Here is a 63,483-nt window from a genome sequence, read left to right as displayed (position 1 = left end):
CTTTCACGACCTTCCATAGGCCCTTCTCGGCTGCCCGGAGCCTTTCTTCCATGGCTGACGTTTTCTCTCGCTCCTTCGCCAATGCATTCTCCAGCTCTGCGATTTTCTCCATGAGCCCACTCTGGACCGCCATCATATTTTTCATTTTCTCCTCGAACTCGCACTGTCTACACTTGGCGTCATCTTCTGCTTTCTCCTCCGCACTAATTTCCACCTTCCACCCTACCCCGCACTCTGAACACTTTACGGTCTTCTTGACCATGGCTAGCTCAGTTTACCGATGCCCACGTGTTAGAAAACACGTGGGCACACCGTGGAAGAATCTCTGTGACTGGAAAAGGCGAATTCCCTCCACATTGCGCGGTTTGCCGAGCCCATGTCACATGTGATTGCGTGAACTCTCAGATATATTTGACTGCAGCACATCTAATGCGGTGGTGGCGCCATGCCGCGGAGGCGCGCTGAAGCACGTTTGTGTGACATTGGCGGCGTCACCGCAATGCATGGCGCCGGCCGGCGAGTGAGCCCACTACCCTATTCTAGCTCACTTTAGCTTCGGCAAGCGAATTCCACTGTTGCTGGCCTGAGGCCGTCTACTCGCACCAAGAAAACCGCGTAGCGAGCGGTATGCAATTTAAAAATAAGATATATTGTTGTTTAATGAAACGGAAAGTGTTTATTATTGCCTTGCAGCACTTTTTATATGCACATGCGTAATAAACATTGCGTTATTTCTTGTTGCGCATACGTGACTCGGGCAGGGTCACGTACACCTTCTTTGTCTTTTCCGGTTTTTGGCTATTGGCTGCTTGAGCCCAGCACTTCTGGGCGATGAGCGATGGTTTTCAAATCGGGAGAACCAACGTTTTTAGAACAATTCAGTTTCACAGCTTCCCATAGGCGCCCACTATCCGGCGCGGCCGCATAGCGTGTCGCGGCCGCTAGGGGCGCTGTAGGCATGCTTTGATTAGGGTGCCTTGATGCCCGCGCGCTCCGCTGAGGGTGAGGACAGCCGCGTCGTCTGCTACGACGGCCGCCATTACGGCTCCTGCCGTAGTGGGGCAGCATGCGAAGCGCATTACCGCTTGCGGTGCTCGCGTATGGTAGGAAAGAAGTACTCGTTGGCGAGCTTTTTTTTTGGTGCAACTTGGACACCTCTTAGTGCTGTTGTTGCCTAATTGTTAAATGGAACAACGCACGTCATACAAACTGGTGGCCTGTGCTTGTACAATGCGCCAGGGGCTGACATAGACTGAATGAAATGAGCCACGAACTCCCATACCAGAAAGATTCGCGTTAAACCGTTGTCGTCGTTAAGACGGAGGGGCGCATGAACTTTTATTACTACGCTTGCTGAAAGGAATGCAATATTTGGGTCTTTGTGAATCAGCCGAATAGCAAAGGCAGGAATCGCTGTACTTTATATACTTGCGTGTGTGTGTATATAACACACACACACACACACACACGCACACGCACACACATTATCTGACATTCGGTACCACCTTCCCCTGCCTCACCATTTCATGCACTGTGCAGGCAGCATACCCGAGAGTAACATGCTTTACCAGTGTACCTTTATGAAACGACACCCACGATTTCAGTGAACAGGCCATTTATTTGTGCGCCTTAATGCTGCGTTGTCCCACTAGTGAAAATCAAAGTCAGATACAAGACAAACCAAATGCAGTACGAAATGAAATGTTTAAAAATAAAAAATGCAAGAGTCAAAAGCGTGCCCACGTGAGCCGAAACCTTTTAAGCATACAGCTTATCTTGGCGTGTCCATTTCTCATGAGAGGTTGACGCCGGCACATGTTTTGCTTGCATGTCCATTGCAACTCCCGACTGGAACCTGCCGAAGGTGAATGCGCAGCCTTATTCTTGCGTACCTCTCTGTGAGCAGTCGGTATATACTGTCCTCGTGCTCCGCGCATACACACAAGCTGCGGCGGTGCACCTTGTTTAGGTATGCGGTGAGTGAACGAAGCGGCGACTTCATCGTGACTACTTTGTCCGTGCACCAAGAGTTTATGGCAGCAAAATGCTCCTCATAGTCTATCAAGGCTTTCATAACTCCCTTGTTGGGGTAGATGAGGTTGCCTCCATCTGAAACGTACTCTTTCAGTGCTGTCAGCGAAGCATGCTCGTCGTTGGCATTTCCAAGGAGAGCATCTTTGCATTTTGCGCACTTCACAGATGTCAAAATTCCCTTCAAAATAAATCCTCCTAGGTAAAAGAGAATACTGCATTCTGTGGACGACAATCCTTCGATGAACAAAATCTCTGAATCATCGATTTCTTGAGCTTCCTTCTCGACGCAGGCTTCCTTCCCCTGGGATAGCAGGTCCACCAGGTACTCCCTGTCATCAAGCTCGTAGCTGGTCGTCCTCGGTGTATGCAAAAATTGGCTTACGCTCACCAGTCTCAGAGCGCACTTGAGATCGTAGGCATTGGGAACCGGCTTCATAAGCCGCACCACAGAAAAGAGGTTCTCTAAGCAGTCCTGCAGGAGCCTGCTCGTAAGAAAAAACTCATAGCCTTCGTCTCCTAAAAGAACGTCTTGGAGGCGAAGTACAACTGTAGTTGATATGAGTACACCTGCTTGCGACGGTTTCCAATGGGATGTGGCACCCATTTTCATAGTTCTGATGGTTTCTATTGCTGTGTGTAATGTATCTAGGGCTTCGGAGTACTTAGCCCTACTTCTCCGACTCAGGGCCAGTGTTGGATGCCGCGAAGACATCAGTGCATACCATTTTGAAATCAGCTCCATGAACCAAGCTGTTGTTTCTGCTTCCTGTTTAAGAACTCCTTCCTTTATAAGGAATCTGATAGCTGGGGGAGCTTCCCGAAAAAGTTGTACAGCGACACCAACCTTCATTTTGGTGAAGTGGCCTGCGCTGGTGTGCATTTCGGATAAGTTTGGGGCTACCTTCAGTTCTCTTTTAGAATCTTCTTCGAGCACAGCCTGAACATATTCCAAGTTGACTTGTGAAGAAGGCAGGCCATGTTTGGCAACTGTGGCCTCACTCAACGTGAAAACTTCTGAGCTCAAGAGCTGGCCTCTGAGCTTCTACAAGACGTGAGCCGGATCAGCAATGAAAAAAAGTTCCTTCCCGTCCATGCACGGATGAGGTATGGAGCACACCGTGGAAGAATCTCTGTGACTGGAAAAGGCGAATTCCCTCCACATTGCGCGGTTTGCCGAGCCCATGTCACATGTGATTGCGTGAACTCTCAGATATATTTGACTGCACAGCTGTACTAGTTCCAACACATAGTTTTTCAGCAAGCCGCCATCGATGTTTCTTCCGGTAAATTCATATGCAATCACCTGCTTCCATCGCTGGTTAAGTCCGCCCAACATAAATACCAGAGCATGAACCGCAGGCTCTTCAGGCTTCGGAGGAAGAGTTATTCCTCCGAGAAGTGCGTCTTCAGCCCGATCTAGCTCAAACCCCGGCACTATCTCCATTTCATCCAAAAAAAAGGACGCAGTCCTTTTCTACATCCTCCATGGTCTCGGCTTTGCATTTCATAACGTCTATCACTTCGTGAAGAACGCCTGGGAGAAACTTCAAATTTTGAATCCTCCGTGCGAGCGTTCTTTTGGATGGGAGAGGATATCCCATTTTTCTCAAAGTTTCATATCCGGTTGTTCCACAAGCAAACTTAATTTGAAGGCCTTGCTTGACAGTGTGCGGAGACCAAGAGTTCCCCAAGCTGCTGCTCCTTGAGAGAGCGCGTACTTGATCGTCGTTGAGAAATTTCATATTTTGCGAAATATTTGTTGCCTCAGTCTCGAGTTTTTGCACTTTTTTCTTGAGACCACTAATGGTGTTCTTGGCTGTGTCATGATGTTGCTGAAGTTCAGAGTACTTTCTTGTAAGGTCAGCAAGCTTCTTCTTCAGTTCTGCTGATTCTGCAGTAGAATTTGATGTCTCACCAGCCGCTGCATTAACTTCTCTTGAATCTGCATCACTAGTGTTCGCTGACAGTTCAACAACGGCGTCGTCAACTTCCATGGTGTCGTGCCCATAACACGATGTTCCTTGCCGTGTAGATTCAGGAACGGCGTGGTTTTGTGGGGTCTCTAGGGTAGTTTTAACTGCAGCTGGATATTGACGCAGACCAGGAGGAGATTTGTTGGTCTCGTTGCTGGAGGGTGCAGGCACAGTTCTTTCTTTTGGTGGCTTTCGTTCCTTAGGCAGTGCTGCAAGCAGAAATGTATGTATTCATGAACATATTCAAGCAATGCCAGTTCATGTCTAGCTTGTTAATTTTACAAATGTAACACATGCAGCAGATACCGGCTTAGTTATTGACGTGAGGAAGACACTTGTCCTTCCCCCGCCCTTTCCACAAGGGATAGGGGAAGGTCTTAAAATACCATAATTAAATTGTGCTCAAAATTTCTCCCCACAATAAATGGCTCTAATTCAAATTGGAGCTTCATATGCCAGAGCTACACGTGTGCGCCGTTGTGGAGGGCTCAACTGACATTCGCTCCCTATGCAGTTTATTGATTATTTGATTGTAGGGCTTAACACGCCAACGCAACGCAGGTAATGAGGCGCACTGTAGTGGGGGCTCGTGCATCGTGGATCTCGTATACATAATGGTTTCCGTTTTCCCCCTTTGTAAATAACATAGCCACTGCACCTGACATCCTAGCAGTACACGACCGTGTGCTAAGTAGCGGAAAACTGTTGTGCAGTGGGTCATGCCTGTAAACACTGAAATCCAGACGTATATACAGTCATGACCAAAAAATGCAAACAAGAAATATAAACCACAACACTCAAGTATCGCAATTTTTTTTTACATGCAAGTCAAAGTGATGCAACGTAATCACAAAAACAAAGTTGGGAAATGTAGCTTTCCAAACGCACTAATAGCGTGCCATTATTTGACCGTCTAATATTAGCAGTATTTTTCGATTTTGCGTGGTCTGGTTCACATTTTTGTGTTCGCATTTCCTAGCTTTGTCCGTGACTGCATTTCCAGAATTTATGCACTAATGTGGACGCAGCATATGAGGACCTATTTGGTGTTAGCTTCGTAGAAATCCCAGGTACATAGAGTACTTGCAACTGGTGCTGCTTTATGTAATGCAAGAAAAAAGTTCAATCTTACGTTTGAATGTGAACAAAGTTGGGACGGCATTTGGTTTCAACTTCTTCCAGCCATCCGCACGATGTTGCTCATAGTTGTTCTCTTCAAAGTGAGCCTGCAAATAAAACCAGAATTGGAAATTAACACACTGGCAGAAGAAAAACGAATGTCTGTCACTGTCAATAAACAAGATTTCATGTATGCATTCAGTATGATTCGCAGCAGGAACTAGCAGCAACTTTGAAGCACAAAAAGAAGGAAACTAATTGAGCTCACGCGCGCTTTCACGTAAGCCACTTCAGTGAGCGCGATCATAGACCCAGCCTGCTGTTATAATAACCCTTTCAATTTTCGCACTGAAAATCTGTAAGGATTCCTGAATTCATGTGAATAAAATATTAGTCTATTGTGCCGACAAAGGACCAGGTCTGATTTTATAGCGAGCGTTACAGATTTCGTTCTATCGAAAGCTTTGTACCCAAGCCTCCAAGTTCCCAATGCAATCGAATTTATTTGTCAGGTAAAAATGACAACACTCCGTAACAGCGCTTGTTTTGTTCGTCACTGAAGTGTTCCTGATTCCCAAGTATACATACGACGATACACACAAGACGGGCAGAAGTCCGGCCTCGTAATATTACGAGTTTTTCGCAGGAACAGCATGTTTATGTTCAAACGGCTTGATTTCACAAGAGGCGTTCAGATTTCGACCGATCAGTGCCAACGCGTGCACGAATAAACATGGGCAGGCCTCGTAAGCGTTGTGAAATCCCCCTACCACGCACCCGAGCCTATGTTAATTCCCTGCGAGGCCATATGCGCGCATTTCACGTCCAATTTCCTCTTATGTGAATTACGTGAACTCTACGTGCCGTACTCTTGAAGTTCGGCAGCAGTCAGGCGCCGTCAGATTTCCGTACTCGCTCGCCGGCACGCGGCCTGAACTCACTCCCCGTTTTCTGCCCTTGCATATAATTTTCTCCCTCCTCCACTTTCTAAATTCTCATCTGTTTAACTACACCTCCTGCGTCCCCATCTCTTGCCTACTTTTCGTTCAGCTCAACTCCGCCAGCACCCGGTCGACGCGTACGCTGTCGGGGCGAGTTGGCGAGCGAGTACGGCAATTTCACGAAGTCTGTCTTCGGGCTGCGAGGCGGACGGTCACGACTGCGGCAGCCGGTCTCGTGAGCAAAATAGCTGCGAAGCGCAGTGCACGAAATTAACAGCCTCGGGTAGGGGGTGGGAAGGATTTCACAACGCTGCTGCCAAGGCAACACTTTCCCATGCAAGGGCACTGAAACTAGTCGCAATTCCTATGAATGTAGTAGCACACTCGAGGCCCTTGAACCAGCATGAAATGTTATCGACACGGGGGCTTCCGAAGCCCCCGTACTTGACGCATTTTCTTAAAGCGTGATCTTTTAACACGAGCACGCCGCACAGTACCCTGCACGACGTTTGGCTGTCCTGCGTTTACATTGCGCACCTAAATAAAAAACAACGGCGCCCTAAATAATGCTGACCAGTCAGAATACGACGCACTAAAAAAAAAATGTTTACTTACGCTGCATACGTGCGACGTATTAGTCGGTTGCCACTTGTCTCGTTTGATTTTAACGGTCCAAAGAAGCCTTCTTTTTGGGTCTCTTGGAAACCGGTACAACTTCCATCCGTTTCTCGAGTGATTCGAGCACTGCGGCACGCAGCAGCCGGGCATGGTGATGCGGAGATGGGTGCATAAAACTGTAAGGGAATGAACACTGCCCAACAACACCTCACACGCCAAGCACGAACTACCGGCCGGAGGCGCCAAAATGGCGGTCGCGCTGGCGCCGAAGCCGAGGCGGCGGCATCTGCCCTTGCAAAAGCTGACACCACTCTAAGCGAGACGCGCGCATCGAGGCACTCTAGCTTTGATAATACTCGGGGTAGTTCACTACTGTTTGAGGCCAGAACGGGAGTACTGCGAACCAAGACATATCGGGCCAAATACGAAGGGGTAGACACAGTATGCAGTGCGTGTGGAGAGGAAGAAGAAACTGCCGAACACTTGATAATGTTCTGTAAAGGGCTTCACCCTAAAGTTCAGGATGATGGCGCAGAGTTTTTCAAAGCACTGGGGTTTAGGGACCGGGAGGGCAAAATGAACTTTAAGCGGGTAGACTTAACTAGAAGGAGGTTATCTGATTGGTGGCTAAAGTCAAGGCACAAGTGAAAATTAAACTCTTCACTGCAAAGTACGAATCCTCAAACTCTTTTTTTAAGGAAAAAAAAAATATAGTTTCTGGTTCATTAGGTATTACGGCTTGGTGGCGCTAGCCACCGCCCGATCTAAAGGGTACAGCCATATCCATCCATCCATCCATCCATCCATCCAGCTCCGCACTCTGCGCGTCGTCTGCTACACCGGAGGAAACGCGGTGCGGCGCGGCCGTGTTACCGCTCGCATTTCAAAGCGTTTCGCTTTGCTGGCGGAACAGTTCGTGCCAAAGCAGCAGTTTCTTCGTATACATGCATTTCATTGTTGCTGCGCCCATTTTCATCTGGTGGAATTACGTGTCTGGGCTCCATCTATAGCTACCGTCGCCAGTACATTCTTATGTGGGCATAGGCGGCCTCGCGCGAGCATAACTGTAAAAAAAAGACACCCTTCAAAGAAAACGTAGATGCAGTAAAACTTTTTAAAAGCATAGTGCTCATTTCTGATGCCACATAGTCATGCGCCGTTTACCGAACAGACTCGTCAATCTGATTTCGGTGTTTTTTTCCTTTCCTATTCCCGTGAATCTTATTTGAAGATAACATGGTGAGAATAATAATACTGAGAAAGTAAAAATGGCTAATTCAGAAGGAACATATATTTTCTTGCACATACAGAATAGTATTGCATCGTTCACTGAGCAAGAAAGGCAGCTCAAAGCAGCTTAGCTTTTTTTCTTGCATTTTGAACTTTTTTCGTGACAAGCAGTTCACGGTTCTTCTTTCGAGAGAAGAAGTGCATGCGCATCAAACAATAGCATTTGATTATCTTTGCGGTGAGGAATTCATGGTGCTCATTACAACCAATTGCAGGCAGTGCAGTCGCATGAAGGCTGTCCAATACCATCCAGAAAATATCCCCGAACACTGCCGACGTTTCAAGCGTATCGTGCACAACCTCTTCTACTTCCTTAATTAATGCATACAGCCTAAATGAGGCCTCTCGAAGGCATCCTGGCTTGAATGACCTCAACTCTGTCAGGCGCCTCTGGTTGAGCTGTGTTTCCTCGGAGTTGAACTGATCGGGAGAAGCTGTGAGCAACGCACAGCATTCTTCGCACGTTATTGTTTTCGTGATTTTCTTGTGCACATAACCGGCTAGATAGTACACCACCATCTCATGTGCTCCAGCTTTTTGGTACCCATGATCCCGTTCGTCACAGCAAACGTCCTCGGTACGAACTATCCCCAGAAGCTTCTTATCCAGCTTTGCTTCAACGGCGAGTTTTAGCTCAGCTGCCGCTTTCGCCTTTTCAGCAAGACTTTCATGAATTGAAACGAGGACGCCCTCAGCAGGTCCAGAGCAGTTCCCCTTTACGGCGTTTCCCACAGGTGTAAAAAGGGACAGCAGGCGATAAATCTGGCTGAATTGAATAATGGTGGGGTTGTCGTCGTCACCGTGGAATGACCGGACTATTCTGAAAAATCTCTGCAAAAGAAAAACGTTTAAACATCGCTGAGGGATAAAAAAAGAAGACAAAGGAACAGCAGCAATGTTTGCGTAAGAGAGAACGCGATCGCGCAAAACTGTTTTGAAGGGCATCGTTTACAGACAAGAAAAGAAATTAAAGACCACGTAAGCACAGTGTAAATGTAAAGAGACATCCCCCTCGCGAGGGGCACGATCGGGGGTGCACGACGTTAAGTAGTTTGCGTAACGTTAATGTTGTTGCACTTGTTTCTGTTGGTTGTTATATCATTGCTATCTCTCCTCACTTAATCACCATTTAACCTTAGGAAGCCCTAACCACACTGCTGACGAGAGAGCGCCGATACCCGCTTTGTATTCCTAACCATCATTTTCTTTTCTGCCACAGCTCTTCTTAGCCAATCCCCCTAAGTGGGTATGCACCCATCTCCCCGCGAGGGGGACTTGAGTAAATGCGACGCATAGGGGGTGGGTGTATTGCGTTAACGTTTTGTGGCTCAGTGGGAAGAGCACCATGTACCTCGCGTTCCGCCCGCAGGGTCATGGGATCGAAACTGGGCGCCGGTAACCGCTATTTTTTTTATAGTGTAGTGGCCTGGCTGCGGACTACGCTACTCAACGCGGGTCACATCGTGAGTTACTGAAATGCCCTGCATTTAGAATGCCATTAGACGATTCCTAAAAGAATCTGCAAACACAAAAAAACTTCGCATCAAGCACATTTCAGTATGCCCAGTATAAACAAGGGAATTGGCCCGTGTATATTGCAAAAGAGGGGCACCTTTCCCTAACCGTAAGCCACACCAGCACTTCCCCTCTTCCCGCCCTCTCCCCCTTACTCTGCGATGCAACGGCAGGAAAATCCTGCCGACGCCATGGTATTTAGTGCAAGACGCTAAATTCACACACTTTGTGAAAGAAAGCATTTTAGCACATTTCTCGACATTGAATATTTGAGTCGACTCCATATGGTACAAAGGCCCAGGGCACATTACCTCCAGTGGATCTTGGTTCAGCTTTGCTGTGAGAACATATGGAACACCGGCCTTGTGTAGTTCATCAATTATGTCGATGATAGAAAGCAACGTCACGCGCAGAGATTTTGTGGTTTGACGCGACGCGAACAAGAGCGTGTTCTTCGTATTGTGGTTAAATTCTGTGGTGTCAAGCATCACAAGGAAGTCCTTGATGACCTGCGAAAAATTGAGAGAAATACAGAATGCTACATCATTAAAATGAATCAACTCAAGGAAAATAATACCGCACAAACAGTTTAACCTGAAGAAAAGGCGAATGAACCACGGTTTAAACGTGTTGCTCACCTGGATTTTCGGCGAGTTGGCTCTGATTCCTTCCTTAGGGAGCTTAGCATTCAAGGAATCGAATACATCATTTATCATTTGTGTGAATGCCTCTGTTTCAGCTGTGTCCTGAAAGCCATCAGTGCCCTCTTCTCTGTAGACACGGAGGCCAATGGCTCTACTCCGGCTAAAAAGCTGCAGTATAAAAATAGTTTTTTTATGTTTCAAGGAAGTTGTCCAATACAGTAACACCGTCAGAGCATTACAGAGTTTTTCATCACTGACTAGTGCTCACCTGAACTGCAAGTCTCACGTTCATTTTTTGGAAGTTTGTGGGCTGCACATGAGCTTCAGTTAGCTTGTGGGCAACTTTTAGATGTTTCTTCTTTTCAGTTTCGTAAAGCAGCTGATAGTGGGAGAAATCAATGCGGTTCTCTCCAGCCTGGAAATGCAAAAAGAACTGATTTTAATATATGCGAAGGTAAAAGGCGACACAAAAGAAAATTATTGTTCTGCCACCCACCTGGCCATACTTCTGCTTGAGCAGATGATTTCGCACACATTTGATGGCATGTGGTACATCACAAATGAAATGCACAAACTTCCCATCAGGGAGACACGGGTGGGCAATCTTATGGCATGGTGCTGCCATGCTGCCACTAACACCTAGCTGTTGCCACATGGACCGGTTGTTTCCCGCACCATCGCTCACAATGGAAATGACTGTAGCATTATGCTTGTGAAGGCGCACCACTGCTTCCAGGACTAGTTCCGCCAAAATTTTGCCAGGAGCAGCACCTTTTGTCGCGAACGCTGCAATTGGCTGTACCCAGGATTCAAACAGAGAAACAAACATCAATACTAGCGCATGGTCGGCTAGCTGGTTGGTTCCTTCATTCGTGACGCCTCCATAATCAACAAATCCGTCCATCTTGTAGCTGCATTTGTTGAAGTCATATGCCTGGCGCAACTTGATCTCGTCTAAGATCAAAGACCCCAACCTTTGCTCATCTGCTTTTCCATGAAACTGCTTCTGTATAGCTTCCAGACAAACGGGGTTGAAGCCGTACTTGCACGGCAAGCCTTTCAAAATTTGTGCCAAGCGGCTAAGAGAAGGCAGCGGCAACATTTTCATCTCGCTAATCAGCTTGTATGCCCGTGGACTTGAAATTCTCAGCATCAAGCAGTTCAAAATCCACCCAGAAATATACCGCATGCCACACGGAGCTTTTGCTTTGAGTGACTTCAGTGCTGTCAGGAATGCCAGGCGTTGCAAGTGAGGAAGGCCACTTAAAGCTTCTTCTATTCCTTGGTAGGAAGCCCTACGCAAGCTCCTGTTTGAGCAGTGTGATTTCTTGCTTCCCCTTCTCCCTTGCAGCTGCAGCTCAGAAAACTTTTTTGGTCAAGTTTCGCATTTTTTTGCTTTTGTTCACCGCTGCCTTCATTGGCTTTCTTGCTCGCATTTGCCTTTGGAGGCGTAGGCACCGAGCACATACAGGTCGGGTTGTGAGGACAGAACACAGCTTGTGATGGACATTTTCTAATTTTCCTGTCACACCAGTGTGAGCTACCTGAATGCCTGAACAGATTTTCAAGCTATCTGTCTCATTGAGCAGGTGCTCGACGCTAACAGTGCTGTCTACAGTCTTATGCAGTTGCTTGTGCATCTTGTTGTAACCGTTCACAACACAGCTACCATCATTTTTCACAATAATGGCCTTGCTCACTTTGAGCTCCCCTGCCACAAGTCGCCTGTCGAAAAAAACACCGCAAGTTTGCCCAGAACATTCATCGACGATGAGTTCAAGCTTTCATTGATTGATTTGTGGGGTTTAACGTCCCAAAACCACCATATGATTATGAGAGACGCCGTAGTGGAGGGCTCCGGAAATTTTGACCACCTGGGGTTCTTTAACGTGCACCCAAATTTGAGCACACGGGCCTCAACATTTCCGCCTCCATTGGAAATGCAGCCGCCGCAGCCGGGATTTGAACCCGCGACCTGCGGGTCAGCAGCCGAGTACCTTAGAGTTCAAGCTTCCAGTCCCTACTAGGTAACGGCACTGTCACCAGTTCGTTCAGACAAACACCGGAGGAGTTCGTTGCTGAGATGCTAGGTGGTGGCGTGATGCCCACTGCTCCAAGCGAATCGCCTAAGGACAAAGAGGCCTCTCCACACGAGCCACTCGAACAAGACGCACTTTCCGCCGATGCTTCCAAGCCGATTTCGTTCCGCTTTTTCGGTGATTTTCGCGTGCATGTCGTCGTTCTTGGCTTAGATATGTGCTCCGGCAAGCCAAGAAAGAGACGCGGCAACGCTCCTGGCACTAACTTCCAGTTACCACAGGGAATTAAAACCTCCTGGCCCTTTACAACATGCTTGAAATACTTTACAATGTCTTGCCCTTCGAAATGTCTCTCACATACCTTGGACTTTTGCGTGAGGCGCCTGTCCTTGCGGTGCAGCATGTGTTCCCATTGTTTAAACTCCGTGGCCTTACGTGGTGGGGTAAAAAAATGATGATTTGCGGCGTCATTTCTGTAGCCACTCGTACATTCCGGCGCAAAACACGAAGGCATTTTCACAACAAAAAAGCGAACATTCGGAAACCGGAAGATTCAGGCGCACGTGTGGGGAACGAAATCGCTTCGAACGACGCGCGCCCGCCAAAGCACCCGCCTGTCCGCGCGCCTGATCAGGAGCAAGTGAAGAAAAGCGTGACTGCAGCGCCACTAGTTCGCGTGACCGCCACCACGGCCGCCTCGGGAGCGGAGCTGTGAAACTGAATTGTTCTAAAAACGTTAGGGAGAACCGAGCTAGAGTGTACTAGAATAGGTTGAGTGGCGCGACCGCCGCTGTTTTCCTGAAGCTCCGTACGCGGTTGCGATAGAGGGCGCTACGAGCATTCCGGCTTGGTCGCGCATCGCTCGCACGGTCGTGCGTTGCCGGGCTTCTGCGCCTTTGGCGACACGTGCGACGGCAGTTTCTTACCGGTGTACGGCTATAGATTTATACTGTCAGAGTAGCATTAAAAATGGTGTTTCCACACGATAATCAGGCTTTCGCCTCATAGTATTGCCCCTAAATGTTGCTGCACTGGTTTCGCGGCTCTAGTGTCTGCTACGGTGACGCGCGAATGCGCCCCTTGCATAGGTTCTTCGCGATTCCATTTTTTTTTTTTTAGTCTTTTTACCAATTGAGAGAAACTGTCAAGTCCGCGTGCTGTCCGTCTCATTGTGTGTGGCCGCAGTAAAGCGAAGCTGTAAATAGCAGTTCAAATTGGAATGAATGTCGTGAGCGAAAGCTACACGTGTGCTTTTGTCACAACGCCTCGGCTACGGGAAGGAATGCTTTAAATAACGATGCTAATAGAAAACTGCTTTTTCTTACACCTACATTAAAAGGACAACAGCGATGTCTGCATCCCTTAGCTTTTTATTGGATCAGCAGCAAATATACAAATATCGTTCAATGTGTAGAAACAAGCAGCTGTAATTTAGCCAAAGGATAAAGCCAAGCATAAACCAACGCGGTTTTTTTTCCACCGGTCAACAGCATATTAAGTGTGTTTACAGACACGACAAAATAAAAATACAGATGTTTAAGACCGGCTGCTATATACAAAGAAATATCAGTCACACACACTATGCATAAAGATACATTTTAAAGGAAAACAAAATAAAAATAAAGATGCTTAAAACTTATTGCTTTACATATATACAAAGAAGTATCACTGTTACACTGGCTATGTACACAGATAAACTTCAAAGTACAAAAAAATCACTGTAAATACTATGTACAAAGAAAACTGTTACAGGTATGTAACAGGACGAGTGGAGCACTCAGCTGTACGGGAATCCTACACGCACCTACGGAGCTTTAGGTGCTGCAGCCTCCTGCGCCATTCTTCCTTAGCTCTATTGATTCCTTTAACCAAAAAGTGCAATCGAGTGACAACATAAAATTTTACCACATGAGACTTCACTGCTTTTGCATGTTGAGCACAGCCAAGGGGTCTCCCTTCAACCCTGACCAGATGCAGCACATCTAAAATGCTATCACTGCGCAGTTCATTAGTGCTGAAGCAGTCTGTAAATGTGTCTTCTAAATAGCTAACGAAGTCAAAGAGCTCCTTAGACGGGTACAACAAACCACCTTTGTCGCAAAAGTTCGTAAAGGCCGAACACTCATGTTCCTTCCCTTCTGAAGCTGGAACAAGCAGTGAAGTACGACAAGCAGTGCATCCTGACTTCTGCACGCACTTTCTAGCAACATATCCAGCCATGTAATATGCTAGGCGAGAGTCACTTTTTTTTCCCACAAGGCTGTAATGCTCAGTTGGGACAGCAATACTGTCATGGCAGGCAGCGCTTTCTATCACGTCAAGATCTCCTTGAGCGATGTGGTCATCAATTGTTTGCTGCAGGCTTGTTGCATCTGCCGAGTGTGCTTCTCCAGTGTCGAGCAGTGATGTAAGCACCAATGGTATAACGCTCGCACCGTGCACTGGCTTAGCTAGGCTATAGTAGCTCAGGCAGTTGACAGCAATTAAGAACTGCTCTGGGGTCGGATGGTCATTACAGCCCGACGACTGCCGCACAACTCCAAACAAGTTCTCGAGTGGATTTTGGCTTAGGTTACTCGTCATCAAATACCTGTAGCTTAGTTCTGTGGTAACATAGTCCAGTAAAGAAAGCACACTGGACAGCGTAACCCTCAGGCCAGTAGCTGTCTGCTTGCTAAGGAACCCGACGCCCTTGCCAACATGCTGCTTGCACTTGTCAATGTAGTCTAGAAAACTGGAGAGCGCAGAACTACCACTTGAGTGCGGCCAAAGAGCCTCGGACTTGAATCTGGAGGTCATCAGTTCGATGAGTTGGTTCATCAGCCTGTATATGCAAAAAAATCTTCATTAGAGCTGGGTTCAACAGTGATGGCCATTAACGCACTCTTGTCTTTTGCCCAAAGAATACAGCAGATACAATATATTTAAGTACCTGAAGAATAATTCTGTAGCATCAACTGCACCCTTTCCATAACGTGACTCAAGGGTGTCCTTGTAGTGGTGTAGACCACGCAGCACAAAGTCTCCGAATAGCTGGAAGGCAAGGGACACTCTCATCTTCTCGAAGTCATTGGGCTGAAGGTGGCTTGTAGTCAGCCCTGGCATAGCCTTCAAGGTGATGCTGTCTTTGTCCAGGTTGAAAGCCTCGGCCACAAAATACACTGACACCTGCATCAATATAAAAGTGCAGTGATTAGCCAGTTGACTTAATATAAAATGTTAAGCAAGAATGTAATAAAACATTTATACCCGTCCATTTGGTGTGCTCAAACCACCTTTCAAGAGGGAGTTGCGGAGGCACTTCACTAGATGAGGAAAGTCTGACAGGAAATGAAGGTTCCTCTTGGGGTCCACAGGATGCTTCACCTTGCACGTTATTTGGATTCCCATCGATGTCCACATTCGTCTATTCCACGAAGCTCCGTCGCAGGTTATGAAGTCGACAAAGAGTCCTGCCTGTTCTGCTAGGATCATTGTTTCGATCAATATCTTGCAGAGAAGGTCGCCCTTAACATTTCCGTGCGCAGCAAACACCCCCAAAACCTGAGAAAATTTGCCTGCAAATGGCACGAACATAACAACCATACCACGGTCGCAAGGAAGGTTCGCATTTGCCCGTGGTATAAAGGGCCCCATGTCGACAAAGCCTCCGATTCTACCAGTCTTGTCAATTGAAAGGTGCTCAGACAACTTCATTTCGTCCACCAGGATGCCGCCATGACGGCTGAAGGTGTCCATTGTGTCTGTTTTCGTCTTCAAAGTTTCTAGAACCTTTCTGTTGAAACCGAAGCCACTCCTGTACGAGGCGGTGTACTTCCGCAGAGTAGCATTGCCCGGAAGCACGAGAATGTTGTGTCTTCTTCTTCTCAGATGTCTATAGAGCTTCGGACTTCTCATCTTCATGAGAACGCATTCGAGCAACCATTCATTAGTGAAACGCATGCCATTTGTGCTCTTTCGCTTTGATGCTCTGAAACAGTGCCGCACATTTTCCTGCTGCTTTGGGGGCAGCGTAGAGATCTTCTCTTCCAGTGTCTCTTCTTTTAAAGCCGCGTTTTTGGCTCGCATGCCCTCAATTCTACCTTTCGGGCTCAGCACCTTTTTAGAAAGGCGCCTGTGCTTTTGCAAGGTTGACCTCAGCCTCTGGGCAGCTGTCCTCACTTGCTTTCGGTGATGGCACTTGAGCCAAGACATTCTTGTGAGAAGAGCCTTTCGAAGGTACCGACAAGACAGGCAAGGAACTCCTGAAAAGCATGGTAATGTTATTTTGTTGGGTTTGCTAAATGACTTCTCTAGTATACCGCTGTGCAAATAAACATAATTCATCAGCACCAAATATATGTCACTGCTGCTGAGGTAAAGTAAGTTCACGAAGCTATCAGCCTTCAAAACAATTTCTGTTACGTCTTAGGAGCTCGGGAAAAATATCTCACACTTTTTCAGTTTACCATGTTGCCTTATGTGCAAATATACTACATGTACACAAGTGAAAGATTAGTTTCGCCCTTACTTTCTGTCACTGTCGTTACTGCGCATCTCCGGCTGTAGAAAGCGCCGCCAATGACGGCTGTTTTTTTCAGGAGGCTCTTTGTTAGCTCCTCTGCGATGATCGCCGATGTAGACATGGCACCAGGGCATTTCAGTAAGCCTGAGGCTCGAAGAAGAACTCCCTCAGCTTCCCTTACAGTCTCGATACGTCCTTCAGTGATCAATTTCCCAGCGAGGAATGTCCTGAATGAGACTTCTTGGTCCTTGCTTACACTGAAGAGGACCGAGTGGTCCGAGTTTACGGTCCCTGTGGACTCTACAAGCTCTCCAAGGGCGTATACCGTACCTTCAAAGTTTGGAAACCGATGGCACGACCAATACGCAGACGGAGTACTCAGATTACACAAATTGTCAGCGCCAAGCACTGGGGAATCAAATCCGTCGCTTTCGAACGGCTCTTCCACAGCCGCAGTGCTGCATGGGCTTTCAACTTTCTTCCTTTTGCGCTTTGTATCATCAAGCTTGGCTGGTGCCTCCCGTTTGCGAGGTGCTCGCTTGGGAGGAGCTGTCGAGCTCAAGTACTTTGGCGCATTTGGCAATACCGTAGGCATTGCGTCACTCGTTAGTGCCGGTGTTCCGCGCTCAATCCTCACCTCCTTTCCGTTCACAATGTGCACGTAGTCCCGCTGAATGTACCGCTTATCGAAGTGGAGCTCACACACTGCGCATTTGCTATCCAGGGGTTTGTCGCTCCGATGTAAGTTCTTCTCCCAGAGCGCCCGACGAGCTTCATCTTTCGGCACGCTGAACAATGAAAGCTGCTTCTCCGCTTTAACGCCCGAGTAACCGGTGCGACAGCCTGGCGCATAACAATGCCGATGCCTGCCTTTCGGCATGGTAACACCGTTTTCACACACGAGTAAACGGCACCGAGTTGCAAAACATTTCGCGCAACACGCAGTCCCCGTCGCCTTCGCTGCAAATTGCAATGGCCCGGCGGCGGACGCGGAGGAAATTTCCGAGCCGCTTCGATCGCAGCGCCCCCACGCTAACTTTCCGCAGTTCGGGCTTCGCCAGGAAGCGTAGGCGGCGCCCGGCGATCGCGCCACTCAACCTATTCTAGTACACTCTAACCGAGCGATCGCGCGAAAACGAGCACGCGACACGTCGCGCGAACGCCCTGTTTCGTCGCTCATAGCGTCGCTCGTCGCTGTCGCGTGCATTTTCGCGCTTATGTGGTTTGGCCCTAAAGCGTGAATAAATCAAGTAAATAAGTACATCATTTGAAAGATAAAATATTGCTAAGCTTTTTTGTTAGATAGTAGGCAACGTTTTTAGATAGCTTCAGTTGGCAAAGCGCGCGGCATTCCATTGGCGTGGGGCGGCTTACCGCAATCGCCAACCAGGCGGTGGCGCTGCGGTAGCGTTAGGATCGATCTCGGCGCGTCGTCTGCTACTGCTACAACGGGAAAGGCGCCGACAGGAGACTACCGCAGCGGTTAACTCTTTTATTCGAGAAGCAGAAGTGAAACTTCGCCCGCATTTAACCTTTACCGAAAAGAGCTTTTTCGTTTTTTTCGCAACATTATAACTAGAAACAAACAGCACGTAAGACATGACAAAAAGAAAAGGCAAACTGTACAGTGCGCTTACCTTCATTCCTGTTCGCGTTGTAGCCGGCGTTTATTTTTGGCCAGTATATGTGCAAATCACCCCAGGATCCCGTAATGCTCAGCGATATTCTAACCTTACCAGAACACGTGTTACACGGCCAAAATCCACTGAAAAGCTTAGAAAATCAAGAACCAGCAAGGAAGCCAGAAAAAGATTGTTTTGTAATTTTTATTTGACGTCATGAAACTGAAAGCAGCAGCTGCATTATTTACAGGGACATATTTACAAGGGTTAAGTGGTCAGAGTTGTACTGCAAGCCTTCACATCAGCTTCACTTTCTTTCTAGCAGATGCAACTTTTTCTGAAGAGCTGAAGCTTTTACAAGTATCTCTGGCAGCGAAATGCAGTCTTAGCACTATGTAGGAGTGAAGAAGTTCTGCCGTAGTGGTGACCTTGTGAACAGAACAGCCCACACTAGTAATGTCGCAGTCCTCAAGAGCGTCGAGGAGGCTCCAAAATGTCTCTGAGCAGAGCCGGTTCTTTTGCAGCTCATCCGAAATTTTGGCTTCGATGCCTCGAAACATACAGAAGAGCTCCCATGATGGCAATTTGAGGCTCCCGTGCTTAAATTCCCTCTCCAAAGTGAGAAATGCCTCCGGGCACTCCGCATTTTCGGACTGGATATTACGTACACAGTCAGAACACCTCTGATGCTTGAGGTAAGAGTGGACAAGATAGCTGCACAAGTAGTAAATAACGCAGTCCTGTGCTGCTGGTGTGGAGTACCCATGATGAGGTGCTGTCGGTGTTTCATTCTGTGCAGTAGAAGAGATTTCTGCCAACTTCGCTCGAATAGCCTCCTGGAGTCTTTCGTGGGACGACAGTGTGTCCTTTCTTCCCCTTTTCATGGTGTCTGCAACAGTGGCAAGCACAAAAGTCTGCTCATCACTCACGTTCCCAGTGACACAAGTGCTGATTGGTGTATACAGGCTCAGAAGCCTATATATGTGTGCAAAGCTGATTAGGGTAGGGTGATCCTCATCCCCTCCAAAACTTCTTGTCACACCAAAAAACCTCTGAAAAAAAGGAAGACCTGTTTTTTTATAAAAGCAATGTGCGCAAACATAAACGTGATAAACAAAAAGAACAAACGGCTTACCTCTAAAGGATCCTGGTTTAGTTTGCCCGTGAGCACATAACGCGCTCCTTTAGAGAGAAGATCTGTTATGAGGTCCCGTACAGATGCAAGCGTAACACGAAGCGACTCCATTGTAACTTGCGATGCAAACATCACTGTCCCATTGGTGATATGGTTTTCTTCGGTCTTATTTACAGCATCAAGGAACTCCTGGATGACCTTCAAAATAAGCCAGTGAGTAAATTAATTTCACAACAATGCAACAGATGTTATGAAGCATTATCTGTACTATTTCACAACAGTGCAACAGATGCTGTAAAGTATTGTCGTTACCTCAACTTCCTTTGACGAACTTGTTATTCCAAACTTCGGAAGCTTCACATTCAGGGCACCGAACAGGTTGTTCACCATGAGGGTGAATTGAGCAGTTCCATGGCAGTCTTTCAGGTCAGGCTTCTCTAACCGCTGGTACACTTTTAACCCAATGGCAGTGCTTCGGCTGAAAAGCTGAGAACAACATATATGAAAAATTTACGGCTTTATTTTTATAAACAAACATTTAAGCATATAAACAAGCAGTTGTAAACTATGAAAGGCATCTAAATATGGTAGATAGGGCATTTTTGTTTACCTGTACAGCCAGACTCACGTTCATCTTTCGCAGATTGTCTGGGCTCACGTGCTCTTTTGTCAATTTCGGAACCACCCGAAGCTGCTGTTTCCCATCTACTTCTTGGAGTCTTCGATAGTGGTCAAAGTTTATTTTGTGTTCACCGATCTGCAATTTTTAAAAACAACAGCGAGACGAAGAAAGGTGTTCCATTGAAGAAGCCACTCCTTAATTCAGATTGCTCACGCATGAAAAATAAGTAAAAACATTCTAATCTACTTACCATGCCATACCTGTGGCGCATGAGATGGTTCCTTATGCACTTGATGATGTGCGGTACATCGCACAGGAAGTAGAGCTGCTGATCAGGTACACAAGGATGGTCAACTCTGTGTTTCGGTTCATGAAGCTTGCCTTTGATACCAAAACATGACCACATGGCCTTGTTGGTGCTGGCACCATCACTGATAACAGCGACGACTGTTGCATTGTGCTTGTGTAACTGCAAAATGGCTTCTAAAACAAGCCTCGCTAGCACTCTTCCAGAAGCTGCATGGCACAAACATGAGTACCAAAGCGTGGTCGGCTGTTGTTTCTGAGTCATAACCATCTCCATAATCAACGAAGCCATCAACCTTGTAAGTACTCTTGTTAAATGCGACAACCTTTCGCATCTTCATCTCGTCCAGTACTAGCGTTCCGTAGCATTGTACTCCTGCTTTGTTCTTCATAAAGGCCCCAATACTGTCAAGAGACACCTTGTTGAAACCGAATTCACATGGCATTCCTTTCATCATTTGTCTCAGCCTTGTGGTTGTTGGAAGTGGCATGAGCTTCATTTTTGACATTAGTCTATAAGCTCTTGGGCTTGAAATTCTCAATAGAAGACAAGTCATGAGCCATTCCTGTTCATAACGCCTTCCTCGCGGCGATTTCGCCTTTGCGACTTTCAATGCTGACCTAAAGGCAAGTTGCTGTGCTTGCGGAAAACTTTCCACTGCTTTTTCAACTTTGCTCACTGAAACTTCAGACAAACAGCGTCTCAGTATAGACACTTCTCTTCTAGCTCTTTCGCGAAACACAGTGGCCCTGATGGCCTTTTTTTTTAGGTTTTGAATTTCACGTTCAGCCTTCCGTTTTGTGCTTTTTTTAGGGCGACGCTTCATTCTATCACCAACGTTTTTTTTTTGTTTTTTTTTTTTGCATGGAGGGCACAAGTGCTCACCTGACAGCACCATGCATTTTTTGTTTCGCCATACACCCTGCCTTTTCATGGCTGCCTTTGACGATGAAATACCTGGAAACAGCTCACATTTACACCCAGGGCAAATATTGAGCGCATCGATGTAGCGAAGAAACATTGTTAAATTCGTCTGGCTTGTTAGCAGGGTCGGAATGTTTCCATCTTTCTCGATGTAGCTGCACGGCGGGACAAGCATACCTCTTGAACTAACTTCAGTCGCGAAGTCTTGCCGGATTACAACCGCCTTTTCAATGTACACAACGCCCCCAGACTCTTCGAGTTTGTAGAAGATAACTTGGATGGTAGAAGCCCTCACATTCCACGAATCAAATGTCGGGCTGCCCTGCACAACAGCAAGCCAGGGCGCAGTTCCTAGCGTGATAACATCGGTGCATTCATCAACATTCATGCCGTCACATGCGTCAGTTTCGTCGTACAAATATTCATCGCTTTGGCAGGAAGAAACTTGGGCGGAAACCACTGACCTCTCTTTGGGTGGCTTTCTTGCTGACTTCGGCACCGTTGGTTTTGAGAGATGCTTAGGTACGTTCGGAAAAATTCGAGGCACAGCGTGCTCCTTCAGTGTCCATCTGCCTCGCGGTATCGTTACGGTTTGACCGTTCGCTGTGTGCTCATAGCAGCTTATGATGTCTACAGGCTCGAAATGAATGTCACAGACGTACGTTTTTGGCGTTACCTTAAAGTTCTTTTGTGGAATCGCGTTTCGCCATGCCTTCAGTAAGTCAGGGTCCTTTGGGGGCTTGAAAAAATGTCGTGGTCTGGGATTTGCAGCTGCCGAAGCATACCCCGAACGACAGCCGGGCGCGCTGCACGTCGGCATGTCGAGAATCCGCGCTGACACTTCACGGTATTCACTGCAAAGAGTTCATACCACTGTAGAATGTGTCCAAGCTGGAAGTACAGGCGTGATGAATGTGCGAGCGCCAGCAACACACCAAAAGCACGTGTCTGAAGCAAACGTCACCGCCACTCACTGCTTCCCAACCGATCTCAACGGAACGCCAGCGCCACCTTTCGCAACGGCGAGAAAACGCCGCCGCCTCTCGAAGCGAGTTTGCAAACTGAAAAGTATCTAAAAACGTTGATAGTAGGTAATAATTTCCTACAGCTTGCCTACTGAAAACTTGTTTCGAAGCAAAAAAGATTGTCTGTCTATTTGGCGAACAGAAGCCACAAGCCATTCCGACCTCAGCCAGTCGAGCGTTGCTTTCTCACGGGTATGGCAACGTTACTAGACTAGGTTCACTTGCCAAACTCTCTACCGACGCCGTGCTTCGCCGGTGTCTCCACTTTCAGTTTGTCCGACAGGTGGCGGGAGCGTTCCGTCGAGATCCAGCTTTCTCAGCTGCTGCGCCTGCTAGGCGCTATACGGGCGCCGAATTAGCGCGTTTCTTCACGCGTAACCAGATGGAAAACTACAAAAACATCTCTGCAACACATCCTAGCCACTGAAGCTCCTTTTATACTTGTATCAAAGCATGCAGCGCGACATGCTTTCGAGTAACGAGTTCGAAGCTGCCGGAAACCATCTGTCGTTTCGCTGCTTTTGCGCATGCCCTGCTTTTTTTACTATCCGAAAATGCGCCGTTGAGAGAGAACACACATGCTGCATTAGTATTGCGTCCGATTCATGCGGAAATAAGAGGTGGCATCCCTGCCCGTAATCATGACGCGGGGGGGACCGTTTTATCTACCGGCGATAGTAGAATTCATTTAGTTCCCAGCGGCGTCTTCGGCCATCTGGGCTAGTAGCACAAGGCCTGCGTAAGCGGGTCTGTGCTGAGCAGCGCGGCCTCCCACTGCTTCTCATTCGTGATTTGGAATAAAATGGCTAATAGTCTATAGGGGTTTTTCTTCGCAGAGCCAAATCACATGCAAAGTAAACGCTTATTCATGCATCTTGGCAGGCACAGAATGACCACTGCAACTAGCAATTTAGCACGAATTAAAGGTTAACAAGGTAAACAGCTTTCGTTCAGCAGTTTATTCATAAATGCACTGGTCTTCCATTTCAGACCACACTGATCAACAGTACTGTACAAGATGTTTTAGCAAACCGGTCCACAACACTGAATAACAAACTGGTCCATGAAAGCAACATCCCAGCAATTGTTTGCATTGCTACAGTCCAGAGAAAGCACATTTTTTCTAACAGGTTTTCACAAAAGCTTAGCACGCTTCCTGGCAACTTTAACTTGCACACTTGTGTCTTTGTGTTGCCGTAGGAACCTTGCATAAAAATGCATGCGGGTGACCAGGTAAAACTTCATGATGCGTGCAGAGAGCTCTTTAGAATGAACACCACATCCGACTTGTGCAAAGCTGTGTCCTTGTGTCAAATCTTTGACAATGCACCAAAACAGGTCTCCAAACACTACGTTGTCCCTTGTTCTTTCCGTTATGGCGCTCTCAACATCGGTAAGAAGTGATGTCAAATCTTTTGATGGCAGCTGGAGGGCTCCCGGAACAAAAGACCGCATCTCTGTCAGAATGGCTGCAGATGGTACGTCATTAGTAGCAAGAAGAGTAGCCTTACAGTCCCCGCAGCTCAAAGACTTTTCTGCTTTCTTTACTACGTATCCTGCCAGGTAGTACAGAGCAGCATCGTGTGGAGTTGGTCGACCATAGTCGTGCTGGTTTGCATCCTCTTCTGGCAGCTTCTTCAACACAATGCTGTGCATGAGCTGTCCGAGCTTGTCTTCTCGCTCCTTCTTCTGATGAAGGACTTCCAGCCTCTTCGAGCTCAGGCTCTCCTCCATGGTGACGAGAACAGGATCCGCATCGCCAGTGCAATTTCCTTTTGTCGCCATTTAAAGGAGTGTACAGACTCAAAAGCCTGAATATTTGGCCGAAACGTACTATCGTAGGGTGATCTTCGTCACCACCAAACGACCTCATGACTCCAAAAAAGCGCTGGGGAAAAAAAAACTGTCAGTGTGAAGAGCAAAACAAGGAATGCAAAATTACATCAAAATGAATCCTAAAAATACCTACTTTCAATGGGTCCTGGTTCAATTTTGCAGACAGCACATATCTCACATCCTTGTCAAGAAGCAGGGTGATTATGTCCAGAACTGACATCAACGGGACTCGCAGAGATTCCGTCGTCAACTGAGATGCAAACAGCTTTGTGTTTTTTTCAATGCTGTTCCTTTTGGTCTCATTCAGCATGACCAGGAAGTCTTCTATCACTTGTAGCATAGCAGACAAATGCCCCCTTTAATATATTCGACTCATAGTATAACACAATAAGCATAAGGAAGCCCATTACCTTGATCTTGGGCGAGTTCTTACGGATGCCGGTAGCAGGGTGCTTGGCATTAAGGACATCAAACAGGTCGTTAATCTGCATCGTGAACATTTCAGTTCCCTCACTGTCCTTTAAGCCTGGCTCACGCTGCTCTCTGTAAAACTTCATCCCAACGGCGACGCTCCTGCTGAGTAACTGAAACAAAGGTTTAAAAAATCAAGTATTTGCATTTAGAAAACTTGAATAAAAACTAAATGTACGACACCGGTTAGGTATCTGTGTCGCAAGTCTGACATTCATATTTTCCAGCTTGCTTGGCTTGACGTGCGAAGATGTGAACTTTGGAACAATCTTGAGGTGGCTGTCCTTTTCAGCTTCGTACAGGTGGACGTAGTGTTCGAAGTTTATGCAGTTGGTGCCAGTCTGGTAAAAAACAGCAAGAAAGGCATAAGTAAATTTCATGTAGGCTATTTGTGCAATCCCGTTTGAATTACCTTTGCATATGTGTGTGTCAGGAGATGGTTTCTCACACACTTTATGATGTGGGGTACATCACATAGGAAATGAAGAAACCGTCAGTCTTCAAGCGTCGGGTGAGGAATCTTGTTGACAGGGTGGTGCAACTTTCCAGATATGCCAAGATGTGTCCACATTGATCGGTTGTTGCCTGCACCATCACTAACAACACCCAGAACTGTTGCACCATGGCGCTCAAGTCGCAGCACCGACTCCACAACAATCTTGGCCAACACAGCCCCAGGAGCTGCCCCCCTAGTGGCGAAACTGGCAATAAGCTGAACCCAATTGTGAAACAAAGGGATGAACATCAGTACAAGGGCATGGTCAGCCAAGATGGCCTTGCTTTTCTCTCCCGTGTTTTCAAAATTCACAAAGCCATCAAACTTGTACGTGGATTTGTTGAAGTCCACTCCCTCTCTCAGCTTGATTTCATCCAGCACGAGCGTACCACACTTCTCAACATCACGCTTGCTTGAAAAGAATGCCTCGAGCGCTTTCAGGACCACTTGATTGTAACCATACTCACAGGGTACACCTGAAAGCACCTGGTTAAGTCGACTTGTAGTTGGTAAGGGAAGCAAATTCATCTTACGTATCAAATTGTAGGCTTTGGGGCTTGAAATGTGGAGAAGAAGGCAGTTCAGCACCCAACTTCTGGTGTATCGCACACCCTGTGGTCCCTTTGCTTCCATTTGTTTCAGAGACATCTTGAATGCTAGTTGTTGAAGAGGCGGAAGTGACATTAGATGCTCATTGATTGATGAGGATCTTTCGCTTGTCAATTTCTCTTGTAGTTCTGCCATATTCTTCATGAAAGACACTCTCGCAGCAGCTGCCCTGATGGCTTTCTTTTGAAGGTTTTTCACCTTTTTCTGTTTGCACACCTGCCTTTTTTGCTTCTGAGAATTCTTTTTCAAAAGCTTGTTTTTTTCAGTGCGGCAAAATGAACACGTTGACTGCTTAGCTAGTGCCTGGCATCTGAGTGAAAAACCAGTGCTGCTTTGCACGTCGTATCCAGAGCATGCATGAAGGCTGTGCACTTTGTTTATCCGGTCACTAAGATCTAGCATGGTCTTAATGCTGACGCTCAGAAAAGCCTTCGCCTCGCGGCCTCTCGCACTTGCAGTTGCCACTCCGTCACTGCTTACAACGACGCACTTTTCGATTTGCGGCGCCTTATTTGCGGAGGTCAGTTTGAAAAATGCCGCAAATTTACCGCTGCCGTTTTCCACAGTGATTCTTTGCCACGATGGTGGTAGCTCAACGCATTCCATTTAAGCAAACGACGGCACGGATGGCTCGGGCATATCGTCGACCACGACATCGGCAGGAATTGTGCGGCAAGAAGCTTGTGACTGCGGTGATGCTGTTCCTTGGTCAGCGTTTTTATTGCTTTCTCGCTGCCGTTTCCGCCTCTTCTCCGCTGGCTTTGACAAGTACGAGGGCAAGTTCGGGAAGACTTTAGAAAGGGCACCCTTGACGAGACTCCACTTACCCCTCGGGATTTCAACTGTTTCTCCGTTGATCACGTGCACGTACGTTTTGCGAATGCCCTGATCGTGAAAGTGGATGGAGCATACTCTAGACTTCGTTGTGAGGTCTCTGTCTGCGCGAGGTATTGCCCTGTTCCAAGCTGCGCGAAGTCGCTCGTCGCTGGGAGCGGAGAAGAAATGCCGGACCGACGGGCTAGTGTCGTTCCGGTACCCATTGTACAGCCAGGTACGCAACACGTCGGCATGATTTGGTTGGCTTAGGGGCACCCACAGTCACCCACAGCACTGCATCGAACAAGGCTATCGATACGTTCAGGCAAACACATCGGTCTGAAAACGCGCACCACACAAAATCACCAGGGAGTTAGATCGACGACTGCCCAAACTGGCTGCGCAGCGCGGCTGGCGAGGTGAAATCCGTGGAGCCGGGTGTGACTGCAGCGCCAGTGGGAGCAGTATCGGTGGCGGATCCGCGCAACGCAACGAAGTTTGTAAACTGAACCTATTCTAGTAACGTTGGGGTATGGTGGCTAGAAGGGGGAGACGTTTTTCGGCGTGCACTATAGAGGCTAGAAAAGTTTTCCTAGTGTCGGGAAGGGGCGCGCCGAAGCGAAATAGTCTGCAATGATCCACAGTAGATGGCGCCACGGCTCGCTGGTGCGCGGCTCTCGTGGGTGTCTGCGCGCTTTTGTGCGGCTGTTCGCGTGCGAGCATATTTTTTTGGCCGCTCACTACAAGTCCTCCGCAGACACACGAAAAATAATCAAACATGCGATTACATACACTCACGATGGCGATCTTGTGAGCTTGACAAGCGCACATTACGCGACCACGGTTTGGGTGCACAAACCTCATCGGAAGGGGTAGTTTGATTGCGGGGATTATGCCCCTGACACACGGGCACCCTGAAGTCCTTTAGACAAGGGGACATCTTTCGGAAAGGTGTTTGGGCGCAGTGACACACGACAAAGGAGTAACTCCTTCCCGGCAAAGATCCTTTTCGCAAAAGCAGATCCCACATCTACTTTTCTGGCAGGAAGGGAGTACTCTCGCATACAGTGTGCATAGTTTATCAATAGAAGAAAACGTGTCGCAACACTGCGGTGTCCTGTCAGTATTTTTTTGCGCTGAGAAAATGTTTTCATTTTCAGCAGCAGTGCGATTTGTTGAAAAGTAAAGGCCTATAGTCTGTCCATACTCTCAAACGCCTGCATTACGTCACTAGCGCGATCATGTTAAGGTTGGCAGCGGCAGTTGCTGTGTCGGGCTCACTTGAAAGCACTGCTTAAAGTGGCCGTCGCCTAATAACGGCAATGTGTCTTCGAACCAGCGTTCGTTGCGCACATAGGCCCACCTTTCGCAGTTGATGGCTCGGGGGGACAGTGCGGAAGCAGTCAAAATGAAGCTGTTCATGACGAGTCTTTGTTTGAGGCTCATCACTCTTGCCTTCGCAGCGTTTAGCTCATCTTCGATGGAGCCGAGGGCGACAAGAGTCAGGCCCACCTCAGCTGTTGCTTTATCTCTGTCTCTGCGCTGAGACATCGCAGGACCACGATGAAACACGGCACGCCGTCACTGACTCAGCTGGACGCAGCCATGTAAAAGCAGGACAAAAAACGAAAACAGCAAAACACAGACTGTTCATAGTTGCCAGACGAACTTAAGTTGCTGCTAAAAATGCAAAAAAGCGAAGAAAAATTACAGGTATGCGCATTATAAGCCACCAGACAATAAAAAAAACGGTTTTATGCTCCGGCGTCGCTGAATGTGATGTACATGTGCAGATTCTTTTTAATATTTCCAATCTTGCTGCTTCCACGAACAGCGCCATTTTTCTGCAGCGTTCTTCTGAGGCACCGCCTAAAGCAGTAATCCGGTGCCGTGTGTCATCAGCGCCACTCTTTTCTGCAAATGGTCCCCTTAGACGACAAAAGGGGTTTACTTCAAAGTACTTTACTTTTGCCCGTCTGTCATGGGTATTAACGTGCCGAAACTGCGCCTTCGTGGAGCGCTCCCGAATAATTTCGACCACCACAGACCTTTAACGTGCGCCGAAATCTCGAACACACGGGGTTTCTTCCTTTTCAACTCGCTCAGAAAAGCGGCCGCCGCGGCCAGAAATTAAACCCGCCTCCTTGTACTCAGCAGCACAACGCTTTAGCCATGCACTAAGCTACTGCAGCAAGTGGAAGGGGCAGTTTTTCCTTTATCGGCCCTGTACGCCTGGTTCCAGCCACCTTGAGTAGTAATTAATATATTACTACTATTAAGAACATAGCGGAAGCAGCGAGTTATTAAATACAGCTGAAGTTTCTAATACAAGAACTACCACACAACAACCCCAAACATAAAAGAATTCAAGATTGTCAATGAGCATTTATTGCAGCATTACAAAATGAAACTTCAAAAATCACACATTTTGAAAATTAACACACATTTCCATCTTTGGGAGCAAAGCAAGAAATAGATACATAATTTAACAAACAGTCACATTGTCGTGCGAAATATAAAAAATACACACAAGCACAGAACATTTTACACTCCAAAAAAGTATGCACGACGGTGCGTGTACAAGGCTAGGTCACTCTGCTGAACTGCAGACGTTTTTATTGACATCGCCTCATTTTCAGAAGTTTTTGTTTTTGCCTCTGAGTGCTCCTCTCCAGGTTCTTTGCTTTTGCAAAAAAGTGTAATCGGGTCAGGGCATAGAACTTAATTATGTTCCTCGTAACATCCCTTCCGTGTTCGCTGCACCCAACTTCTTTCAGCTGAGCTCCATGCAAAAACTGCAAAAAGTCCATCATGCTTCCAGCATGAAGCTCATTTCTGCTGAAGAACACAGTAAAGGTGTTTTCAAGATTCCCAACGAGCTCCTCGACTGGCTTGGAAGGGTAAATTAACCCAGCATGATCAAATTCTCGCGTAAAAAAAGCATTATCATTGCACTCTGCTTGCACAGGCAAAATACAAAGAGAAAAAGTGCATTCAAGGCATGAAGACCTTTTGAGGGATTTTCTCACAACATAGCCTGCTATGTAAAATACAAGGCGGCTGTCACTGTGCTTTTCAATGCAGCTTTTGTGATCAAGCAGCCCTTGTGTTCGCAACACATATTCTGCACGCTTCAAGTTGCCATCATCCAAAATCTCGTCAATTACTGCTGATATGTGGGCTGACTTTTCTCTACCAAGGTCAGATGGTCCCAAAAGTGCTGTGACAAATTCTTCGGGAGTGTTCCCATTCTTAGGGGACGGTGCTGGGCTGTAGAATGACAGACTGTTGATTATTATCAAGAACTGCTCCGGTGATGGGTGGTCATTGCATCCGAAAGACTGCCTTACAATGCTGAACACATTTTCCATTTTGTCTTGGCTTATATTTGCCTTTAAGAGATATTTAAAATCAAAAGAGCTACTCAAGTAGCAAAGAAGTGACAGCGTGCTTTTCAAAGTCACACGCAGCCCACAGGCAGTTCCTGGACTCAAAAACCTGCCACCATGCTCAGCAGCGTGTTGTTCCCACTCAGCCAGGAATTCAATGAAATTGTCGAGAAACTGCGCACTCGGCGAGTTTGGTCGGAGGCCTTTCTATATGGTGTTCTAGATGTCATGACAAAAATCAGCTTCTCCATGAGCTTTACAAGCTCTTCTGTAGGTTGGACTGCTCGGAATGTTTTGTTCAAGAGTTCTTTATAGAAAAAAAGCCCCTTAAGGACTTCTTCACTGAACAACTGAAAAGCTAAGTTCACCCGCATTTTCTCAAAAGAATTTGGCTGAACTTGAGACTTGGTAATGCGTGGCATAACTTTCAGTGTTAGAGAATTCTGGTCCTCTTTCCAGGCTTCCTTAATTACATCGGCATGGGCATGACCAGTTGGAATTTGAAGACCTTTTGACACGAAAGCATTTCGCACACATTTGACCAAATGAGGAAAGTCGGAGATAAAATGCAGGCTTCTTGTTGTGTCCACTGGATGGGGAATTTTGCACTTTATTTCTTTGATGGATGCTGCAGAGGTAAGAAAATTTTGTTACTTAGGGCAACTGAGCAGGCTCAATGGGATTAAATACAAGTGTCGTGACAAAAATTGGCCTACCTTTGATCCCAAACAGTTTCCATAAACTGCGATTCCAAGGAGCCCCATCACTGGTCCAGTAGTCGACGAAAAGGCCAGACTTCTCAGCCAGAGTTGTGTCCTCCAGAAAAATTTCGCCTTCAGAAGAATGTTCGCCTTCACGTTTCCCTTGGAAGAGAAAACCCCTAGGATCTGGGTCCAGTTTCCTGGAAAAGGAAATAAAAGGGCTTTGTTAAGTGCAACAACTTTGCAAAGAGAAATGCTTGTGCAGCACAATTTAGTTCCAAAGTATAAAGTATCAAAACGTGAAAAAGATTATACTATCATCACATGCTCTACAGAAAACTCATCCTGGAAAGGCTGAAACATGGTGGCAAGGCCGTGGTCACTCACTGTAGTCTCGTTGCTTTCAGTAAATGGGCCGAGGTCCACAAAGCCGCTCAGTTCCCCAGAGGTCTTGACAGTGATGTTCTCTGAGAGTTTTATTTCGTCAAACACAAGACCACCATGGCAGCTGTGTGCACTCATGCCTTCAGTCTTCTTCTTCAGTGCCTCGAAAACGCTGGCATTAAAGCAAAACGAACTCTTGAAACCGGCCATGTGTCGGTCTAAACAGGACTTGCTGGGCAGAGCCAGTATCTCATGCCTCCGCACGTGCTCATAAAGCTTGGGGCTCTTTATGCGCATGAGTATACACTCCAAAACCCAGAGTTGGTCGTACACCATGCCCCTGGTCGACTTTCTGGAGGCAGCATGAAAGCATGTTTTCACAGCAAGGCGTTGTTTGGGAGGCAGACCTTCGATCCTCTCATCCAAGCTTGAACTAGCGATATTCTGGTTCATTATCCTAAGATCTTCTAGGCTTCTGCGTGCCCTTGTCAGCTTTCTTTTCCTTCGGAACAACTCGAGCGACTTTCTGGCCAACCGCTGTTTGAAGCTTGTGCTGCGTTTCTTCTTCAGCCTGTACATGTGATTCTGCACCAGCTTCCGAGTGTATTTACAGCGCAAACAGGATTTCCCGTCGGGGATGGTCACCAGGCAGTTCTTTGCGATGTAGGCTGCACCAAATTTCACGCACTGGCCACTTGCTACTGGCTCAATGCCACATCCTGGGCAAAGTTTCAGTCCATCGGCCTTCTTCAGCGCCTCCGCAGCGTCACACTCGTTATTTACGGGCAGTTCGTCTGTCTTAATGCCGCGGCAGAACACGGTGCAAAGAAATGAGTTTTCCTGCGCCGCAGTGGCTTCTGTGCACGCTGAAATTGTAACGTGTTTCATAACACGCAAATCGCCGGGTTCTGAGATTGTGTGCCAGGCGAAACAGAGGGCTGTAGGCTCACTTGGCAAGACAACCTTGCTGCACAATGGGGATGGCAAAATGATGTCCCCAAGCAGCTTGGGTGGCTGCGGCGTTTCCTCCGGGCAGACATTCATCTCAACGACTACATCAACGTTGGTGTTGGAAGCACTTCGTTTCGCCGGTGCGGCTTCGGTGTTACCGAAGTCTCTAGCTTTCCTTTTCTTCGGCACCTGCTTCGTGAAATACGAAGGAGCATCAGGAAATATAGTAGGGACGGCGTCCTCTGTAAGCGCTGGACGTTCACGGTCAAGTTGCACAGTTTCTCCATTGATTACGTGCGTAAACGTTTTCCGGATAAATCGTTCATCGAAGTGGCACGAACAGACAACACAGGTGTTATCCAATACTTTGTCCTCCCGCTTGATATTTCTTGCCAATTCCTTCAAACGAGCAGGGTCGGTTGGAGCACGGAACAACGATACCTTTTGTGTTGATGACTTGTATCCACCTTTACAAAGCGGCACAAAACACGTTCTTGCCTTTTTAGATGGCATTATGGCGCACACAACGGTTCAAAACGCTGCCTCACATCGTGTCTTGAGCACACAGGGAAGAAACAAGGAGCACGCCAACAACGCACGTGCTAACCACACCGAAGAAAGGTATACGTTTACGCGCCCTCGACTGCTGCGCGAGCCGCTGCTGACAGCGCGCCACCGACACCCAGCGCCACCACCCGGCCGCCGTTCCACTCATCCAAACTACTTTCAGCGGCGCCGGGGTAAGAGACGCCCGCTCCGGACACTAGGAAAACCTTCTAGCCTCTATAGCGTGCACATGAAGGCGAAGGCGTGGCCAATATGTGTGAGCTCACGAACTTTTTTTTTTTTGCTGTGAGCCGCATTATATTTTTGTTTCCCTTATTTTTTGTTTCTTCCTCGCGCACGCACGCGTTGCATTTGTGCGCACCGGGCCTAGGCTTGTTCGGCGGATGTGCCGTGGACTATGCTAACAAAAACAACTCCGTTAGCTAACATGACGTAAAGTAGCTACACTGGAATGGAAACAGAAGGTGCGAAGTATGCCGTGGTGCCGTGCGTGACTTTGTGGTGCCTTGGGGGTTGTGACCTCTGCTGCATTTATTGATTGCTCGTTGTAGGAAAAGGGCAATGATTTCATGAAAACACATTCTGACGACGTATTTTTTTTTATAAATAGCCATACTTGTTAAAAGCATATATGCACCTGGGCAGTTAAAGAGGACGGCCGTGAATGTCGCTGTACATGAATGACTGCATGCGCCTTCGGAATACTCGGGCCAGCGCGACCACCAGTCGTGAATAAAAGATTGCTGCCCAACAGGTCATGTAGCCGATTGCAACAGCAGCTGCACACAATTTTGCCCATGGTTATCGCATATAAATATATGCAAATGGTAACAATTTTGTGTGCCCTCATGAAGCTTCCGACAGTACTGGTATGACAATAATTAAAATAAAAACTAAATCAAATCTTGTCCCTATTTATAATGACGGAATCTGGGCTGGTTAACATTGTTTAAGAGCTGGAGCCGACTGTCACCCTTTTAAACAAGTGCTATTCAGAAGTTCTGGCTTACATTTATTTTAGATTTAAAGGTACTTGCCTTTCTGTTTGGTTCATAAAAATGCTCAGACAAGCTCCGCCCCACCATGCTCATCATTCACGATTGGTGCTGTTCCAAGAACAATTGGATAAGGCACTTGTACTTGTTTTCATTGCTTTGACAATTTCTTATTGAGTGGCTGTTGCTACTGTGAGTGGAATTTTTGTATTCATGATAACGTGATCTACCGTTACCTTCTTGTTTCTACAACTTAGGGACTCTAAGGTAATATATAATATCGCCAACATTGGTAAAAATGAAGCTGTCTAATGTTTAATTCATTCTATTTTTTAATAAAAATTTTGAAGGTATCTTAGAGGAAAAGTCATCATAATGCAGCCCATTGCGAATTGTTGACTTTGTTGACTTCATAAACAAGAAACTAAATCACACAACACATGGCATTTTATTCAGGCACAAATACAAATTCACAACGTACATTTGCACACAGAATTTAATTACTAGAACAAAAATACAAGACAAATAATTTAAAAACAAATTGTACAAATGATAGCTGGTAACAATGGAGGTTAAATACATTCAACAATGTAGATCAAACAGTGTAAGCTGAGAAGAGGCTACTTTTTGATCAAGGCTTCGGTAATTACAATAATTTTATTTTTATTCGACAAAAAGTGTGTATAATATTCCAGCCGACTTAGACAATGGTCTACGCAGTTCAACACCACATCTGAGCGTCATGCTTATCCCAAATACAAAGCATTTGAACATAAGAGCACCACTATCTTACTGGGCTGAAATAGTAGTACTAGTAATAACAATACATCACACATTCACATGACAGAAGTGAATTACATCTTCACAGAAGCACAACATAACTACATGGATATTTCAATGTCTGTTAGAAGAATGCATGCTGCAGCGATTGATAGGCCAAGGTAAATTATTAACAAAAACTCCTCCTTTCTTATAGATGGATGGATGCCAATCATATTCTGAAGCAGGATAGACACTTAGGTTGTACCAGTGAGATAAATTAGAACAGTTGGATAGGCAAAGGCGCATGCAGTCACATCACTTGTTTCACAAACCACAAGTAGTTAAAAATACACAGATGGAAATGACTAAAACTAACTTGAATAGTGTGGCTAAAAATAAAGCACGGAAGAAAAAATGAAACAATAACAAAAACAAAAATATCTAACAGTTCCATGAAAACACTGCTCAGGGAAATCAGCTGCAGCAATTAAAAAATTATACAAGGCAATAATGTACATAGCACTACAGTCATGACCTCATTCCACTTGGCTATTAATTTAAAACAAATGGAGACATTATTTTTCACCTTACGGAGCTTTGTTGTATGCTTTTCGCAGCATCTCAGCTTTGCTACCAATGCGCCCCTTAGATCTCCAGTGTTCTTTGCTTGCTGGAGTGGATCTTTTCAGTTCTGACACATCATCAGGTTCTTTATGGTGGCTATGTCTGCACTTTGTTCCTGAACAACCTTTTGTTGGTGAGCCTCTCAAATTTAGGCCTTCACTTGCTTGAGTGCCCAACTGCAGCTGTGCAGAGCATTCTTGCAGCTTTTCGAGTACATTCTCTAAAATTTTGCTGTCTGTGCAGTAGTAAGCCAGATTTTTTGCTTTATCAAATTCCCTCAGTACTTTTGATTTCATTGTGCCCACACTGGAAGATGACATTTCCAAGTCTGGCACACTTTCAAAAGTCTCACTGGTGATTGCAGTTTCTATGTAATTACTGCTAGCATCACCAGTGTCATGCTCCTCGTACCCATGGCTTTCTGCCATGACGTGATCATCGAGAGCCATTAAAGGTTCATTTCGATACCCTTCGGGAAGCTTGTCGAAACCCCAGTCCTTATCACTCAAAAAGATGGCACAAAAATGCTTGCATGGAAGCTTGTGCTTTCTAAAATCATGACAGGTGCAGCTTGGTTCGGCAAAATCTACACAATGCGAAACTTCCTCAGAGCTAGAACTTTTCACATGGAAAGTGCCTTGGCAGGGTACTGGCGTCACAGACTTCTGGTCGATGTCACCAGCTGCAGCAAGCCTGCTCATGATGTGAAGCACTACACTACGTGGTCGGTTATGCAAGTACTCTGGCACTGCATCATGATAATGCCTGTAATCGGATGAAACTTTCAAATTTTCTCTATGGAAGTGTTGTTCCGTCTGATAGAAATGTCCTGAGGGTCTGGATGAGGCCAGTCAAGCTGCGTCGGCCACTTTCCGACTTGAGATAGTGCTCCTTGAGCATTTTGTTTTGGGCCTCAGTGCCGTTGTTGGTTGTAACGCATAGCCCAGGCCTGAAGCAGGTTGCCCACATTATACTCACAGGGAGCCAGTGGCCTTCCACGTAGCTTTGAAAGGCAGGGCTGCTAGCCCACAGGTCGCTGCCCTTCATTTGTGTGACCGCTGCGGCGAATTCTTCGGCAGTGTGTGCTCTGGCCAACTGACGCAAATACAACAATGCCTGATCTCGGTCAGTGCCATTTTCTTTTTTCCGCAGCCACCGGTCCCAGGCTTGCTCTCTGTGAAAATCACACAGTGCTATCTTGCCTCTTGGAAAAGTTGAATTTATGGCATTCATTTCGGCTTGGGAATAATCGATCATCCAATATTCTGGATTGAAACTAGGGCACCATGATCTGAAAATCTTAAGTGCTGCCGAAATGCACTCTGACGTTTCGAACTGAACAATGAAAACGCCTACAATCACGTAGCCTGTTGGTGTTTTTACCACAAGAAAAAACGGGGGAAGTGAATAGTCAGTTGTTTTGTTCGTTGCATCCAGGCACACGACATCACCCGAGTACTTCTCCATGGCCATCTTCATGAATGCAGTCAGCATACAAAACATCAATGTTTGTTCGCATTTATTTGCCATGCCCTCAAGTATGTTGTCCTCGTCATTCATCTCTGGTGCAAGTGTTTCGTCCTGTCTCTGGTTTTTGTAGGGCTGAAAAAAGTATTTTCCCACGGGGTCCTTTTCTTGTAGCTCCTTAAGCAGCCTGCCTGCATTGGCCTGGTCCACAGAACTGTATCTGTCCTTGCGGATACATGACTGTATATGTGACCGTATGCCTTCTCTAGTTGGATAAAAAGCTCTGCATGAAGGTGGGGGGTTAGGCTTGCCAGCAAACAGGACATGTTCGACGTAAAACTGCAGGCATTTCTGCACTTGACTGACTGAGGTGGTGCACTGCTGAACAAACATGTTGATCTTCGCTGACACCTCGGGGTTCATAGGCTGCCCGTAGGCCAGTGCCATTCCAAACGTGTGAGCAGTGTGGCCATTCATAGACGAAAAACTCACGTACACCCGCACCTGACGTGTGACTGATCCATCGCCTGAACTTAGCGCCCTCTCCAAACGTGCCAGGGTAACTTTCGAGGCCACTTTCCTCTTGTAGGCAGAACACGCTGGAGAAAGCTCAATCTGCAATGTAAATCAAGAAAACCTTTAAATCTGCGCACATAATGGCATGTTGTTGATGAGACATATATACACAGATATACCTTGAGCACTTGCAAAAGTGAGTAAAATAGATTTTAAGAATATGCAAACTTACAAGCACATTTCAGACTTCCACCATAAGCCATTGATTGTAGCGTATTAAGAGCCCTACCTTGGTAAGAGAAGATGGTGTAAAACCTGATTTTACAAAGTACTGTAATATACAGAGTGGCACAACCGCCCCCCAAAGATCACCCAACCTTTCATTTCATTCATTCAATAGTGCAGTCTTACAAAGCCCTAGCAGGTGCTTCAAATATTTGTTCAAAAGTATGTCCCCATATGTTGCAACCCCCTAAAAATACTGATGACTGAAAATTGACAACCAGGATACCATCAATTTCTTCTAGAAGGGTAAGACGGCACTGGATGGGATATGATGGACAAGGATTAGGGAAGAAAGGCGTAGAACTATGGCCCTGACGAGACCATGTGGTATCCTACAATGGTATCGAACTACAATGTCTGGTATTTATCGCAACAGATACAGCAGAAATACAACCTAGCAGTGACCACATTGATTAAATGATCTAATTTTTGAAAGCAGCTCTGAATTCTCATTTCATGGGTTTAATTATGTCATTTCATGATGGTAAATGACGACAGTCTTAATATCCAAATTTCATCTTACGTGCAATTTGCTTATGTGGTTCCATGACTGAATAAGTGTGCTCTCGTTCGTGATACCAAAGTGGACATAAGGTTTCATTGTGTTCAGTCTGGTTAATTATTGTTTAATCTGTAGACAATTGTTGCTCTGTACGCGAACAAACTAGTGATGCTTCAATTTTAACTTGACGCTGTTAAGCCACATATAATTACTTTTTAGCACGCTTACCTTGTAGTCTGGAAACATTTCAATTGTTTTGATGTGCATCCTTCCAGTACATCCTTTTTTCTTTGTGCCTTGGACCTTCCTCTTTTTTTCAGCGAAGGTCTTACAATCCCAGTTACCAGCAGTACTGTCCTGCACCTTGAAAAAGATGCAAACGAGCAGGTTATAGCCACGCTGAGTTGTAGATGCAAAATTATTTTTTTGCTTTTCACCTTGGTTTTAACCTCGTGTTCCAGTGTAAACAAGGGAAAGTAGAAGGGAACAAATGGAGCAAGAAAAACATACACACACAGCTGCACATACCACAGGTTTCTCGCAGTGAACATTGTGATGCTCTCGGCCGAACACACAACCTTTGGTGTGCTTGCTGAGGATCCTGAATGGGCACTCGAGCTCGATCGGAAGTATGCAGCCTTTCTGCTTGGCGCTGAACAGAAGTCGTCCAGCTAAAATAACGGAACAGTTCAGAGTTAGCGCTGTGGGGCCGGAGCTCTGAGATATAATATAGTTGCTTCATGTAAACGATCAGATGGCAATTAATTGGGAACTGAACATACTCACTTTTCTCAACATCAAAGGCAGTCGACAACTCTGTCTGAAACGATACATTTGTGCGCGCAAGGTCTCGCTCAAACTCCTTCAGCGCATCCTCGCTGTCGAGGTATCCGGTCCAGCACCGATCCGCTTTCCTTGCTTCTTTTAGGTATCGCCGCACAAGTTGTTCTTCCTCGCCAAGTTGTTCGGCAGAAGCCGCGAACGGCTCCTCAGCCATAGCTAGCGCTCACTTGCGACCGAATGAACACAAGCCCGCAAGCGCTGCTTTTCAGGACACAAAACAAAACAAAAAGGGAAGCAAAAATATAACGTAACTGGCAGCAAGAAAAACAAACACACACACGCGCGCGAGCAATAAAAAACAAACAAAAAAGAAAACAAAAATATACAACTTGCAGGAAAAAAAGTTCGTGAGGTCACACGTATTGGCCACGCCTTCGCCCGCATGTGCACGCCCAAAAACGTCTCCCCTTTCTCACAGATCTCACAGCAGTGACATCACGCTGACGAGACGGAGGCTTGCCGAGGCCTTGAAAAAAGTCTAGGTGGTGTTGGCTGGGCCGCGTACTCTGCTGCTCGCTGGGTGAGCTCAGCGATGCGAATTTTAAGCTTTTGGTTGTGTTTTTGCCGGCGCCATCGGCGGACGAGGCTGCGCCAGGCCTCCCAGAGGTGAACGAAGTGGTTATCCACCGCCGGAGTCGGCTCGGAGAGTTCAATTTGTGTTTCTGTGGAGCGTAATGAGGAAACCAGTTGCTGTGACCAAGCATGGTATCCTTGCTCCTCAATGGGTGTCGAATTGGCGTATATTTGCCAAAACTTCGTGTAATCGGGTAGTTTTGCCTCTCCGTAGGTTCTTGCCAAAGGATAGGTGCGAATGGTGGTGTTGAGTATGCAGTGGTCACCGCCGAGGGTCTCCTCAGTGTTGACTCAATCCGCATACTGTATGTTTTTTGTGAGGGTAAGGTCCGGACATGTGTCCCGGGTCACGGAGTTACCCACGCGAGTTGGGTAGGCAGGGTCGGTGTGAAGGGTTCAACCCAGCGGGAAGATAAGTTCTGCCAACTTACGTCCACGTTTCTCTTCACGTGCACACCCCCAAAGTGTGCTGGGGGCATTAAAATCACGCACGATCACTAGAGGGTCCCTGCCTGCAGCCTTTAAGGCGCGGCTAAAAAGGTCTGCGAATGTAATGTTGCTTAGTTTCGGTGAGCAATAAGTGTTTAGCACGTGCAGTGGCGGGTCCTGTTTATGCAGCGGAAAGAGTGTCACCATCACGTACGAGAAAACTGGTTTAAGGTCGAGATCAACTAGGTTGGCCGTATAATTTTTGTGCATGCAGATACAAGATAAAGGGTCCTGCTGAAACGTAGTATAGTTTGTGAGTGTGGCAGCACTCTCTGGCTCCTGGAGGGCTATCACAGCAGGAACGTTTTGAAATGCTGCGAGGAAAAGCCGGAGGTTGGCCCGCTTATTGTGAGCCTTAAAGCCCCGACAATTCCACTGGGTGATTTGGATGGGAGTGGCCGTATTGGATCGTGGGGACTTCCGGATTCTAAGGGTGCCCGCCATGGTCAGTGGAGTTAACGAGCAATTGTGGTGGCGGTGCTCCCGAGCCAGCACTCGCGGGGATGGGGGTGTCCTCAATTCCGGAGACGGAGCAGCTGTCATCATCCTCAAGTTCGATCTGTCGTCGAGGCGTTTTAAGGTACCGGCCCGACACGTCCTTAATTGGGCCGGCTCGTTTGGTGAAACGCGCAACTTGTTGAGCTATCAGCGTTGGGATGGTTTCTGTCATTTTAGCAATGGCGGCATTTACAGCCGCTGAGATTTGGGTTTCGAGGACAGTTATACGGCTGTCCATACGGACCTCAAGTGTGTTCACACGAGCTTCGAGTGCGGCTACCGTGTCCGTTGCCGCCGTCCCGGTCTCACTCTCCATTACCTCTACTGCGGGGGGAGGAGGAGGGGGGCTAGTTGGGTCTGTTTGGCCTCGGCTGCCGCTAGTCCTTTCTGTAACGCTTCGATTTGTGCCTGAAGCTTGGCAATAATATTTTGGTCGGCGTTACGTGATGAAGAGGGGATGATAGGGGGTGATGAGGAGGCAGCCCTACCAGTATCACCCACCTGGTTTCCGTTTTTGACGGCGTTGGCCCATGACCCGGCTTCGCCGCATGGTTGCGCCGTCGGCTGCTTTCCGGTTCCTCCAGTAGGGGAAGCAGGTTTGTCTGTCTTGGCGACTTCCCGGCGTGGTGGCTCACTGGGAGTCTGATCTTTGCGTCGTTTCTTGGATGCCCTTTTGGACTTTCCGCCCTGTTGTGCGGCCACCTTGGAATTACGGTACTTGGCCGTATATGCTCGAGAGTTTGTGGCGTGTGCTCCACCGCACACAGAACATACGGGTACACATTCATGAGGGGCCCGCACTCCCTCCTCCACAAGCGGAACCTGCTGTCCACACAGGCCACACGTATCCGATCGTGGGTTGGGACAAGTGTCCATCCGATTGCCGACGACACCGCACTTGCTGCAGGCCGGAATCGTCCGATAGTAGGGTTTGACGGGGATCAGCATTGTGTCGTAGTGAACAAAGCGTGGCTTCGCCTTGCTGGCGAAGGTTACACGCGCCTTGTTCGATGTGCCAAATTTACGCACCTCGACGATGGTGCCTGACCTTCAGTGTACGCTCTCTTGGAGCGTCTCCGTCGTATCTGTGTTGCAGACTACGATGACTCCGTGGCAAACATTGCTACCATCTTGTCGCAGGTACCCGTTGAGCAGAACCTGCCTGTGCTCGGTGTTTACCGCGAAGTCCCCGATGATTTTGTCCGCCGTGTCAGGGTCCGGGGTGTGAATCACGATCAAATTTTGCTCTCTCGATGGAATAACTGCCAGCGTCTCAGCTCGCTCGGGCCCGAGGTATGCCTTAAACACGGTCCCGTACCAGTTCTCTGAGAAAACATCATGCAATGAGATGCACTCTTGTGGCTTTACAACTATTACATGGTCGTCTGGACTCTGTTTCGGAAACGGGGGAGGCTTCCATTTGGTGAGAACCTTGCCCTTGCGTCCCACAGCGCGCCAAGCGGGAGGCTGCGTCTTGTCAACTGGCATGCCGAATGCCGGGGCAGCGGCGGACGTCGCCCTCTTGGCGTTGGCTTGCGAGCGGCGTTCAGCCGCGTCGTTGAAAGCTTGGCTCCGAAACCTCGGTGAAGAATCAGTTTCGCGTTTGGGAAGTCGTAATCGTCTCCCACGTCATGGCATGTGGGTCGTATCCACGCTGCTTGAGAGTAGCGTCCATGTTGCCTCGGAAAGCCGGACCCACTCCGCCGGGCGTCGCCGTCGCCGTTTGGCTTAACGGCGTTGCCAACGTGGTCGGGTGATGATCGGTTGTAAAGTTGTTAAAAACCGGCCAACCTGGATGACACTGGTATCCACATGTTGCCTGTGAGTCGCTGAAACGATTGATGCTGGTCTTGACAGGGTACTGTGAAGTTGCCCGGGGTTCCAGCCGAAAATCATCGGAGCCGAAGCGCAGCACGTCCTACATCATCGCGCGCCTGCAGCGCCCCCCAAGTACAAGGCTGCAATTATTTATTTGACCGTACATTGACCATCGAAACGCTCAAAACATTCAATAGAAAGCGATTCATTTAACTGAATGAATTACAAAGCAGTCGTTAATACAAGTTTCCAGAGAAATATAATGTAAATACAAGAAAAATGCAATGATAAAATTGTTCACAATTACTTGCAGAGGTACGAAATCAAACAAGCTTTGACAGTTTTCGCAAATCCTGGCTTTTCTTCTCGTTCTTGACCCTTAATTGCTTGCAGTATTGGCGCATGCGCAAACAAACGTTGTAATGAAGCAACTTGGCCAATATATCTTCCTTGTGGAAATTGCAGGGGAAAGTAAACTCAAAATGTGCCAGTACAGCATCTGTCGTCTTATCATGCAGATTCCTCTGGTCTACATATTTTGCAAACTCTTCCTCAATGTTTCTAAAAAGCTGGAAAAGGTGTGCATTGGGATGCGTCAGTCTTCCTCTGGTGCGAAAGAGAGAAGCGAAAGAGAGACACGCCCGAACGATAACCGATGCCAGCCCGGAACGTGAGCCGTGGCTTCACGTGCCACGGCCTAGCGCCTTCTTTATTTTCTTCTGTCGCCATCGCGCGCTCTCCGGTTCGCGCGCCGCCCGAACGAGGGCGCTACAGGGCCACCCGTGTAGACTGGAAGTCGGAATGTGACATGCCGTTTGTGGTATTCCAATGGAAGATCAGTCGTAGATGAGAGGCTTTCTAGGGCGGTCTCCAAGTACGCCGGCTTGAGTCGGTCCAAGCTGACTGTCTCTTCACGGGCGTTCTGAAGTAGAGTGGCAGTTTTGGGGGTGTGGTGAAGGACGGGGATAGGTCCGTCGTAGGCTGGTGTCAAAGGTGGTCTGACCGCGTCGTGGTGCACGAAAACATGTGTTGCAGTGGCCAGATCAGGGTGGGCGAATATGGTCTTGTGTTCGGAAGGTCTGGGTGGAGTGGGCCGGAGGTCTTGAACGCAGTCGAGGAGGCGTTGTAGGAATTGCTGTGGCTGGTCTGGTAGCTTCGTTGACGTGAAGAAGTCTCCCGGAAGCCGTAGAGAAGTGCCATACACCAGCTCTGCTGTTGAGCACTGCAGGTCTGCCCGGATGACAGCTCGTAAACCTAAGAGCACCAGTAGCAAGGCATCAACCCAGGTGGCTCTATTGAGGCGGGTAGTCAAGGCGGTCTTCAGTTGTCGGTGAAGGCGTTTCACCATGCGGTTGGCGCAGGGATGATAAGCTGTGGTACGGCAATGTCTGGCTCCGAGGATGCCATTAAGGTAAGTAAACAGCGAGGACTCAAACTGACAGCCACAGTCTGTTGTCACGGTGCCAGGACAACCAAAACGGGATACCCACGTAGAAATGAAAACGCGGGCAACTGTCTCGGCTGTGATATCTTGAATTGGAACAGCCTCTGGCCAGCGTGTGAAGCGATCGACCATGGTCAATATATAACGGTACCCCTGAGACACTGGTAGAGGGCCCACAATGTCTAGATGAACATGGTCGAAACGACGGCCGGGTGGAAGGAAAGGTTGGGGCGGCGTCTTAGTATGACGGGAGACCTTTGTCATCTGGCAGGGCAGGCACATGCGCGTCCAAGCGTGCACATCACCGTTGATTCCGGGCCAGACATAGCGCTGGGTGAGAAGACGTTGAGTAGCCCGAATGCCAGGGTGACAGATGTCGTGTAAGGAGTGGAAAATGGTGCGTCGTAATGAAGCGGGAACGAAAGGGCGGGGAAGGTCAGCTGAGACATCGCACCACAAGCGCTCAGATGATAATGGATGAGGCACCAGGCGTAATCAGAGAGAACGGGGGTTCTCCCGAAAAGTGGCCAGCTCTCTATCATCCTGCTGTGCCGAGGAGAATGAGGCCCAGTCGATGGTTGGCGGTGGAGAGTCAACCGCGGCTATACGAGAAGGGGCATCTGCGGCGGTGTTGTCAGCTCCTTTCACGTGGCGGATGTCAGTCGTGAACTCCGATATATAAGCCAGATGGCGGAGTTCACGGGGCACGTGCTTGGATGAGTTAGTGCGGAAAACATACGCCAGTGGCTTATGGTCAGTCAGCACGTAAAACGAGCATCCTTCCAGGAAATGCCGAAAGTGCTGTATTGCAGCGTAGATGGCTAGTAATTCCCAGCCAAAGACGCTGTAGCGGGTCTCAGCAGGAAGTAGCTTCCGAGAGTAAAACGACAAGGGTCTCCACTCGGAGTTAATGCACTGCTGTGAGACGGCTCCGACGGCCACGCTGGATGCGTCCACCATCAACCGAGTAGGGGCGTTGCTGCGTGGATGAATGAGAAGCACGGCGTTAGCGACCGCTTGCTTAGCAGCAGCAAAGGCGGCCTGGGCCTCTGATGACCAAGGAATGGCGGAGGACGGGCCGGCGGTCGACCGAAGGAGGTCGGTGAGCGGTCGTAGCAGTTCGGCACAGTGTGGTATGAAACGCCTGGAAAAATTCACAAGCCCCAGGAATTGGCGTAATTGGCGCAGTGTTGTAGGCTGAGGATAATCCTGAATTGCTTTAACGTGGGACCAGAGAAGGCGTATTCCTTTGGATGATATGTGATGGCCCAAGAACTCGAGCTCAGATGCGCGGAAAGTACACGTAGAGGCGTTCACAACGAGGCCGTACTGCTGAAGACGTTGGAACAGAGCGCGTAGATGGTGCTCATGATCTTCAAGTGTGCGGCTGGCGATGAGGACATCGTCAAGGTACGCAAACACAGTAGGAAGACCCCGTGTGACCTCAGAAATGAACCGCTGGAAAGTTTGAGCCGAATTGCGGAGTCCAAAAGGCATCCGCACGTATTCAAACAACCCAAAGGGCGTCGTGATGGCGGTCTTAGGTATGTCGGCGGGCTCGACAGGAATCTGGTGGTACGCCTTAACAAGGTCCACTTTGCTGAAAATTGTGCAGCCGCTGAGGCGCGATGTAAAATCCTGGATGTGAGGTAGAGGATAGCTGTCGTGGACAGTCTTGGCGTTCAACGCTCGATAGTCCCCACAAGGACGCCAGTCACCAGGATCACGTTTTGGCGCCAAATGCAGCGGGGAAGCCCAAGCGCTTGACGACGGGGGGATAATGCCGAGCTGTAGCATGTGGTCAAACTCCCGTTTAGCAATAGCTAGGCGGTCTCCGAACAGGCGGCGTGGTCGAGCGGCTGCCGGTGGACCCCGGGTGACGATGTGGTGTGTCACCGTATGTTTAGGCGGCTGAGTGAGGTTGCACGGTTTAGTTAACTCCGGGAAACTCGCCAAGATTTTTTCGAACGGTGAGGAAGGTATCAGCATGCGGATGGCCATTGGAGCGATGTCGGACAGGACCCCCGAGATGGAGAGACGAGTCTTACCATCTATGAGGCGCCGCCGCCGCACGCTGACGTCCAAATCGAAGTATGAGAGGAAGTCCGAGCCGATGATCGGTTGAACCACGTCTGCGATGACGAAAACCCACCGGAAAATGCAGCGAAGGCCGAAGTCGAGGGTGAGAGATCGGAGCCCATACGTTGCAATAGACGAGGCGTTGGCAGCACGAAGCACTTGCCCCTGTGACTTTGAACGATCAGCCTTAGTCGGGGGCACAACGCTAATTTCCGCGCCCGTATCTATAAGGAACCTGGCGCCCGATAGCTGGTCCGTGACCATGAAAAGGCGGCTGGGACGAGAAGGAAAATCACACGCCGTCGTCAGTGATCCCGGCAGGCGTTTCCCTGCCACGAACATGGGGGTGTACACTTCGTGGCTCGGTGTCGGAAACGCCGGTGGTACCAGCAGAGGGGTGGAGGGCTGGGACTCCGAGCATCTCGTGTGCGTGGAAGAGCTCGACGACCGAAACGAGGCGAACGAGTCGCCTGCAGGGGGCTCCGGAGTGTGGCAATGGAGGCGGCGAGTTCGTCGATGCGGGCCTCAAGGCGCGAAATCGCTGTGTCTGCTGGTGGTAAGACAGCGTTGACAGATGGGGAGGTCGCTTCATGAACCTGATCGGCGAGCTCCGTCAGGCGGTCGAGATTGACGTCGCCGGCCGCCGCGAGGACGAGGCGGATTGGCTGAGAAAGGCGTTGGAGGAAGAGCTCGCGAAGCAACGCTGAGTGGGCAGAGACGTCGTGTTTCCCAAGAAGCTGTCGCATTCGGCGCAGTAGTTGGGAGGGGCGCCTGACGCCAAGGTCCTCCTCTGCAAGGAGCTGCTGTACGCGGACACGTTCCGAAGGCATGAATCGTTCCAGCACCTTGGTTTTAAGGTGCTGATATGGCGTAGTGTCCGAGGGGTTGGAGAGGACGTCGGAGAGCTCGCTGGCAACGTCAGGAGGAAGGACGGAGGCTACGTGGTAGTAGCGTGTCGTTTCCGAGGCGATGCGGTACAGGGAGAATTGCCCCTCGACCTGATGAAACCAAACTTGCGGGTCCTGTGGCCAGAAAGATGGGAGACGCAGCTGCACGGCCGAGACGTCCTGCGGACGTGAGGCTTGTTCGGTTGAGGGTGCATTCGAGTCGGTCATTGTCTTCGTCCGGGTCACCACTTGTAGGCTTATGCCACAGGAGCGAAAGAGAGACACGCTTGAACGATAACCGATGCCAGCCCGGAACGTGAGCCGTGGCTTCACGTGCCACGGCCTAGCACCTTCTTTATTTTCTTCTGTCGTCATCGCGCGCTCTCCGGTTTGCGCGCCGCCCGAACGAGGGTGCTACAGGTTGTAAAGTTGTTAAAAACCGGCCAAGGTGAATGACACTGGTATCCACATGTTGCCTGTGAGTCGCCGAAACGATTGATGTTGGTCTTGACAGGGTACTGTGAAGTTGCCCGGGGTTCCAGCCGAAAATCATCGGAGCCGAAGCGCAGCACGTCCTACATCATCGCGCGCCTGCACCGCCCCCCAAGTACAAGGCTGCAATTATTTATTTGACCGTACATTGACCATCGAAATGCTCAAAACATTCAATAGAAAGCGATTCATTTAACTGAATGAATTACAAAGCAGTCGTTAATACAAGTTTCCAGAGAAATATAATGTAAATACAAGAAAAATACAATGATAAAATTGTTCACAATTACTTGCAGAGGTACGAAATCAAACAAGCTTTGACAGTTTTCGCAAATCCTGGCTTTTCTTCTCGTTCTTGGCCCTTAACTGCTTGCAGTATTGGCGCATGCGCAAACAAACGTTGTAATGAAGCAACTTGGCCAATATATCTTCTTTGTGGAAATTGCAGGGGAAAGTAAACTCAAAATGTGCCAGTACAGCATCTGTCGTCTTATCATGCAGATTCCTCTGGTCTACATGTTTTGCAAACTCTTCCTCAATGTTTCTAAAAAGCTGGAAAAGGTGTGCATTGGGATGCGTCAGTCTTCCTCTGGTCTTGCAGTTCACAGTTTCCGCTTCAGCTGCTTTTGAGAAGCCTCGTTGTCCTTTGAGTGCTTTCTTACAAACTACACACGATGTCTTATTGGCCAGCTTCGTCGTCACAAATCCGGTGACATAATAAATAATGCAGTCGACCAGAGCTGCATTAGAATAATCGTGATCGAACACATCTTCACATTCCTAGTTTTCTTGGCTGATCGGGCCATCGAGCTTATTTCTCAGCTCTTCCCACTTTTTTGGCCGTGCTGCAGCTGAACTCTTGTATATGCCTCTAATGTCGGCCAGTCACAAAAGCAGACTGGCTGCTTTCAGCGGCTGTACAGTTATCAAACTGTAGGGGCCTCAGCAAAGAATACAGAGACAGCATCCGATAGAGCTGCAAGAAAGTTGGAAATGTAGAATGCTCGTTCTGGCCTATTGCCTGTCTTATTATACCAAAAAAGCATTCTAAAGAGTCTTGGTTCATTGTAGAGGTGAGGACATACTTGAAGTTACATTCCATCAACAGGCAACAAGACAGCTCTAGAACTGATTTCAATGTAACTCGCAGTCCCTCTGCAGTTGATGGGGTCCGAAAAAAGTCCTTCGGAATGTCTTCATTAATAACTTCTTGTTCCCACTCGTCGAGCCACTTGGAAGCACTCTCAATGACCAAGAAGTCCTTGCAACCAAGAGTGAGACCTTTTCGTGGGAAGCGGCGGTTGAGGGCATTAAATTGGTTATTAAGAAAATGGGTAAACTCAACCGTTGCCTCTGCATTACAAAGCAGAGTTTCACCTCTGCATGCATAAAACTGTATTCCTTTTGCGACAGAATTGCTGAAAAGTTTGGTGGCTAGCTTCACTCTCATTTTCAACATATTTGACGGGTTAACATGGTTGTACATCAACTTTGGGCATACTCTGAGGTCGGCAGCACGTTTCGTGTCTGCCACATACAAACGTCGTAGGACGACCACTTTATAAATCGGCCTTGTCTTTTCAAAGTTTTTTTTCTCATAAAGGTGATTCCGAATGCACTTAAATAGATGAGCAACATCTGACAGGACATACACTTTTCTAGACACGTCAAGTGGATGCTCAAACGCATTAACAATCCCCAATGCACCGCTGATCCCGAGCTGTTTCCACATAGCCCGGTTGGTTGAAACACCGTCGCACACTATTCCATCAACAAAAATGCCAGCATGCTCTAAGGGCACAATGCACTGTAGGAGTAGCTGTGCAAGAAGAGTGCATTTTGTTGGTCCTTTTGAAGCAAAAACAGCTACTGGCTGCAAGTAGCTGTCACCAAAAGGAGAAAAGGCAACTACGAGACCATGATGAGCAAGCTCATTGCTTTGAACACCCTGCTCTCCGTTATTAACAAGGCCAGCATAGGTCATGGTTTGAGAGCAGACAGTCATCTCTTTTCTGACATGTATCTCATCAAAAGAGCATTCCCCTCTTTTGGAAAGACGTTTTCTTGGAGACTTTTATCTTGACCCATTAATTCCCAGTATGAGAAACATTTTTCCAAACTTCAAAATATTTCTTGGCCATGCTCTTAGAGTCACTAGAAGTACAAGTGTTCAATAAAAAACTTGAAGATATAGTCTGCGAATTATTAATGAGATGTTGCATATGTGCAACAATGGGCAGTAGTGTATAAAATGGAGGCCAAGCCAAGTGAAAAAAACTTTTTATTGCCACCAATAATTTTGGCGAATTTTCAAATTGAAGACAGCACAAAACTGAAGCATAGCTGTTTGGCGCCTACTGGTGAAAATTAACAAAACAGTTACGGTCTTTGTTGAAACACAACATCACCTTATACTTGGCACACGAAACATAGGTGTACCCTCCTGGGCATGCCTTGCAGTGGTTCCGTTTTGCATTCCATGTGGGCCAGTGCTCCTTGCTGTCTCTTCTGACATCCCGGGGGACATTTAGGCACACTTTCTTGAATGGCGTGACATTATGTATTGAAGGGTGCCCTGGTGGTAGTTTGTTGAGCAAGATCAGACTCGTTGCGAGCTCAGAGAGGAATTCTCTCAAGGGTGTAGGCGGCAGTTTGTGCTGCTGGAGAATTCTCTTGTGCATGAACCATGCATTAACAGCTGGTATTTTGAGCGTGTGCCAAAACAAATACATATACCAGCGTTTAGACCTGATAGAAAAGCGATAGAAGAAGCACATTTTGTCAAGAAGATCCACGCCACCCATTGATCTGTTGTAGGAAGGAATGATCGCTGGACAATCTACAAAAATGTGCTTTTTCTCCTTGCTGTCACACCTTTTGACTGATGTAAGCGGGTCAGCACCAATGCAGTTCGAAAGAAGAGTAACAGTGCGGTTGTCATGCCACTTCACTGCCACCATTGTCTTTTGGTCACACGAAGCGACTGAAGTATCACAGGTGCCCCGACCTCACTTTTTCATCCATTTCTCATTCATCAACTTGCTGCAGCTGAGTCTGTTTTCACGAACCGTACCAATATAGGAAATTCCTATTCTTGAAAGCTCCTCTACAAGCTGAGGGCCTGTGAAGAAGTTATCAGCGACGGCTAGATTGTCGTCTCGCTTCGGTAGGCTGGAACACAGCTGGAGCACGACACCAGCTCCCAACCCAAGCTGGTAGCCACCCTGGCTGCCATAAAAACCTTTGTTGCAGCGCTGGTAGACATCGAAATCATAACACAGACCTGATTCCCTAGAACGTGCCCAGAGTTTTAGACCCCATTTACTCTTTGGTTTATTAGGCATGTACTGACGAATGTAACACCGCCCACGGAAAGGGATCAAGATTTCGTCCACTGCAGATTTTTTTTTTCTTGGGGCAAGACAACTATGTTGCTGCGCAAAGAACTGAGCCATGGGCGCACTTTCCAGCATTTGTCTTCTTTTACTTTGTCATTGGCCGCTTCATTATTGAAAAAATGCAGGTGGCTTGTGATCGTTTCAAATCTGTTACGGGACATTACCTGGGCTACAAATTCATATCTACTTCCATTTTCCCAGTAAGCACGAACCCTGTGCATGTTTATGAGTCCCATCCTGCAAAACATGCCCAGCCAGATGTAAGTTCTTCCCCGGTGAGGTTTAGAGTGGTTCCATGTTTTTGAAAGTAGTACTTATTGCTTTCATCGACGACAGCCTTTAGAATGGATCGAGAAACAAACATGTCAAAGTATTTCGCTGCACTCAGCGGCTATGCAGGTGGCAGCGGAAAGTTGTTCTCGAAACTACCTGCCTCGATATCAAAATCCTTCTTCACCCATGTGTACCGCCTTTTCATGTTCTGCGGTTTCCGATCTACCGGAGGCGCATCTGTCGAGGTAGCAACCTCTTCCTCAGCTTCTTCTACCTCAGTTTGGATGGCATCTCCTTCATCACTGCTGTCTCCAGACACTTCTTCGTCACTTTTTTTTCATCATCGGAAAAATCGCTCTCATTAGGGTCGATAACATCCAGCAGGTTTGCATGAACAAAACGCTTCGGCCTCTCTTTTAGAACAGAATAGAATGTTGAGGTTGAAATTGCAGTATGTCCCTGAAAAATTGTTAAAACAGCAAAATCAGCAAAAAAACATCCGTTCACACACTCCACATGAATGCGTGTCACGATATGTGAGACGCGTTTCAAGCAGAAAAGCAATGTTGCATATCTGGATTAATGAAAATTGTGGCATTTAGTGCCCAATGTTGCATATGTGCAACACACCACATGAAAAAAATATTTTCTCGAACAGAGCAAGCAAGAAACTAACTTTTGGATTCTAGATTACTGTCAAGAGTGTTTCCAACACACATTCAGGGAAAAAAGCAGCGCAGGTTAACTTGAGGGCTCATAAAAAAAATATTTACAGTACCTTGTTTGCGGAGCCTCACGACGACGTGGATGCTGCCATTTTGCAAACTGTAGATACGACGAATGTGGCCCCCAAGCGGCTGAAAATGGTACTGCGTGGAACGAAGAACCCTCAAAATAGCATAGTATGGACACCTTTTACCGGTGCATTAGGATCCTTGAAATCGGCAGGGCACAGAACTGGGTATATCTGCAACAAGGGGCAATAATGGGTTAAAAGCTTTAAAAAAAATCCTCATCAAATCCACATTTGAGGCCAGCCATACTAATGTGCTTCCTAATTGTGGATACATAAGGAAGGGGTAATATGTTATTGCCTCGTAAGAAGGAATACGTAGCAGGGCTTCGTATATTTAGAAGGCGCTGTAAAAGCCCATCGTCTGTGTATCTTCTGTTTGTTTTTGCCGCCACTTGGCAGCAGAAATACATTCCTTTAGAATAAGTAGCTGAGCTGGTGGCATTTTAAGAGCTTGCAACTTCTCTGCAACATCTTCATCTTGCATTTTCATCATTTCCTTCTTGCTTTCCTCAAGCTGTTTTGTCAAACGCTTGTTGCGCTTCAATAGCCTCGATCGCGAGCTTTGCAGCGCAGCTCTGGAAAAGCGCAAGGCATAGATTCTTTCATGCTGCGCAGGCAATGTAATTCTGCGGAGTGGTGGTAATCGTATGCGTTTCAAAGAGCGCTTCTGTTTAATCCTCATAGCTTGTCGCACAGCATGTATCCTAAAAGTGTCTTAGAGACCACTGCATGGCCTGCATATACCACCTCCAGTTGTCACTAATGGGCACTTATTGTGCCTTCATTTTCCTTGGCAATCGACAAAGGCACACTCCGGAAGCACGGTAGAAAAACTGTCCAAACTAGACCCTCCACAACAAACACTCACGTTATCAACAGCAGTTAACATTGCATCTACTTCGGAAACTGAACTGGCAAATGAATTGATCCCAACAGTGCTGCATTCAACTGGCTTACTCAAAACATATGCTTGAACAGACATGTCGCGTTTTACATGCATAGTCTTCTTCGTAAACACGGCATTGGACGCACCACTGTGCCAAATGCAAGCGTCATTGAATAGAACGTCCTTGATTTCCTCGTCGATTCGGTGAGCTGCCCACAATGGTCCAGGAAGGCGCATGCTAGGAGCAGAGTTGAATAAAATCTTGAACGGGGTCTTGCTTGGGTCTGAGATCGTATTCTCCGCTTCACAGCTGCAACCCTCGACAACGCTTATTGCAGCGCGATCAGTCGTTGGTGCTCCGTCAGCACCGCCAGAAAGCACCGATTCACCTTCGCAGGAGCTCCTAGACTTCAAAACAGTACAGCGGGGAGCAACAGCACGAGACTGTCACCCTACCGGCTTCCGAGGACTCTTTACTTTTTTTGACAAGTATTTTGGCACCCCTTCGATAATAGTCGCCACCGCACCTTTCGCGAGTCCCGCCCTTCCCGTACCCGACAAGAGCACCCAGCCGTCTACTTCGGCACTCCAAGTCCTGAGAATGAAATGTGGGGCAAAATGTCGATCACACACACGGTCATTATTCTGGAGCACTCTGTCTTTGCACGGTATCGCCCGTCTCCATGCTTCAAGTCCCGCTTCATTACTCAGAGGTTTGGAAAGGGAATACTTCGTGTCACACAAATTGTAGCCGCTGTTGCAGAGAAGCACAAAGCACTTCACCATCGTCCAACGGCATAAAGCTTTCAGCTGACCGTAATACACACAAACAAAGCAAATATTACCGCACTTCTCCGTGAAAAAGTCGGCAACTAAAACGCGCGTGCGGCGAACAGGCGGCGAAGGTCTGTCCACAATCTCGCACGCCATCTCTCGTCGCGCCAAGTTACTAGAACGCTGTTCGTTCATCACGTCAGAGTGCAGTGAGTGCGCCTTCTTTTCACCTAAGTATTATTCTTCCATCGTGCTCAGAAGGCATGCCCAAAATGCAGATGGCCAAGACATGAAGGTGGTTGTCAGGTCGTGTCACAACGAGAATAAGGGGCAGACTGGCGCCAGTTACGCCGTGGTCGAGAAAGTCATCCACGACTCTCGGCTGTGCATAGAGTTAGCCTTCATGCTTAGTGTCCCAGAAGAACTGCAGCCATTCCTGCTCCAGTTTCAGAGCGATACATCGATGCTTACATTTTTCGGAATATCGCTGGAAATGCTTCTATGGTCTATATAGAGCAGAATTATAAAGAAAGAGGTGATGATGACAGCGAACAGTCCATTTACGTTAATGAGAATAGATATGGACCAGCCTTCAAACGTTTCTCTGTCGCCCAAGATAGACCTTAGTTTCGCTGCATAAAATGCACTCAGAAAGGCTCTGCAACTTTCCGACTTCATTATCCTTTCAGTTTAGAGATGACTGCACCTCATTTTCGAAGAATTGTGCCAAAAAATTGTGGAACGGTTGCCGCTGAAGTTCCAGCTGATGAGGGGGTCTGTATCCTGCGTGCGTGCTGATTCCAAGTCTTGGAGGAAGGCGTTTGACTGATGCCCTTGAGGTGTTAATGGAACACCAGTGGATGATTGGAACACAGGCTGAGCGGGCAATGTAGGCTTACAAGCATGTATGTTTTTTGGCATCAACGCAAGCAGCGCTGAAAAATTTTGATAGGAGCACTGATCGGCTGAATGCCCTTTGGGTGCAAATTTGTGGCCCAAACAAAGAACTGCTGACTTTTGCCGAAATGATCCTCAGCTTTTTCACACTGAAACGCATCTGTCGAGTGGGAATTTTCTATCTACAAAAAGTGCCTGAGAGTATTAAATTAATAAGCTTTAATGTAATAAGCTTAAATGTACCTAAACTCCTAATAGCACAGCATCCTGCCACGGAACACATCGTATAGCACTGTTAAGCTACTTTGTGTAAAGGCCCCTGACGTACCTTGCCTTATTGGCAAAGTTAGGGGCCTTAGTGCGAGCCATTTGTAAGGGTGTTTGCATGAGCTGCTGTCGCCACTGGCCACCCCACCGCTGCCCAAGGTAGTTCACGGAATCTGCATAGCTTGGACCACATTAGGAGTCCTCACTTCCTGTGTGCATCCATGAGCGAATTGTGCAGCGTACACATGTCCTTCACATTCCATTTAGCATGTGCTAGGCTCTCTCCAATGGTCCTCTCGAGAATTCTCCACCTCGTAACTAGAATGCCAAATGCATTCTCGGCACATCTTATGAGTAAAGCAAGAAACCTTTCCAGAAAGTTGTGAGTAATCAGTTCTAACAAATAGTGATATAAAAACACCGATTTTGAGCTCTACAAAACTCTGGACATGCAAAATACTATTTTACACTTCTTTACAAGAGTGTAGCACCAGCGGTACATTCAATGTGAAAATTTTTATTGTGCTCTAGCCAACAGAACTCATGTGCTTGATTTTATACCATCAAATTTGAGACTGTATTTAGTGTATGCTTGCTCTGCTTTGGTCTCTTTTTCTTCAGTAGGGTGAGCAAGGATAAAAAAGTTGTCCTGGGGCGCGATTGTCATGGTGTATACTTATTGAACTGTCCATTATGCCTCCACTGATTGGCTGGAGCTTAACGAGCAGCACGGCCGTCTTTCTTCCTCAACGTAATTTTGGCGCCTCAAAGCTTTCACAACGCTCAACACAAATGAAAAAAAAAAAATGCCGGAAAAAGAGTCGCACAATGTGCTCCTAATGTACAGTAATAATTATGCTGCAAAAGCAGTTTGGTGGGAAAATTTGCAATGAAAAGATGCAAAAATGATAGGAAGGGGATATATTTAACCCATCTAGCCATAGTTGCAATAAAAATTATTCCATTATTGTTTAAATGTACTCAGAAAAACAATGCTGGAAAAGAGCCTGCACATCAGTAGAAGGTGAGGTTTTTGGCGCTATTTTAAATGGCTTTGAGCACACCCAAGCGCTTGCAAATACACGGTGTTGCTCAATCTACCCTGCCATACCTCTTTAATATATTCCTAACGTGAGCTTGCATAAAGAGGCTTCACGCTTGTTGAAATGCCCCTGATTCTGAGCATGAGTGATTTGTATGACATCAGTACAATGATATAAAATACCTGTTTTTCTCAGCCAGGTCAACATATAGTAGTGAGTGGCAGAATTTGTGTCAGCAAACATGCTCAATCTCTGAGAACAAAGTAGAAGAGTAGGATAATCTGCAATTTTATGTGGTGTTCAATCCAAACTTCAGACATTTTATGACAACGAATTACCGTATTTGCTCTACTGTAGCCCAAGGCGTGACTTTTTGTGCATGTAGGAAGAAAAAATATTTATTTTGGCATTTGACTGTAATATAAAGGTTCACTTTAGCAAGCAAAAATCTGGAAAAATTACATTGTAGGAAATATGAAAGCTGAAAATCAAGTGCAAACAGTTTGGTATGTTGACCACTTCTATGATGTTGACACTGTGGAATAGGAATAAATCCCACATGTTCTAGGACTACAATTACAACAATGATGCAGCTTAAAATTATATGAATTTACCGTCCTCTGTCCAACCGATAGTTGAACGCTCTTTTACTCGAATTCAGTCCACATCCTGGACAAGGCCTCGAGAAGTTAGTCCTCAGCTGAAAAGCCTCGTCCCTAATAAACACACAAGGAGCTGGCAGTGTTGTGTTTGGAAGCTGTAAGTCCTTTGGTAGCTGTGGCTTTCCTTGTTCGAGCCGCTTGCCAAACTTCGACTGTTCACGAACACCTCCATCACTTTGCTTGCAATAGGCCCCGACATCAATCATAACAAATTTGTAATTGCAATCAACGACTGCCAGTAGCACAATAGAGAAAGTGCCTTGCAATAAACAATTTATCCTTAGAATGCATGAAAATGTACAAGTAAGTTGATAGTTTTTTTAATTTTCTGCTTTATGGCATCAATATACCTTGTGCAAGGAATTCCACCATAAAAAATAACGCTTTTAATGTTGCAAATACCTGTACATTATTTTATTATTAGGCAACGGGGTTGCTTTACCACTGCACGCACTATTTTTGTGAAGAACTATTGAGAAAATCGCCTTTAGAGCATTGTGTGATGGACTACACAATGCAGCGAGCATACCCACATTTTCTCACTTGACACCATTATCAACTTTCATGTCTATGAAGGCAACCATATCCCTTGGAAAAAAAGTTAGCGAAGCAAAAATTAAGCACCACGATATACACTGAGTATCTGTCCCTTATATATAGCTAGTTCCCTTACCTAAAAGTGCAGGTAAGAGTATGATAGTACCTACTAACAAGTAGCTGTGTTATACCACTGCCAAATGGCATCTGTAATGTCATTCGCTGCGAAGGATATTAGGCAATAATGTCATATTTGTAGCTGCTACATGGGCATAGTGAATGACTTTCACACCTAATCGCATTCACTCGTTGAATGCGTTCACTGAACTCATGGAAGCGTGACATGTGTTGTCTTATCAACAGGTGCTTCACAAATTCAACATCCTAAAGCAAGTGTAAATGATGTTCAGATGTTTATTAAAGATGGTAAAGTTGTTAATATTTTGGTAACTTTTTAACATGCAACATGATAGTGGAAGCGATTTCCGTAGCTATATTCTCTTTCCCAGGCTCCAACTTCAGCTATGTCTACACCCGCTTGCTGTTTTCGTGCAACGCCACCACGTTAGGCTCGCGAGTAGCAGAATACACACGCACATGTTGGACACCAGTTGAGGGAGAGTGTTTTCAAACCAATTTTCCATTTTTTGGGGGGAAAGCACAACATTTCTTTGTTATTCGCTCACAAGTTGAAGCCCTAAGAGCAGCCGACATAAACGAATTGGTGTGCAGGCGCAGCTCCAAAAATGTCTATGATTTTCGATATCAATCTTGAGGCGCTTCAGTTGGTTGTGATGCTTCATTTGCATTAGCTGGAGAGCAATCATCGTTTGTTTGCACAGATCATAATCTATCGTCGTCACAAATTTATGAACGTTGTTACGGTTCTAAATATTGGCGATTGTATGTTGTGAGTGGCTTTATCCTAGTCTTGCTTAGGTATGAGGATTTTTCTTCTCTCCTAATGCTGTTTTATCATGTGGCAGTGTATTTTCAACCAGCCAGACAGTGTAATGTAAATTAAGTGCACGATTTGCAACGTTTTGGTATCATAGCAGCCTGCCGATAAACATTGACACCAATTCCAAATTTAATTTCACTTAGCTGTGTAGACCTGGAACACAAGATCATAGTGAGATTCGTTTTTAAAGTTGTTCACTGCAAATTACATTACACGTGCAGTGTGACAGGAGTATTAGATGAGAAAATTGAATGTGTTTCAGACTTTCAAAATAGTGTTGCGATCTGGGAACAGCATTGCCCATTATACTCATACCTTGTAGTTGAAAAAAATACTTCCAGAGTTTTTTGGACATTTGATCTGTGCATGGTTCTCATCGTAAGCACCGATGCCATTTAGAAATTGCCATGCATGGCCAATACTTTCAGCGAAATGGATCAAGGTTTCAGTGGTGAGAATCTGAATGTAATAAAGGAAAATAAAATAAAGGAAGAATAGTTTTTAGAGCAAAAAAATGCTCCTACAGGTGTGGGTAGCATTGTACATCAGCCAAGTTTAAATGCAGTACTACACTTTTAATTTTTTATGAGCATTAAGACAGTCATCTTTTAAAGGGCTTGTCTACCTTATTTGAATGCATTGCTGGGCAAGCTTTAGAAGCCTCTCTTTTTCCGCATGCTCATCTTTGTAGAAAAATGCCCAAGAGTAATACAGTGGCGAATCACGTTTTCAGACCATGCTGGCTTTTTTCGCTGCAGTTCACGATTTGGTTACAGAAGAAAACACCTTGCAGGTGTTTTGCTTGCTTCTGTATGTACTGTAAGTTTCCAAAATGGCAGTCAGACTTAATTTCTTTGAGCTCTTCTTTATATCAATATACTGTTTCACAAAGTCTGTCAATTTGTTAGTTTCTTTAAACCTTGCTCCTTTTGCTTCCACTTGGTTCTTTCTGTGGCAAGCAGGCTGGACACTCCAGCCTGCTTGCCACAGAAACAGCATTTATTGACCTGTGTTGCTTTTTCAACATTTTTACGAGAGACATGTTAGGGGTCATGACTGATCATACAAGTTTTGATAGCTGCTAGATCAGTTCTCGTTGTTTCTTTTGTTATCTCCTTGCTACATGGTTGGTTGATGTCTGTAGCTGGAATATTTTGTTGATGGAGTTTGAATTGTAAATTCTCACTACATGGTTGATCAACATTTGGAATCCGCTCTTGTTGGTCTTCATCATTCAAGCGCTTCCTCTTTGTTCGGTGGTGACCCATTTTCCTTGTTTGTGCTCTGCGACGTGGACATTTTGAGGATGTTCTCAAGAAGGAAAAGGAAGGAAAATAGGAGGGAAAAAACGGCAGGGAGGTTAGAATGCTTATCCTTCAAAAGTTGCGGCCTCAAGTATGCAGGGTATTCGGGGAACAAAGATGGCACCCACTCAAAGGAAACACAACACTGCGAGATTTGTCAATAAATAGCGATGCAATAGCTGGGGATCCAGACTTGTGGCACCTGTTTTGAGGTGCTGTCGCTTGAAATCTATAAATTTTGTTTCTCTAAAATGCCTACTGCACACTCTTGAGTTATTGGAGTCGGTGTTTGGCTCCCACTAATCCCTCCGAATGGCTTTTATTCATCTCTGCCACAGTGTTTCATCAGTTCGTGGAAGGAGATGCCAGAAAGTTTGCTCTTTGAATGTGACCGGCAGAGTGGTGCACAGCAGTTGGCCATAGAGATCTGCCAAAAAATTAAAAAATAAAATAAAAATTATTATACAGGTTAATGACTCGAGTCAAAAGTCGGCGATTCAGGTTGAGTCACAGACGTAAAACTAGATAGCTACATCGTATTCGAGGTAGAGCACATTCAATCAAAAACACAGCCAGTAGGCCTAAAACTCGAACTTACTGGTGCAAAATATGCGACTCCATGCATGGTCAGCATTCAGGGTAAGACAAACAGCTTACTTACTCAAAACAAAGAAGTATAACTACTGATTGCCTTCTTTACGGTACATGTGCAATGAATTCGCACTTGGAAACACGAAGAGTTTTAGGCTTCCCTTTTTATTTGAATGCCAGCACGAGAAGTCAGCTTGCGACGCCACATGCCAGCACGTTCGGCATGGAATGACTGCTATCAGCTGCTGCTGCACCAACTCTACATTGCTGACACCACCCCATGGCATCTGGCGGTGTAATCCCAGAAAAAAGGAAGGAGTGGGAGCCGACCGCCGACGGTCGCACTTTGCTCACATGGTAGGCAGAGAAAGCATAAAGGAGGCTATGCTCAGAATGAAGACGTTGGAGCTTAAAGGTTGCCTCATAGGTTCTTTAGAACATGTGCTGCATCAGCAGTAAAAAAAGCTCTTTGTGATTCAAACATGGATGCAATGTTGAGCATACTGTAGTGAAATGTCTGTGGCTTGAAAACCCGAACTCTCGCCACATTGTTTGATTTGCTGAACCCTAGTCACATGTGACTGCCCAGACTCTGAGAGAAATGTGGCTACAATGCTGGAAGATGTCTAGCACATTGTCTTTGAGCAAGGCACCATACATGGATCGGCCAGTAAATTTATATTCAATCACCAGCTTCCACCGCTGATCAATTCCACCCAACATGAACACCAAAGGGTGATTGGCGGGCTATTGCAGCTTTGAAGGTGTATTAACACAGGCACGCGCAGCGAAGCAGCAAGGACGATGGTCGGGCAGTCAACGACGGCGTTTATTGTCCGCAGCGTGGTTATATACATTGGCATTAGGAGATGGTCAAGGGAGGGGGGAAAGAGGGAGAATGAAGGCGCACAGGGCCCAAACGAAATGGTGCGCGCGCAGCTACTTTGCTGGCGTTACAAACGAAACAAATACAACATTTCTTTCTTTTTAAAAGTGGAACCATTGTACCGGGTTCCTAACTCTTGTCGATCGCCTCAGCGTTGGCTGATGCGGGACCACCTCAGGTGAGTGTTCGTCCGTAGCGACTGGAGGTTCCTTAGCACCTGGTGGGGAAAACTCACTCCGACCATCCGCTGCCGGTAGCTCTGGGCTTCGCTCTTGCTCATTCCGCCTGGACATGCGTTGCAACACAGGAGACGGGACAGGAGTAGTCACGCTGGCAGGTTCAGCTTCAGCGTCCGCGCCTTCAGCTGTCCCCGCAGTTGCAGACTCCGGCGTCGATTCGCGGCGGCGGCGGACTTGGTCGATACGACGCTGCACTAACCCTCTTGGTGTGTCCACTCCTATCATTCTCGCCCCCGACGCAGCTTTTACGCGTCCAGGCGTCCATATTTTGCCGGCATCATAGTTGCGCACGTAGACGCTGCTTCCTGGCGAGATGGTCCAATCGTCAGCACCCGGCGACCAGTTCTCATCCCTGGGCGGCAGGCAGGTGTCAAGACGGGACCGCAGCTGGTAACCGAGAAGCATCTCCGAGGGTGACTTTCCTTCTTTTTGCGGGGTCCTCCTGTAATGGAATAGCAGGCGCATGATGTTATCGTCTAGTGGGCCATCTTGCATTTTCCGCAAGCCATCCTTAAGGGTTTGCGCACTGCTCTTTCCGCTGCTCCATTCGACTGAGGATGGAAAAGCGCTGTACGCAAGTGCACAATATTGTTTCTTGCTACAAACGTGGCGTACTCCTGTCTCGTAAATTGCGTGCCATTGTTGGACACGATTGTGCGTGGCACTCCGAACCGACAAAACAGATTTCGTAAGCAGCGAATAGTACCCGCTGTGTTCGCATGCATCATAGGTATTGCTTCAATCCACTTCGTGTGAGCATCTGCCACCACAAGTATCATCTTGCCGGCTAATGGGCCCGCAAAACCGATGTGGATCCGGGACCACCTCTCGGCCATTTTCGGCTAACTCACCGGTGGTGCTGCCGCAGGCATGGGCAGGTTTTCTACACAGCTTACTCACTGCGCCGACAATTCCTGAATCTCCCTGTCTATCCCTGGCCACCAAAACAGTGACCGTGCCACCGCTTTCACTGACGAGGAGCCTTGGTGTGTTTCATGTAGCAACTGCAACATCCTTTCCTGCGCCCTCCGTGGTATGATGACTCTGTTGCCCCAATAGATTAGCCGGCGAGCCATCGACAGCTCCATTTTGCGATCAAAAAAGGGCAGCAAGGCGGGCACCATTCCACTTGTTGTTCGAGGCCAGCCATGCAAGATGTATTCCGCGACACGGGCTAACAACGAGTCCTTGGCAGTGAGCTCCTGCAACTCGTGCGTCGTCACTATACCTTCGTCCAGGGCCTCCACCGACAGGACGTACTCCGGAGGCTCCCCTTCGGCTACTGGTTCTGCTGCCGCCGGGGCTGGTTGTCTGCTGAGGGCATCTGCTGCCAGTAGTTGTTTCCCCGGAACGTACTGTAGCTTGTACTGGTAGCCTCCTAGAAACAGTGCCCACCGTTGAATGCGCGCAGCGGCCATCGGCGGCGTTTGGCGGTCAGGCTTGAGCAGTCCCAGCAGTGGCTGATGGTCGGTTACCAGGGTGAGTTGCCGACCTAGGAGGTAGTCACAAAAACGAGAAACGCCAAAAATCAGTGCCAAAAATCAGTGCCAAGGCTTCTCGCTCCGGCTGAGAGTAGTTTCGCTCCGCTTTTGTTAACGTTCTGGAGCGAAAACCGATTGGTCTGTGCTCACTTCCCGCCGAGTGAAACAGAACAGCACCCACGCCACACGGGGAAGCATCACATTCTAGCTTCAGTTCCCTGTTGGGATCAAAATGAACGAGAAGCTGCGTATTCTCCAACATTTCTTTCGCTTTCTCGAACGCTGACTGCTGCGGTTCCCGCCATTCCCAACGGGCTCGTTTTTCCATGAGCTGATACAAAGGGCTGAGCACAGTCGGCATGTTGGGCAGGAAACGTGCGTAGAACGTGAGCATGCCAAAGAACGAGCGCGATTCGCTAACGTTACGCGGGCACGGGGCTTGCATGACGGCGCCTACGTTCTTTTCAATGGGGTGGAGGCCTTGCCGATCTATACGATGGCCAAGGTAAGTCACAGAAGGTTGCCGAAGCTTGCATTTGTCAATCCTAAGTTTAACGCCGTGCTCTCGGAACCGCTCCAACACTCTCTTGAGCTGCTCTCCGTTATCACTCTTGCCTTCTGACACTAGCACGTCCTCAAGGTAGGCTTGAACACCTGGCAGCCCGCCGAGTACTGCATCCTTCTTTCTTCGAAAAATGGCCTGTGCGGAAGCTATTCCAAACGGAAGTCTGTTATACCGGAAAAGCCCTCAGTGCGTGTTAATGACACACAGCCCGCTGGACGCTTCGTCAAGGGGCACTTGATTGTATGCATCTTTTCAATGCAAAATGCTGAAATATTCGCCTCCGTTTAAGCTTGCGAACATGTCCTCTATCACCAGAAGAGGGTAATGCTCCACCTCACATGCTGGGTTAAGGGTAACCTTAAAGTCACCGCATATCCTCACGCTCCCGTCCTTTTTCAAAACGACCACAATAGGTGTAGCCTATTCTGCATGTTGCACGGGCGATAGAACACCAAGTGACACCAGCCGATCAATTTCACGAGAGACCTTATCGCGGAGGGCGTAAGGAAGAGATCTGGGCTTACAGAATTTCGGTGTCGCTGTCTCCTTGAGTTTTAGGCTGGCTGGTGGACCTTTGATTAGTCCAAGGTCTGTTGAGAAAACATCCTCGAACTCGCCGAGTAGTCGGTTCAGCATAGGGTCGCTTGGCTCGGCGCTTGCTGTAGGGTACGGCTTAGTCAGGTCTCCAATGGGAACGCCCGTCTTGCTAAGCAAAGCAATGAGATCGCGGCCACATAGGCTGGGTCATGCACAGTCAAGCACGATGAGCGGGCAAGGCACAGATACATTTTTATACTTCACTGGGAGTTCGAGTTCCCCCAACACCGGAAGCTGTCCCGCGTAACATGACAGCTTGGTTCGTGGTGGTTGTAAGCGCGGCCACTGTGCGTGGTGTCGATCGTACACTTGGCGCGATACGACGCACACCGGGGAACCAGTATCCACTTCCATGGCAAGGTCTTCGTTGCCCCATCGAAACGTGCGGCGTATGGGTGGTTCCAAACCGTTTTTTCTTCCCGAAATCAACGTCCAAACGTGTGTGCTATCCAGGTCGTCGTTGCTAGACGCGCTTTCAACTGTCAGTGCCTTTACACTCGCTGCCCGCCTTCCCCCCTTT

The 63,483-nt window shown here is 47.4% G+C and overlaps 3 protein-coding genes and 1 pseudogene across 3 annotated transcripts; all 4 read right to left on the bottom strand.

Annotated features, from left to right (window-relative positions):
- Positions 1 to 3,085: 3,085 nt before the first annotated feature.
- Positions 3,086 to 6,932, bottom strand: LOC142804186 (uncharacterized). Its single transcript, XM_075890855.1, has 3 exons — positions 6,683 to 6,932; positions 5,140 to 5,233; positions 3,086 to 4,216 (listed from the first exon to the last, which is right to left on the bottom strand). Exons 1-3 carry the CDS (start codon positions 6,833 to 6,835, stop codon positions 3,480 to 3,482), a joined length of 984 nt encoding a protein of 327 aa, XP_075746970.1. The 5' UTR covers positions 6,836 to 6,932; the 3' UTR covers positions 3,086 to 3,479.
- A 3,452-nt stretch (positions 6,933 to 10,384) lies between these two features.
- Positions 10,385 to 15,392, bottom strand: LOC142803177 (uncharacterized; the record flags this gene model as incomplete). Its single annotated transcript, XM_075888272.1, has 5 exons — positions 10,385 to 10,549; positions 10,631 to 10,930; positions 11,679 to 11,859; positions 14,371 to 14,997; positions 15,106 to 15,392. Coding segments are annotated over 5 exons (1,560 nt in total), but the record flags the coding sequence as incomplete, so codon positions are not given.
- Positions 15,393 to 19,914: 4,522 nt separating this feature from the next.
- LOC142804185 (uncharacterized) lies at positions 19,915 to 22,682 on the bottom strand. Its single transcript, XM_075890854.1, has 2 exons — positions 20,307 to 22,682; positions 19,915 to 20,191 (listed from the first exon to the last, which is right to left on the bottom strand). The coding sequence occupies exon 1, from the start codon at positions 22,105 to 22,107 to the stop codon at positions 20,485 to 20,487; it is 1,623 nt and encodes a 540-aa protein (XP_075746969.1). The 5' UTR covers positions 22,108 to 22,682; the 3' UTR covers positions 19,915 to 20,191; positions 20,307 to 20,484.
- A 6,330-nt stretch (positions 22,683 to 29,012) lies between these two features.
- On the bottom strand, positions 29,013 to 32,732 carry LOC119172935 (uncharacterized; annotated as a pseudogene).
- Between the last annotated feature and the right edge of the window lie 30,751 nt (positions 32,733 to 63,483).

The sequence above is a fragment of the Rhipicephalus microplus genome, chromosome 3 (genome assembly GCF_043290135.1).
Source record: "Rhipicephalus microplus isolate Deutch F79 chromosome 3, USDA_Rmic, whole genome shotgun sequence".
Lineage (NCBI taxonomy): Eukaryota > Metazoa > Arthropoda > Arachnida > Ixodida > Ixodidae > Rhipicephalus > Rhipicephalus microplus.
Note: the sequence above shows the minus strand (reverse complement) of the source record. Positions and strands in the feature narration are given on the sequence as shown.

What these genes read in the sequence shown, in the direction of transcription:
- LOC142804185 (XM_075890854.1), bottom strand. Translation starts at nt 22,107, where the DNA reads ATGCCGACGTGCAGCGCGCCCGGCTGTCGTTCGGGGTATGCTTCGGCA.
- LOC142804186 (XM_075890855.1), bottom strand. Translation starts at nt 6,835, where the DNA reads ATGCCCGGCTGCTGCGTGCCGCAGTGCTCGAATCACTCGAGAAACGGA. An exon ending in ATACGTCGCACGTATGCAGC is followed by an intron (nt 5,234 to 6,682) that starts GTAAGTAAACAT and finishes TTTTATTTGCAG; the next exon opens with GCTCACTTTGAAGAGAACAA. An exon ending in AACTTTGTTCACATTCAAAC is followed by an intron (nt 4,217 to 5,139) that starts GTAAGATTGAAC and finishes TTCTGCTTGCAG; the next exon opens with CACTGCCTAAGGAACGAAAG.